General features: G+C 41.5%; 2 protein-coding genes and 1 pseudogene across 2 annotated transcripts; 2 read left to right on the top strand and 1 right to left on the bottom strand.

The window, feature by feature from the left end:
- Positions 1-29,305: 29,305 nt before the first annotated feature.
- Positions 29,306-30,609, top strand: LOC122020375 (zingipain-2-like). Its single transcript, XM_042578283.1, has 2 exons — positions 29,306-29,820; positions 29,905-30,609. The coding sequence occupies exons 1-2, from the start codon at positions 29,334-29,336 to the stop codon at positions 30,510-30,512; spliced, it is 1,095 nt and encodes a 364-aa protein (XP_042434217.1). The 5' UTR covers positions 29,306-29,333; the 3' UTR covers positions 30,513-30,609.
- A 4,874-nt stretch (positions 30,610-35,483) lies between these two features.
- On the bottom strand, positions 35,484-53,582 carry LOC122019095 (annotated as a pseudogene).
- LOC122020256 (probable prefoldin subunit 2) lies at positions 43,865-54,838 on the top strand. Its single transcript, XM_042578104.1, has 2 exons — positions 43,865-44,237; positions 54,143-54,838. Exon 2 carries the CDS (start codon positions 54,148-54,150, stop codon positions 54,586-54,588), a length of 441 nt encoding a protein of 146 aa, XP_042434038.1. The 5' UTR covers positions 43,865-44,237; positions 54,143-54,147; the 3' UTR covers positions 54,589-54,838.
- Positions 54,839-72,089: the final 17,251 nt, after the last annotated feature.

The raw sequence follows: 72,089 nt of genomic DNA, 5'->3' as shown, positions 1-72,089 counted from the left end.
CGGACAATTAAGCTAACACTTGAAAAAGAATAGATTAAGCAGAAAATAAAGCATAAAAACGAGGCACCGGTTTTGACTTGGTTACAACCGGGGAGGTTGTTAATCCAAGGAAGATTGTTGCACTAAAAACTCCTTCAGGCGGAGAAGCCTCGTTTACAGCAGTGTAGGCACAAAAAGAAAGAAGCTAATCAAAGAAATGGAAGCACACAAGTGTTGTTTACAATTTCTGAACTGATTTAAAGCACGGACCAAGGTCATGTTATAGCCTTGGTGGGCGCTGAAAGGTTCCGGCATACAGGAGGGATAAAATTTATCCCCAAGCTTCGGATCGAGATAATTCTCGATCTGGTCAACAATCTTGTTCAGGCGCCGGAAGGGTTCCGGCGCCGGATGGGTCCGGCGCCCGGTCGGTTCCGGCGCCCGGACCAAAGTCAACATAGTTGACTTTTTCATCCGGACCGCTCTGGTTCAGTCCCGCTTGGTCCGGTTCTTCCGCTCCGGATCCGCTCGTTTGGGTGATCTCTGCCTCCAAAAAGGGCTCACCCGAACCCAACTTCCGGTCTTCTCGGGCGTGTCCCTCCGGCTTCGTCCCTCGGAATTGCCGCGTGTTTCCTTCTCGTCCGCCAGCGTACTCATCCGCAGTCTTCGTCCCTCGGTCGTCGACCTTCTCGCTAGCTGCGTCTCTTGCTCCCCGAGCAATCTTCCGCTCCGGCTTTCGTCCCTCGGAACCACCGCGCGCTTCCTTCTCGTCCGCCGGTGTACTCTTCCGCAGCGCCTCGTCCCTCGGACGCACAGCGTGCCGTCCTTCTCGCTAGCTGCGTCTTCCACTCGAGTACCTGTGTTCCTAAGCTCCTGCACACTTAGACACAAGGTTAAATACACAGGACCTAACTTAACTTGTTGATCACACCAAAACAACCTTGGGGTTCCAACACCATCTCCCTCCTCACACCACAGTTGGTCGACATCGCCTCCAACGACTGCCATCGCATCCAGCGGCCAAGCGTAGCCTTTATCACACTTCCTTCATTTTGTTTAACTCACGCAAGAGACGACACAACTGCCACCATACAAGATCCTCTTCTTCCTCCTCGTCGTCATGCCGCTTGTCGCGCTAGTGCAAAAAGGGAGCTGGTTCGCCTTGTTCATGAATGAGGACACCACCACCTCCCTCCCTCACCAGCCAGGCTACCTCATCTCCCCTCTCCACGCCGACGCCAATAGTCACCTTCCCCTTTCCCCTTACATCGACAGCATCGCCGCCTCCGATGGCCACCTCTCTCCGGGTTGTCGATAGCCAAACGCTGCCTTCATCTCCATCTTTTTCAGTGTCCACAGCCGCTCACTGGCAGTCTCCTCTTCACTGTCCACAACCACCGCCTCCTTTTGGCCTCGTACGCCGCACTAGCCTCCTCAACTCCGATAGACGACGCTAGGTAGGTCTCCGATCTCCCCCTCTTCCTCGTTGCCCTCGCGCCATGGTTGGCTAACGCCGCCCTCCTGATCATCCTCATTGTAGTATGCTTCCGACGCCAATCCGACATTTGATCCATTGTTGTGTTCTGGCCTTCGAGTTATCGTTGTGTTTCAGTCTTCGAGTCATTTGGCCTGCTAGCTATTGTTATATTCTGGTCTGCATGTCGTGTTTCGACCTTCAAGCTGTTGTGGTATTCCGGCCTGCATGTCATTGTCATAGTACGGTCTGCATGTCGATATCATATTTCGGCCTACTTACTACCTTCCAGATCCATGCTGCATCTGGCTTTATGTCGTCAGATCCAGATCCTCATCCAGCTCATATTCATCTACTCTTCCGTGTCACGACGACTCCTCAATGTCATGACCAGCACACTAATCTATTGAGGGCGCTCTCCTGAGCCATAATACGTCACCAAACTCACTCTTTATCCTCTATGTATTTCATTATTTTACTATTTATTTGATTCCTTATATATTTTTGGAGCATTCCTTGAGCATCTGGTACCAGTGACTGGGGCAACCAGTCGCTGTCTACAGGTAGCATTGATCAAAGGTATTTTGATGACTTGATCAACACAGAAGACAACGCATTATACCCTCCCCCTCCGGGTCATGGCAGCTCCATCAACATTCCAACCATCTCATTCTGGTCGTTCTGTCTTCTCATCTTTTAGATGAGATCATATTTGGTGTCATCTGTGGAAAGTTCGCCTGATTTAGAACGTGAAGATGGATGATGTTGGAAAACTCTCTCATCACCATGATCTCAGTGGATTTCGACGAACACATTATATTCTTTCCTCACTCCACGGGTATTTGGGAGTCAAGGGATCAAGTTGGATCAGCAGTCAGCAGGTCAATTTTTCTATTATATTCTCCCAACTCCACGGGTATTCAGGAGTCGAGGGATTGAGTTAGTGTCTTAGCTGGGCGACAGGTCAGTTTTTCTATTATATTATATTTTCCCTCTAACTCCACAGGTATTTTGGAGTCAAGAGACCGAGGTGGATTCTCAATCGGTCGGCATGACTCCTCTATCAAGTATACTACAAGCTCTGCACCCTCCACCCATGGGGCTCAACACTCCTTTACAACTACAAGCTCTGCACCCTCCACCCATAGGGCTTTGCACCCTCTTATTACTATAGACTCTGCACCCTCCACCCATGAGGTTCTACAATCTCTTACAGCTACAGGCTCTACTACCTCCACCCATGGGGCTCTATACTCTTTTACCGCTACAGGCTCTGCACCCTCCACCCATGGAGCTCTACACCCTCTTACTGCTTCAGGCTCTGCACCCTCCATACATGAGGTTCTCACCCTCTTACAACTACAAGATCTACTACCTCCACCCATGGGGATCTACACTCTTTCATGGCTACAGACTTAGCACCCTCCACCCATGGGACTCTATACCCTCTTACTGCTACAAGCTCTGCACCCTCCACCTATGAGGCTTTGTACTCTTTTATGGCTACAAGTTTTTCACCTTCCACTCATGGGGCTCTGCACCCTCTTACTGCTACAGGCTCTGCACCCTCCACTCATGGGCTCTGCACTCTCTTACTGCTGCAGGCTCTACACCCTCTTACTGCTATAGTCTCTGTACCCTCCACCCATGGGGCTCTACACCCTCTTATGATTACAGGTTTTGTACCCTCCACCCATGGGGCTCTGCTTCCTCCTATTGCTATGGGATCTACTCCCTCGTATTACTATAAGCTTCGCTCTTTTTAACAGTTATGGCTTATATTCCAGACTCCCAAACTGTTTGGCCGGGTTATAAGTAAGCATGCTCTCATGCCATATTCCAGACTTCTGATCCATTCGGTCAGGTTATAAGCATGCTATCACACTATATTCTAGACTCCCGAGCAGCCAACTGGGCTATAAACGAGCCTACCCTCGCGTTTATATTCCAGACTTCTGAGTCGTTTAGCCAGGTTATAAGCGAGTTTGTTCTCACACCAGAGTATTGCTACTCGTATCAGACCAGAGTAACTCTATTAGTATATCTTCTTCAGGCCTCAATCTCCCCCGTTCAGGGTCAAGCTATCTCTATTATTCTCGGACCAGAGTATTCCACGGGCTCCATGCCCTTTGATCTCTAGAGTTTTGTTCCCGCTTAGTTTATGGGATCTGCTCCCGCTCAGCTTGTGGGTTTCACTCCCGTTTACTTTCAATTACATAGGTTCTATGCCCTTTGATTTCTTGGGATCTTCTCCCACTCAGTTCACAGATCGACTCCCACTCGGCATCGCTCAGCCGCCTACTCAACATTCTTTCGGTCACTTGTTCGACATTTACTTGGTGGCCCACTCGGTATTCTCTTGATTGCTCACTTGGCATTCGCTCGATCACTTGCTCGGCATTCACTCAGCACTATTTTTCGCTTCTTGCTCGACATCACTATCGTCGTTTGATGGACATGGCTATCGTCGTTCACTCGACACCATTTCTCGAAGTTATATGATAAGTCCATCGAACTAACTCTATTCTCAGGAGTGATTCAACCTTTTTGATTGACTATCTAGTCAGTCTAACTCGCCTTTCCTTCGACTAGACTTAAGGAAGAGGCTTGTGATGCGATAAAGAGGAAAGAAGAAAACACGTGGAAGAAGGGAGGACATTTTGGTCTTTTCATATGTTGAGGATTGGAATTTTTGGGATTCCTACACGCTGCCTCTCCTCTCTCCTCTCTGATGCTCTTTTACAAGTGGCCACACAAGTCCAGCGAAGCTAGCTCCATAGATATCCCTTCGTTCTCTCTTTCTCCTCATGTCGTTGACCCGCCTCGCATATGCTATCGCCACCGAGGAAGGCTCTTCGTGGTTTTCGTAGCCACTGCAGTCGGATACACGCTGCCACTGCGCGCCGTCTAACACACGTCGCTGCCCACGCCACTTTTAGCGTTATCTCCAACGACCTCCGCCTGAGCTCGCCAACACCCTGGTAGCCCATACGTCATCTCCCTCCTTGCGCCACAGTCGACCAACATCGCCTCAAGCAATCGCCACTGTATCCAGCGGCCAAGCGTCGCCCCTATCACACTTTCTTCATTCTGTCTACCTCGCGCAAGCGACCTCACCACCGCCTCCACGAGATCCTCTTCTTCCTCCTCGCCATCGTGCCACTTGTCGCATTAGCACAAAAAGGGAGTTGGCCCGCCTCACTCACGGGCGAGGACATTGCCGCCTCCCTCCCTCGCCAATTAGGCCGCTTCATCTCCCCTCTCCACGTCGACGCCGACAGTCACCTTCCCCTTCCCCTTGTACATCGGTAACATCACCGTCTCCAGTGGACATCGCTCTCTGGGTCATCGGTAGCTCAACGCCGCCTTGATCTCCATCTTTTTTGGTGTCCATAGCCGCCCACCGGCGATCTCCTCTTCACCATCCACAACTACCGCCTCCTTTTGGCCTTGTACACCGCACTAGCCTCCTCAACTCCGACCGACTACGCAGGGTAGATCTTTGATCTCCTCTTTTCCTCGTTGCCCTTGCACCATGGTCGGCCAACGCCGACCTCTAGGTGATTCGCACTGTAGTATGCTTGCGACATCGATCCGACATTCGATCCAATACTGTGTTCTAACCTTCAAGCAGCCGATGTGTTTCGGCTTCGAGTCGTTTGTCTTGCGAGCTATTGTTATATTTTAGTCTGTGTGTCGTGTTCCGACCTTTGAGCCGTTGTGGTATTTCGACCTACGTGTCGTTATCATATTATGATTTGCATGCTGCTATCATATTTTGTCCTACGTGCTACCTTCCAGATTCATGCTGCATCTGATTCTGTGCCATCAGATCCAGCTCCTCATTAGGCTCACATTCATCTACTCTTCCAAGTCACGATGACTCATTAGCATCATGACTAGCTTATCGATTTATTGAGGGCACTTTCCTGGGCTAGGCTAAATCACCATACTCACTCTCTATCCTCAACACATTTTATTATTTTACTATTTATTCAGCTCCTTATATATTTTTGGGACTTAACTCGAGCATCGGAGTACCAGTGATCAGGACAACTCAGTCGCTGTCTGCAGGTAGCATTGACTAAAGGTCTTTTGACGACTTGGTCAACATAAAAGATAACTCATTAGACCCTCCCCCTCTGGGTCATGTCAGCTTGGTCGACATTCCAGCCACCTCATTCTGGTCGTTTCGTCTTCTTAACTTTTAGATAGGATCACATATCATTTTGGAGCATTCTCACTCTCCATCCCTCCTAATACAACATCATCGGTTTCTAAAATCATAGGATGATATCCAGATTCTGGAGCAACTCTTCATGTTATATCGGAGTATGATATTTTTACAGAAACTTTGCCTTATCATGGTCTCGACATGGTACAAATAGACAATGACTCATATTTGCAAATTGCTCACATTGGAAACACATCCTTTCATTCATGTGGTCATACTTTTTGCATGCGCAACACTCTTCATGTTCCTTTTATCACTAAAAAATTATTTTCGTACGTCAATTTGCTCTTGATAATAATGTGTTTTTTGAATTTATCCTCATCATTATCTTGTGAAAGATCTCATGACAGGAGCTATTCTACTCCAAGGGAATACGAAAAATGATCTTTATCATCTTCAACCCACCTCTCTCAAAACCATTGTTGGGGAATGCACGGACAAATTCTCTTAGCATGCACGTCTTGGTCATCTGTCTCTACGTCTTGTTTAGGATATTATTAATCGTTTTAGTTTACCAACTTCTTTATCATCATCATCTTATTTATGTGAAGTTTGTATAAAAGCAAAATCTCATAAACTACCTTTTGCATCATCTACTCAGAACTCTAGTTTTCTTTAGAAATTATTCACTCTGGGTCATGCTCCTATTCTTTCTAATAAGGGTTTTCTTTACTATGTTATTTTTATTGATAACTTTAGCAAGTTCACTTAGATTTTTCTATGAAAATAAAATATAATCGTTTTGATATTTTTTTTTTCATTTTCAAAAGCAAGTTGAGCATTATTTTGATCATAAAATACTCTTCCTTCATTCTGATTGGGGTGGAGAGTATCAAATGCTTCATCGTTATCATACTTCCTCTAGCATCCTTCATCGAGTCTCTTGTCATTACACTCTTGAACAAAATGGATCTACCGAGAGAAAACATCATCATGTGGTTGAAACTGCCTTATCTCTTCTTAATCATGCCTCAGTTCCACGTAAATTTTGGGATGACATCGTCCAAATCGCAGTCTACCTTATCAATCGTTTACCCACTCCACTACATCAAAACAAGTGTCTCTTGGAAAAACTTTATAATTATCCTCTAGATTACTCTTTCTTCCGTATCTTTGATTGTGCATGTTATCCTTGGCTATGAGCTTACTCTAAACACAAGTTAAACCCTCACTCTCAATAATATGTTTTTCCTTGGTTATAGTAATTTGCATCGTTGGTATCGTTGCCTCCATATTTCGATCGGATGAATATATATTTCTCGATATATTATTTTTGATGAATCTCTTTTTTCGTTTGTAGTTGCTACCTCGGATCCGACCTCCTTCAGATAATTAAGGAACCTATCTAATATCACCGAGTAATATACTAGAATCTCCATAGATTGCTTCATCAGGACATATTGAAAGTAGAAGAGAGGATGATATTTTGGGTTTTGCTCCATCTCCATAAATTCTTATAGACTCAGCGGCTAGTGGTGATCCACTCTCTAGTTTTGATTCCAATCCCTTTGACCACTCATCTCTGAGTAGCTCTGATGATGATATTCCTTAGCGAATGCTTCCTCTAAGTGATATTATGCATGATGTCAACTAGTTTCCACTCATTATTTTCTTCAACATGTTTTTATTGCTTCTTCAAATTTTGTTGAACCTTCTAGCTTTACATAGATAGTCAAAGATCCAAATTGGTGTGCTATAATGACTACAGAGTTTGATGCTCTTCTTCGTAATGTAACCTGGAGCTTAGTTCCTCATACTCCATCTATGAATATTGTGGGCTATAAATGAGTTTACTGAATTAAGTATCGTACAAATGGATCTATTGAATATTACAAAGCTCGTCTCATTACTAAAGACGAGTATTGACTTCAATGATACTTTTAGTCTAGTCGTTAAAATTACAACTATCAGATTGCTACTATTTATAACTGTTAGCTCCAATTAGTATTTATAACTGTTAGCTCCAATTGGCCGATACGAAAATTAGATGTTTTCAATGTTTTCCTTCATAAACACCTTGAAGAAACTATTTTTATGGAGCAACAACTTGGATTCATCCACCCGCAACTTCTAACACATGTGTGTCAACTTCAAAAATCTATATATGGTTTTTGACAAGCACCTCGTGCATGATTTCATCGTTTATCTACCTACCTTCATACTCAGGGATTTTCTAGCTCAAAAACTAACTCTTCCCTATTCTACAAATGTAATAAGAAATTTTCAATATTTGTTTTGATTTATGTAGATGATATTTTAATAACTAGTAGTGATCAAAAAGTCATTACTACTTTACTCTATCTTCTTCATCAAGAGTTTTCTATTCGGGGTCTTGACAATGCTCATTTTTTTCCTTGGTATAGAGTTTCTCTTACATTTTAAAGACTGTCTTCTCTCTTAGAGTAAATATGTTACTGGACTTCTACAATAAGCTAAAATGGATGGTGCACGTCCTATCTCCACACTAATCATTGAAGGTGGTTTCACTATACCTTCATCCTCCTCTTCGTTGGCTAACCCCTAGATCTACCGAAGTATTGTTGGTGCCTTACAATATGTCATCATTACATGACCTTATATTACTTTTGTTGTGAATCGTATCTGTCAATTGATGCATGCTCCTACTGAACATCATTAGGAAGGTGTTAAGAGAATTCTTCGATATCTTAAAGGTATTATTTTACATGATCTTCTTTTATATCGTCAGTCCTCACGAGAGTTGATTGCCTACAGTAATGCAAATTGGGTTGAATCTCTCGAAGATAGACGTTTTACTAGTCGATATGCCATATTTCTTGGACAAAATCTTATTTCTAGCTTTCAAACAACACTACAAAAAGAGTTGCGACTAACGACTGAATATTCCGTCGGCATTCCGTTGGTAAATGAGCTTTCCGACGGAATACCGACGGAATTTCTGGCATCGGGAAGAATTGGGTCGGTGTTTAATTTACCGACGAAAATTGTATTCAGTCGGAAATTACCGACGGAATGTATGACTTCCGTCGGTATTTATTAACGACAGAAAACTTATCCCGTCGGCAAAGGGCAAACAGTATGTAACGGAGGTTGCCGACTGAATCAAATTCCGTCGATTTTTTACCGACTGAAATAAACTTTCCGTCGGTAATCACCGACGGAATTAACCTTTCCGTCGGTAAAATACCGACGGAATTCTACATTCCGTCGGAGAATACCGACGGAATTCAATATTCCATCGGTGCTTTACAGACGGAATTCAATATTCCGTCGGTATTCTCCGACGGAACGTAGAATTCCGTCGGTGAATACCGACGGAAAGGTTAATTCCGTCGAGATGGTATCGTAAAAACTTGTTGTTGTTCGATAAATTACCGACGGAATGTAGATTTCCGTCGGAAATTACCGACGGAAAATTGAATTCCGTCGGCAATATGCAGTAAAAAATTTGAAATCCCTGCCCTGCATTTCCCACTTATTATATATACAATTTTTATACAATGAAAACCATCACAAACGATGGTAAGACAAGCACGAATCATACATAATCACAATCCACACAATCAACAACCAACACAACATACAATATGCTCACAAACAAATAATAAAACTGTCTAAAAAACAATACAAAACATATAACAAGTGATCATATCTCTAAAATTTAATACAAAATAAAACATAACCAAATATCAAGTACTGACAATCATAAACATCCAAAAGTACTGATAAATCAACGTCAAATACAAAATATCCAAACTTACCATGATACATCGCCTACACATAAATCCAAATATAATCCTGTAAAAGTCAAATATAAGAGATTATAATCAGACTGAATCGATATAATTATAATATATAACTAATTTTACATGTAATAAAATACCTGAATTATATTATAGATATCCAATGATAGTATCAATATATATAACTAATTTTGTACAGTGGTGAATATATCAATATGGACTCCTGCAAAATGCAATACAATTTAAGATAAATATCTAAGAATATCCAAATAGAATAATTATATTTGACTTAATTAATGTATAATAAATTAAAACCACTTAAGAATCTGAAACCTAAAAACAACTACAATATACTTTAAGCATACAACTACTAAAATTGAGCCACCTCCACAACCACTTAAGAATCTGAAACCTTATAAAAACAACTACAATATTCATTTTATGATTGAAGTAGTTCAAGTTATTGTATCATAAGTCTAATGAGGACAACAGGCAAATCTGAACCTTTAGGTTATGCTTGGAACCTTGTCCCATTAGAGGACAGATTATGCATGAAATCTAGTGTCTATGAGTTTGCTTGTCAGCAGAGTTGTGTTGGAGTTGGTCTGGCCATGGAACAATACAACACTAGTACTCAAAGGAACAATAAGAATATCAAGTTAGTTTCTGAGTGTGCATAAGCTGCACTCCGAATTTACTTGATAGTTGAATTAAGGAAAGGTTGTCTATCTCGAAAATTAATCGGGTGAAGTTTGGACACTTGGATTATTAAAAAAAACAACAAATGAAAGTTTAATAAACTTAGAGTTTGTCACTAGGCAAAACAACTTAAAGTTTAACAAACTAGAGGTTGTGGAGGGCTTGGTTATTGGTGTTAAGGATGGTTAATCAATCAAATAAGACACTATTAGTATATCAATAATCTAGCTTCTTTATTTTTTCTACTTCTTCCAGTAGCATGGTTAAAGTGTGGTTATGAAAAATTTTATGATGGAGAAAGTAAACCAGATGTTCGGTTCACAATCAAACAACACTAATATTGAATTAATAACAACTAGGAACTGTAGATAACAACACTAATATTTAAGACATAAGCTATATGTTTAAAAAAGGAACATAAATTACTAATAATTAAAAAATACTTACGACTCTCCGACAACCCTAAGAACTGTAGATCCACGAAGTGGTGGTGCTGGATGATCTGCCATTAGATATAATATCTACAAAATAGCATTACAACACATCATAATAGTTTACAAACATGATAATCAGGCAATAAAACAGAATTGAAGCAAAACTTACTTGATGAACAATAATGCGAAAATGTAATCAATACTAGACTCTGGAAACAGTTCTACTCAACATCAACAGTTTGTAAGTCGTCGTCGCTAGACTGTGTTATTTTCTAATCAAAGTTATATCAGACCTACAATTGTTTTTTATAAAGTTTACATTTCTGCATAGTTAACATCTTCCGGAGAAATCCCCAAAGAATATTACCCAATGAAAGACAGACAATTACAAATACTCTAGATTCCTCTGCAGAGAGCCTATTATACAGCATAGAAATCAGCAGCGTAGATGAGATTTAAACCGACATAGGCTCTCTCTCGCACATTGGAGAGACAAACTCAGTCGCTAACAGATCCGATCTCATACGAGAAGCAAAAAAACTAGAATCGAAAAGCAGTAAGCAGTGTAGATGGGCACGGGCCTGCGGCAACTGCCTGCCGCAAGCAAGGGCCTGCGGCGCCCGGCCTGCCGCGAGTAGGGGCCTGCGGCGGCCGGCCCTACGACAGCCAGCCGCTGCGAGCAGGGGCATGCGGCGCTGGCCTGCAGCGAACAGGGCCCTGTGGTGTCGGCCTGCGGCGCCAGCCTGCATCAAGTAGGCGCCATCGGCGGCCGGTTGCCACGAGTAGGTGCCTGGGGAGCAGCCGGCGGCGTAGCGCCGACGTGCGCGTCAAACAAAAGAGATGAGGGAGAAGAGGAGCATACCAAAGTCGCCTGTTGCTGATCGCCGACAACGGGAGAGGACACGAGGCTGGACGTCGAGATCGCCGGTTGTCGGTTGTCGATCGCCGAGGAAGCAGAGAGGAGAGGAGATCAAGTTCGCGCGGAGAGGAAAGTCGCACCGTGCCCTAATTTCACTCTGTTTTACCGATGGAATCACAATTCCGTCGATAATTACCGACGGAATTGTGATTCCGTCGGGGTTTACCGACGGAATTGTGATTCCGTCGGGGTTTACCGACGGAATTCTGATTCCGTCGGGGATTACCGACGGAATTGTGATTCCGTCGGTAAACTCTAACCCTGATCGGATCGCTCGATTAGCGATATATACTGACGGAATGTTAACTCCGTCTGTAAACATCAATACTCGAACCCGTTAAATGAATTGCCGACTGAAATATATATACAGTCGAAATATTACCGACCGAAATATATATTCAATCAGTATTTACCGACTGAATTATGATTCCGTCGGGGATTACCGACGGAATTGTGATTCCGTCGGTAAACTCTAACCCTGATCGGATCACCCGATTAGCGATATATATTGACGGAATGTTAACTCCGTCGGTAAACATCAATACCCGAACCCATTAAATGAATTGCCGACTGAAATATATATTCAGTCGGAATATTACCGACCGAAATATATATTCAGTCAGTATTTACCGACTGAATTTAATTCAGTCGGTAAATACCGACTGAATTTAATTCAGTCGGTAACTACCGACTGAAATATATATTCAGTCGGTATTTACCGACTGAATTAAATTCAGTAGGGAATGCCGTCGTTATTTACAGGTTTTTTTGTAGTGCAAGCAACCTATAGTCTCTCGCTCAAGTATTGAAATTGAATATAAAACTATTGCTAACATGACATCAGAAATTATTTGGCTACAATCTCTTCTTTTTGAATTACACTTTTCCCCAACTGCTATACTTAAAATCTAGTGTAATAATATTAGAGCAACTTATCTTGCAGTAAATCTTATTTTTAAATACTCGTACCAAGCATGTGAAGATTGATTTTCATTTTGTTCGTGAGTGTGTGATGACTCGATAACTTTCAATTTGTACGTCTCTACTGAAGATTAAATTGTTGATATATTTACCAAGTTATTTCACCAAGTTAGCACTTAAATTTAATGTTTAGACACTCCTATTAAATTTATCGAGGGTAATGATAATAATAGAAAATAATCTCGAATTGATTTTAATTAATTAAGATTTATTATATCTGACATCACAATAAAAATCAAAATTGATATGAATCAAATAGCAAAAATAATACTTCTAAATATATTATATTCATTACTATGTTTATAATTGTATATTATATTTAATCTTTCCATTATTATTCGATAACTTTTATAAATAAGTCTATTGAATTTAGTAAATAACAAATCAAAGAATTAATTCTTTATTATATTTGTTGGGATCAAAAGTACCTAGAGGGGGGGGGGGGTGAATAGCTCGTCCCTCGCTCGTTGCTCGGCGTTGCTTGTTTCTTCTAAGATGCGCAGCGGAAGTACAAGAAACAAATCACACAACGCTAACACGGTTGGTTTACTTGGTATCCACCTCACAAGAGGTGACTAATCCAAGGATCCACACCAACACACACACCCTCCACTAATAAAACCCTCCTTTATGGTAACTACCAAAGGCGGAGAAGCCCTACAAGACTCAATACAAGAAGAGAGGAAAGGGATACAAGAAATACAAGCTTACAAGCTTACAATGAGTGCAAACCCTAACCCTAGTTTCTTCTTCTTGGCTTTGATCCGCCTCTTGACTTGGAGAACTTCCAAGATCCTTCAAGAACTGGCGATCTGAGCTTTGTGAGTGCTGTGGAGGAGCTGGCGAGAGATCTGAGATGAATCTGAGAAGAGATGCCGAAGGAATCGTGCGCCTGCAGCCTTTATCGACGCTAACGGTCGGATCCCGATCGATTGGATTGCTCCCAATCGATCGGGGAGGCTTTGGATCGATCCACGGATCGATCCAGAGCGCCTCTGTGCTCTGGGAAAAACGCCTGGATCGATCAGTGGATCGATCCAACGCTTATCGCGCGAAGCAGTCGCGTCCCAATCGATCCACTGATCGATTGGGACCTCTGGATCGATCCAGAGGCTCTCTGTTCGCTGGGAAAGACCTGGATCGATCCACTGATCGATCCAACTCTTGGTTTTTGCCCAAAACCAAGTCCTAAGCCTCTCAAACCAACATCCGGTTAACCTTGACCTGTTAGTACATCATGCCTAGCATCTGGTCATTCCTTTGACTTGCTAGGACTTCTCACCAAGTGTTCGGTCAATCCCTTTGACCCACTTGGACTTTTCTCTTCGTGCCAAGTATCCGGTCACTCCCTTGACCTACTTGGACTTCCACCAGATGTCTGGTCAACCTTGACCCAACTGGTTTTTCTCGTGCCAGGTATCCAGTCAATCCTTTGACCTACTTGGACTTGTCAACACCAGATGTCCGATCATCCTTGATCCATCTGGATTTTCCCTTGCCTGGTTTCACTCACCAGGACTTTCCATCTGCCTAGCTTCACTCACTAGGACTTTCCTTCTGCCTGGCTTCACTCACCAGGACTTTCCATCTGCCTAGCTTCACTCACTAGGACTTTCCTTCTGCCTGGCTTCACTCACCAGGACTTTCCATCTGCCTGGCTTCACTCACCAGGACTTTCTATCTGCCTAGCTTCACTCACTAGGACTTTCCTTCTGCCTGGCTTCACTCACCAGGACTTTCCAGTCAAGTATCCGGTCAACCTTGACCTACTTGACTCTTCTTCAATTAATATCTTATTGTCAAACATCTAAACCCAAACCAAGACTCAGCTTGGTTAACCAGGTCAACCTTGACCTGAGGGATGTTGCACCAACAATCTCCCCCTTTTTGATGTCTGACAATACCACAATAATGTTGGTGCAACATCCCTCAAGTCAAGGTTGACCTGGGTGACCAAGCTGAGTCTTGGTTTGAGTTTAGATGTTTGACAATAAGAAATTGATTGAAGAAGAGTCAAGTAGGTCAAGGTTGACCGGATACTTGACTGGGAAGTCCCTGGGATGTGAGGCAAAGTGAAAAACCTAGTGAGTGAAGCTAGGTGAAAGCCAGGCAGAAGGAAAACCCTAGTGAGTGAAAGTCCTGGTGAGTGAAGCCAGGCAGAAGGAAAACCCTAGTGAGTGAAGCTAGGTGAAAGTCCTAGTGAGTGAAGCTAGGTGAAAGTCCTGGTGAGTGAAACCAGGTGAAAACCCTAGTGAGTGAAGCTAGGTGAAAGTCCTGGTGAGTGAAGCCAGGCAGAAGGAAAACCCTAGTGAGTGAAGCTAGGTGAAAGTCCTGGTGAGTGAAGCCAGGCAAGGGAAAATCCAGATGGATCAAGGATGATCGGACATCTGGTGTTGGGAAGTCCAAGTAGGTCAAAGGATTGACTGGATACTTGGCACGAGGAAATACAGATAGGTCAAAGGGATTGACCAGACATCTGATGGAAGTCCAAGTAGGTCAAGGGAGTGACCAGATACTTGGCATGAATAGAAAAGTCTAAGTGGGTCAAAGGGATTGACCAGACACTTGGTGGGAAGTCCTAGCAGGTCAAAGGAGTGACCAGATGCTAGGCATGATGTACCAACATGTCAAGGTTGACCGGATGTTGGTTTGAGAGGCTTGGAACTTGGTTTTGGGCAAAAACCAAGTGTTGGATCGATTAGTGGATCGATCCAGGAGCTGGATCGATCAGTGGATCGATCCAGGCTTCTCCTAAGCGAACAGAGAGCCTCTGGATCGATCCGTGGATCGATCCAGATGTTCCAATCGATCAGTGGATCGATTGGGACGCGGCTGCTTCGCGCGATAAGCGCTGGATCGATCCGTGGATCGATCCAGGCGCTTTTCCAGAGCACAGAGGCGCTCTGGATCGATCCGTGGATCGATCCAAAGCCTCCCCGATCGATTGGGAATATTCGAATCGATCGGGATCCGACCGTTGGCGTCGATAAAGGCCGCAGGCGTTCATTTCCTTCGGCAGATCTTCTCCGATTCACTCCAGATTTCTCGCCAGCTCCTCCACAGCACTCACAAAGCTCAGATCGCCAGTTCTTGAAGGATCTTGGAAGTTTTCCAAGTCAAGAGGCGGATCAAAGCCAAGAAGAGAAGCTAGGGTTAGGGTTTATACTCATTGTAAGCTTGTATTTCTTGTATCCTTTCCCTCTCTTCTTGTATTGAGTCTTGTAGGGCTTCTCTGCCCTTGGTAGTTACCATAAAGGAGAGTTTTATTTAGTGGAGGGTGTGTGTGTGTGGATCCTGGATTAGTCACCTCTTAGGTGGATACCAAGTAAACCAACCGTGTTAGCGTTGTGTTGTATTTTTTGCTGCGCATCTTCGAAGAAACAAGCAACACCAACGAGCAACGCGACGAGCTATTCACCCCTCTAGCTACTTTTGGTCCTAACAAGTGGTATCAGAGCGAGGCCGCTCTTCACCGGAAGGGTCAAGTATAACAAGAAAAGCTAGAGGGTGAAGAAGTTGGAGCAAATTCTTCAAGTTCAAGACTTAAAAAGGCTCAACTTCAAGATGCAATTCCAAGATGGACTTGGATTTGACACAAGGGTGGCTCCTCCATACACTTCCACGAGCTTCGATTCTTGGAAATCAAGAATCGAAAATTTTCTTATGATGGAGATAGAGCAATGGTTTGCTCTTATGGAAGGCTTCAAGACTCCAACAAACTCAAAGGGCAAAGTTCTCAAGAGGAGCAAGTGGAGCCAAGAGCAAGTCCAAAGGTGCGAGGCCAATGACAAAGTGACCAAGCTTTTGGTCAACTTATTGCCAAGCACCATCCTTTGCAAAATTGGAGAATTTGAAGATGCAAAGGAACTATGGAGCAAATTGGCCAAGCTTCATGAAGAGATCCCCTCCACTGTACAAGATCATGAAGAATCCGGAGAGGGTGACTCTTTGGAGCAAGATCAAGAGGAGGACTCCAAGGTTGAGAGATGCTCAACCTCCGAAGAAGAAGAAATCCAAGAAGCTTCATCCTCAAGGGAATGCAACGAAGGGAACAAGGAGGGAGCATACTCCTTGTTTCATATTCAAGATGATGAAGCCTCCACCTCTAGGATTGAGGGGGAGCAATCCTTGGTGACGCCGGATCAAGAAGAAGGAGAAGCTTCTACATCCGGGTCGAGAGAAGAAGAGGAGGAAGAAGCCTCTACCTCCACAAGTCAAGAAAAATCAAATGGAGGAGAATCAAGGTCTGATCTAGAGGAAGCTTCTACCTCCGGATCCAAAGGAAAAGATGTCATCCCTACAAGCAAAGGTATAAATATTTCAATTAATAATAAAAATCATATTATATGCTTTGAATGTAGGGAACATGGACACTATAAGAGCAAGTGTCCCAACTTGGCCAAGAAGAAGGGCCAAGTGGCACAAAAGGGCAAGGAGAAGCCCAAGGAGACCATCCCCGGAATAAAAAGGAGCAAGGAGCACATTGTGTGCTTTTCTTGCAACCAAAAAGGGCATTACCGAAGTCAATGCCCCAAGGGGAAGAAGATGGTCAAGGCTCAAGGAGGCATTAGTCAAGGGGGAGCCTCCAAGGTAAAGAAGAAGGTAACATTTATTGAGCCTACCCCTTTACATTATGGTAAAAAGCATGATAGTTCTAACTTATATCATTTTAATGCTATTTACCATGAAAATAGAAAGCATGATAGCGTTAAAGAAAAACATATAGCTTTTCATGCTAAAACTACTACACCTAAGGCTAGGAATGTAGGTAAAAGTCTAGGCAAGAACTCTAAGGATTTTAGATACAAGCCCAAGAACAAATATGCTCATGAATCAAATGAAAAATCTAAAACTAAGGACTTAGTGATAGAAAATCAAGTCTTGAGGTCAAGGCTTGATAAAATGGAAAGGACCCTAAAAAGGATGGAAAATATCCTAAAAGGGCAAAATGAGCATAGCCTAGGTCTAGGAGCACAAAGGTCATCTAATGGCCATAGAGGTTTGGGATACAAACCAAAGGCTAAGAAGGATGTGCCCTCTTACCATAGAGTTCCATATAGTTATGGAACAAATCCTAGGTCTAGTGGTCAAGCCAAGAATACTAGGGAAGTCATCCCTAAGAGTATTTTTGCAATAAATGTGACTAAGACTTCTAAGAAGTCTAAGAAAGTCACAAAGAAGGTTACAAGGGAAGCTATCCCTAGAGTTGACCTAGAAAATGTGACCAAGGCTTCTAAGAAGCCCAACAAGGTCACTAGGAAGGTATGTAGGGAAGTTATCCCTAGTGAGTACCTAGAGCATCCAAGGAGCACCAATAGGTGTTGGGTTCCTAGGAGCATCTTCTCTACCCCATAGATGGGTTAGAGAGTGTCAACTCCGATTAGAAGGGTAGTTAACCCAACTTTGAAGAAATTGACACTCAAGGAGCATTTTCAAGGTTTTAGTTAACCTTTGAAAATGAAATGGAATTATTGATTACTCCTTGAAAGAGTAAAATGTGTCTAATGGTGAAAAATTGATTTTATCTTAAAATGACACAAATTGGGAAAACCTTGAGAAATACCAAGTTGGGATTTTGGTATTCTCTTGAAAATTTAAGGCAATTCGGGCCTTGATTTATGTAATCACTCTTGAGGAAAAATGGAATATGCCAACATTTGAGGACATGTTTATTTTCAATTGGCATACATTAAATCAAGGAAATTAGAAATGCCAATTTAGGCTTTGGCATTCTCTTGTAGCACTTTAGGGCAATCTAGGTTTAAGGTGTAAGTTTAGCTAAGACTTTAAGGATACTTAGATAGTTAATCTAGGTATATTTTATTTATGCTAAATCTTGCCATGATTGTTTGCCCATCATATGCCATGACATCATGTCTAGTTTTGCATTCATGTTTTATTATGAAAAATCAAAAAATACCATGTCATGACATTCATACATCATGTAGTAATAGGATATTTTCTTTTGATGTATACCATAACATTATCATGCATTAAGTTTAATTCCTTGTAATTAAGGACAAATGGCATTTAACAACACTTATTAACGAGTGACATCCTAGGTGGATGTCTAATATTTCTAAAATGCCTAGATAAATATGCATGATCCCTAGATTAGGGCAAAAATCAAAATCTACATCTCACAAAGACTATAAGGTGACTTGTATGTGTTTTGTCCACAATAGATACAAGTGAGATGTTAGGATGATGAACAAAACTCAACATGTTGATTTAGTGCATTCTTTTGAGTTTTTAGGTTCATCAAAACACATAGTTATGTGTTTTCCCATCATTGGGAAAGCTAATGTACAAGTAATGTGCATTATGCCCAAGGAACATGATGGGATATTGGTTTTGAAAATGTTTTTAAAATGTTTTTGGAAAACCTTGGTGAAGGCTATCTTTTGATAGTAATCACCATTGAATAGTTAGACACAAACTTGAAGAAAACACTAAAGTTTTTGCAAGTTTTCAAGTTTGTGTCAATCTTTGAAAATATGATGTATTTTCATAGAAAGCTATTTTTCCATGATTAAGTATGCCTAAATAATGCCTACACGAAATTTCATGATTTTTGAATTTTTGTAGAATTTTCTAGGGGTTTCTGAAGTTGACTGAAATGGAATTTCAGCAACTATCGAGCTCGATCGATCCATGGATTGATTGGAGTGCCGAATCGATCCGTGGATCGATTCAGAAGACACCCGTGAGCAGAAGCTCGCTGGATCGATCAGCCGATCGATCCAGGTAGTCTGAATCGATCAGTGGATCGATTCAGAAAGGTTCAATCGATTGGAACCCAACTCCAATCGATCCAAGTTGCTGATTTTGGCTGGGAAGGCTTGATTTCAGCATCTTTGAACCTCTTTAAGTCTAGGTAACCATTCCAAACCCCTAAAATACATTTGTATACATACAAAGGGTGTTTTCATGTGAAAACAAGGATGGATTGGTTAAGGAAGGCTTCATAGAAGTTTAGGTTGAGGTTGTTTCAAATTTTGAATATTTGAACCTCAAAACTTCTAAATTTGGGTTTCCTAAAGGTTTAGGAATTCCAAGTCATTGTTGGTGCAATGACAGAAGTTACCACCATGTCTTTAGGGGGAGGGACTCTTTAAAGACATGAAAAATTACTTTTCATGAACCTTGGAAGGTGGTTAACCTTCTTTAAAGAAAATGCTCATGTATGAGCTTTTGAACTTGAAATGGGGAGTGGATATCCTCATTATTTCAAGTGGGAACTCAAGTGGTTAGATAATGCTCAAGGTTGGGTATTTGTCAACATTGAGGGAGAAGTTAAGGATAAATGAAGGGTATGGGACCTTCATTATCGTCACAACGAGTGATGTTGTGAACAACGATGAGCAACTCTTCAGGGGGAGAGTTTTCAACAAATGGATTTGTTGATGTGTACCCAAAATTGGGGCATGGGTTGATGTGTGCCCAAAGATGGGTTGATGTGTGCCAATAGGGGGAGAATGAAAGGACCTATGAATGGGTATAAGTTAGGCTTTCATTACCTAGAGGGAGTGTGCCCTCGTAGGGGGAGAATGAAGAGCTTAATTTATATGTTCATTACCTAGTGACATGAAGATTGAGGCTATAGGATTAGCCTAACTTACATGTGGTATTGTAAGTGTTATTGTGGTATTGTCAAACATCAAAAAGGGGGAGATTGTTGGTGCAACATCTCTCAGGTCAAGGTTGACCTGGGTGATCAAGCTGAGTCTTGGTTTGAGTTTAGATGTTTGACAATAAGAAATTGATTGAAGAAGAGTCAAGTAGGTCAAGGTTGACCGGATACTTGACAGGGAAGTCCTGGTGAGTGAAACCAGGTGAAAACCCTAGTGAGTGAAGCTAGGTGAAAGTCCTGGTGAGTGAAGCCAGGCAGAAGGAAAACCCTAGTGAGTGAAGCTAGGTGAAAGTCCTGGTGAGTGAAACCAGGTGAAAACCCTAGTGAGTGAAGCTAGGTGAAAGTCCTGGTGAGTGAAGCCAGGTGAAAACCCTAGTGAGTGAAGCTAGGTGAAAGTCCTAGTGAGTGAAGCTAGGTGAAAGTCCCGGTGAGTGAAACCGGTGAAAATCCTAGTGAGTGAAGCTAGGTGAAAGTCCCGGTGAGTGAAGCCGGAAGGAAAACCCTAGTGAGTGAAGCTAGGTGAAAGTCCCGGTGAGTGAAGCCGGGCAGGAAAATCCAGATGGATCAAGGATGATCGGACATCGGTGTTAGGAAGTCCAAGTAGGTCAAAGGATTGTCCGGATGATACTAAAAGCATAGATAGATAGGTTGACCGGACACATCGATAAATCCAAGTAGGTCAAGGGTGACCGGATACTTGGCATGAATAGAAAAGTCTAAGTGGGTCAAAGGATTGACCGGACACTTGGTGGGAAGTCCTAGCGGTCAAGGGTGACCGATGCTAGGCATGATGTACCAACGGTCAAGGTTGACCGGATGTTGGTTTGAGAGGCTTGGAACTTGGTTTTGGGCAAAAACCAAGTGTTGGATCGATCAGTGGATCGATCCAGAGCTGGATCGATCGATCGGGAGCTTCTCGCGAGCACAGAGCCTCCGGATCGATCCGTGATCGATCGGATGTTCCAATCGATCGGTGGATCGATTGGGGCCTGGAGTTCTCGTGCAAGGAGTCGCAAGAGCAGCTGGATCGATCGATCGATCGATCCAGCCATTTCCCGAGAGCACATAAAGGTTCTGAATCGATCGGTCGATCGATTCAGGCAGTCCCAATCGATCGGTCGATCGATTTCTTTACGACATCTTCTCAGATTCTCGCCAGCTCCTCCACAGCACTCACAAAGCTCAGATTGCCAGTTCTTGAAGGATCTTGGAAGTTTTCCAAGTCAAAAGGCGGATCAAAGCCAAGAAGAGAAGCTAGGGTTAGGGTTTATACTCATTGTAAGCTTGTAAGCTTGTATTTCTTGTATCCTTTCCCTCTCTTCTTGTATTGAGTCTTGTAGGGCTTCTCCGGCCTTGGTAGTTACCATAAAGGAGAGTTTTATTTAGTGGAGGGTGTGTGTGTTGGTGTGGATCCTTGGATTAGTCACCTCTTGTGAGGTGGATACCAAGTAAACCAACCGTGTTAGCGTTGTGTGATTGTTTCTGTATTTTCCGCTGCACATCTTTGAAGAAACAAGCAACGCCGAGCAACGAGCGAACGCGACGAGCTATTCCCCCCCCCCCCCCCCTCTAGCTACTTTTGGTCCTAACAACACTTACAATGCCACATGTAAGTTAGGCTAATCCCATAGCCTCATTCTTCATGCCACTAGGTAATGAAAGCATAAGTTAAGCTCTTCATTCTCCCCCTAAGAGGGCAAACTCCCTCTTAGATAATGACAGCCTAACTTACTCTCTTTCACAAGTCCTTTCATTCTCCCCCTATTGGCACACATCAACCCATCTTTGAGCACACATCAACCCATGTTTGAGCACACATCAACCCATGCCTCAATTTTGGGCACACTTCAACAAATGCCCCATTGTTGAAAACTCTCCCCCTGAAGAGTTGCTCATCGTTGTTCACAACTTCACTTGTTATGATCAACACGATAATGAAGGTCCCATACCCTTCATTCTTCATGATCCTACATTCTCCCCCAATGTAGGCAAATGCCTATCCTTGAGCATTACCCACTTGAACCCACGTGAACAATGAGGATATCTACTCCCCATTAAAGTTCAAACGCTCAACCTTGAGCTTGTTCTTAACAGAAGGTTAACCATCTTCCAAGGTTCATGAAAATAATTTTCATGTCTTTAAAGAGTCCCTCCCCCTAAAGACATAGTGGTAACTTCTGTCATTGCACCAACAATAACTTGGAATCCCTAAAACTTTAGGAAACCCAAATTTTTGAAGTTTTGAGGTTCAAATGCTCAAAATTTGAAACAAACCTCAACCCAAACTTCAACTTAGTCTTCCTTAACCAATCCATCATTGTTTTCAACACGAAAACACCCTTTTTATGTATACAAATGTATTTTGAGGGGTTAGGAATGGATACATTGACTAAAATAGGTTTAGAGTGCTGAAATCAGGCCTTTCCAGCCAAAATCAGCATCCTGGATCGATTGGAGTTGGGTTCCAATCGATTCAACCTATTTGAATCGATCCACTGATCGATTCAGGATGTGTGGATCGATCGGCTGATCGATCCAGCGAGCTTCTGCTCGCGAGAATTGCCGTCTGAATCGATCCACTGATCGATTCAGACACTCCAATCGATCCATGGATCGATCGGAGCTCTGATAGTTGCTGAATTTCAAATTCAGCCAACTTCAGACACCCCTAGAAAATTCTACAAAAATCCAAAAATCTTAAATTTTGTGTAGACATTATTTAGGGCATACTTTATCATGGAAAAAATAATTTTCTATGAAAATACATCATATTTTCAAAGATTGACACAAACTTGAAAACTTGCTAAAACTTTAGTGTTTTCTTCAAGTTTGTGTCTAACTATTTGATGGTGATTACTATCAAAAGATAGCCTTCACCAAGGTTTTCCAAAAGCATTTTTTTTTTAAAACATTTTTCAAAACCAATATCCCACCATGTTCCTTGGGCATAATGCACATGACTTGTACATTAGCTTTCCCAATGATGGGAAAACACATAACTATGTGTTTTGATGAACCTAAAACTCAAAAGAATGCACTAAATCAACATCTTGAGTATTGTTCATCTTCCTAACATCTCACTTGTATCTAATGTGCACTAAAAACACATACAAGTCACCTTATAGTCCTTGTGAGATGTAAGATTTTGATTTTGCCCTAATCTAGGGATCATGCATATCTATCTAGGTATTCTAGAGTTATTAGACATCCACCTAGGATGTCACTTGTTAAAAAGCGTTGTTGAATGCCATTTGTCCTTAAGTACAAGGAATTAAACTTAATGCATGATTATGTTATGACATACATCAAAAGGAGATAATTTTCAAAAGAAAATATCCTATAATTACACGATGTATGAATGTCATGACATGGTATTTTTGGATTTTTCATAATAAAACAATGAATGAAAAAATAGACATGATGTCATGGCATATGATGGGCAAACAATTATGGCAATATTTAGTATAAATAAAATATACCTAGATTATCTATCTAAGTATCCTTAACCACTTAGCTAACTCAAAATACCACTAGTTTCAACTTAAACCTAGATTGCCCTAAAGTGCTTCAAGACAATGCCAAACCTTAAATTGGCATTTCTAATTCTCTTGATAAATTTATGCCAATTGAAATTAAGCATATTCCTCAAATGTTGGCATATTTCATTTTTCCACAAGAGCAGCACTTTTAAATTAAGGCCTGGGTTGCCTTACATTTTAAGAGAATACCAAAATCCCAACTTGGTATTTCTCTATGAATTTCCAATTTGTGCCATTTTAAGATAAAATCAATTATTCCACCAATAGACACATTTTACTCTTTCAAGGAGTAAATATTAGTTCCATTTCATTTTCAAAGGTTAACAAAAACCTTGAAAATGCTCCTTGAGTGTCAATTTCCTCAAAGTTGGGTTAACTACCCTTCTAATCGGAGTTGACACTCTCTAACCCATCTATGGGGTAGAGAAGATGCTCCTAGGAACCCAACACCTATTGGTGCTCCTTGGATACTCTAGGTACTCACTAGGGATAACTTCCCTAGATACCTTCCTAGTGACCTTGTTATGCTTCTTAGAAGCCTTAGCCACAATTTCTAGGTCAACTCTAGGGATATCTTCCCTCGTAGCATTATTAGTGACTTTCTTAAACTTCTTAGAAGTCTTAGTCACTTTGGTTGCAAAAATACTCTTAGGGATGACTTCCCTAGTATTCTTGGCTTGACCACTAGACCTAGAATTTGTTCCATAATTATATGGAACTCTATGGTAAGAGGGCACATCCTTCTTAGCCTTTGGTTTGTATCCCAAACCTCTATGGCCATTGGATGACTTTTGTACCCCTAAACCTAGGTTATGCTCATTTTGCCCTAATAGGATATTTTCCATCATTTTTAGGGTCTTTTCCATTTTATCAAGTCTTGACCTCAAGACTTGATTTTCCATCACTAAGTCCTTAGTTTTTGGTTTTCCATTAAGTCCATGAGCATTTTTGTTTCTAGGCTTGTAGCTACAATCCTTAGAGTTCTTGCATAGACTTTTACCTACATTCCTAGCCTTAGGTGTAGTAGTTTTAGCATGTAGGGCCACATGCTTTTCCTTAAAGCCCTCATGCTTTCTATTCTTATGGTAAATTGCATTAAAATGATAAAAATTTGAATTATCATGCTTTTTACCATAATGTAAAGGGGTAGGCTCAATAAATGTTACCTTCTTCTTGACCTTGGAGGCTCCCCCTTGACTGGTGCCTCCTTGAGCCTTGACCATCTTTTTCCCCTTGGGGCATTGACTTCGGTAATGCCCTTTCTGTTGACACGAGAAGCACACAATGTGCTCCTTGCCCTTCTTTGTCCCGGGGTTGGTCTCCTTGGGCTTCTCCTTGCCCTTTAATGCCACTTGGCCCTTTTTCTTGGCCAATTTAGGACACTTGCTCTTGTAGTGCCCATGTTCCCTACATTCAAAGCATATAATATGATTTTTATTATTAATTGAAATATTTATACCTTTACTTGTAGGGGTGACATCTTTTCCTTTGGATCTGGAGGTAGAAGCTTCCTTTTGATCGGACCTTGATTCTCCTCCATTTGATTTTTCTTGACTTGTGGAGGTAGAAGCTTCTTCCTCCTCTCCTTCTCTCGACCCGGATGTAGAAGCTTCTTCTTCTTCTTGATCCGGCGTCACCAAGGATTGTTCCCCCTTAATCCTAGAGGTGGAGGCTTCATCATCTTGAATATGAAACAAGGAGTATGCTCCCTCCTTGTTCCCTTCGTTGCATTCCCTTGAGGATGAAGCTTCTTGGATTTCCTCTTCTTCGGAGGTTGAGCATCTCTCAACCTCGGAGTCCTCCTCTTGGTCTTGCTCCAAAGAGTCACCCTCTCTGGATTCTTCATGATCTTGTACAGTGGAGGAGATCTCTTCATGAAGCTTGGCCAATTTGCTCCATAGTTCCTTTGCATCTTCAAATTCTCCAATTTTGCAAAGGATGGTGCTTGACAATAAATTGACTAAGAGCTTGGTCACTTTGTCATTGGCCTCGCACCTTTGGACTTGCTCTTGGCTCCACTTGCTCCTCTTGAGAACTTTGCCCTTTGAATTTCTTGGAGCCTCGAAGCCTTCCATCAGAGCAAACCATTGCTCTATCTCCATCATAAGAAAATTTTCGATTCTTGATTTCCAAGAATCGAAACTCGTGGAAGTGTATGGTGGAGCCACCCTTGTGTCAAATCCAAGTCCATCTTGGAATTGCATCTTGAAGTTTAGCTTGATAGAGTCTTGAACTTGAAGAATTTGCTCCAACTTCTTCACCCTCTAGCTTTTCTTGATATGCTTGACCCTTCCGGCGATGATTCCGGTGAAGAGCGGCCTCACTCTGATACCACTTGTTGGGACCAAAAGTAGCTAGAGGGGGGAGGGGGGTGAATAGCTCGTCCCTCGCTCGTTGCTCGGCGTTGCTTGTTTCTTCTAAGATGCGCAGCGGAAGTACAAGAAACAAATCACACAACGCTAACACGGTTGGTTTACTTGGTATCCACCTCACAAGAGGTGACTAATCCAAGGATCCACACCAACACACACACCCTCCACTAATAAAACCCTCCTTTATGGTAACTACCAAAGGCGGAGAAGCCCTACAAGACTCAATACAAGAAGAGAGGAAAGGGATACAAGAAATACAAGCTTACAAGCTTACAATGAGTGCAAACCCTAACCCTAGTTTCTTCTTCTTGGCTTTGATCCGCCTCTTGACTTGGAGAACTTCCAAGATCCTTCAAGAACTGGCGATCTGAGCTTTGTGAGTGCTGTGAAGGAGCTGGTGAGAGATCTGAGATGAATCTGAGAAGAGATGCCGAAGGAATCGTGCGCCTGCGGCCTTTATCGACGCTAACGGTCGGATCCCGATCGATTGGATTGCTCCCAATCGATCGGGGAGGCTTTGGATCGATCCACGGATCGATCCAGAGCGCCTCTGTGCTCTGGGAAAAACGCCTGGATCGATCAGTGGATCGATCCAACGCTTATCGCGCGAAGCAGTCGCGTCCCAATCGATCCACTGATCGATTGGGACCTCTGGATCGATCTGTGGATCGATCCAGAGGCTCTCTGTTCGCTGGGAAAGACCTGGATCGATCCGCTGATCGATCCAGCTCCTGGATCGATCCACTGATCGATCCAACTCTTGGTTTTTGCCCAAAACCAAGTCCTAAGCCTCTCAAACCAACATTCGGTCAACCTTGACCTGTTGGTACATCATGCCTAGCATCTGGTCATTCCTTTGACTTGCTAGGACTTCTCACCAAGTGTTCGGTCAATGCCTTTGACCCACTTGGACTTTTCTCTTCGTGCCAAGTATCCGGTCACTCCCTTGACCTACTTGGACTTCCACCAGATGTCTGGTCAACCTTGACCCAACTGGTTTTTCTCGTGTCAGGTATCCAGTCAATCCTTTGACCTACTTGGACTTGCCAACACCAGATGTCCGATCATCCTTGATCCATCTGGATTTCCCCTTGCCTGGTTTCACTCACCAGGACTTTCCATCTGCCTAGCTTCACTCACTAGGACTTTCCTTCTGCCTGGCTTCACTCACCAGGACTTTCCTTCTGCCTGGCTTCACTCACCAGGACTTTCCATCTGCCTAGCTTCACTCACTAGGACTTTCCTTCTGCCTGGCTTCACTCACCAGGACTTTCCATCTGCCTGGCTTCACTCACCAGGACTTTCTATCTGCCTAGCTTCACTCACTAGGACTTTCCTTCTGCCTGGCTTCACTCACCAGGACTTTCCAGTCAAGTATCCGGTCAACCTTGACCTACTTGACTCTTCTTCAATCAATATCTTATTGTCAAACATCTAAACCCAAACCAAGACTCAGCTTGGTTAACCAGGTCAACCTTGACCTGAGGGATGTTGCACCAACAATATTTCTTTACTTTATCTATTAGTTTCAAGAGCGGCATCAGGCGACATGGAGGACTAGTTGCCGTAGTCATGAAGGTCTGGGGTGAGTGCGCGGAACCTGTAAGCGATGAGGCAAATAATCAGGTACGTGTTGCCATGAGTACCAAAGCTTCAGGAAGCCGTGGAACAGCAGCACCGACTAACCCTCCCCCTTCTCCGCCAAGTGAATATGGATTCCGTTAGCCTCCACCTACCTGTGGAGTGTGGATAATGCCTTCGCCTTTCATATTGGCTCACCTTCTGTGAGTTTAGAGTTAGTTACAACGATGGTTGTAGAAGCGGAGCTTGTTAGGGTTAGAGAAGGGGGAAGAGGAGGATTGTGAATAAGAGTGGGGAAGGAGGGATACGAGTGCTGGTGCTTTGGGGAGAAGGGGCCGAGGAGGAAGGGTGATGCCGCGGTGGCGGTAGCAGAGGAAGAAGAGTGGAGGAGTTAGTCTATACATGAGCGGAGGAAGGGAGAGGAAGCGATGGGTGAATAATAGACACTAAACAAGAAAATATAACCATCCTAATAATCAAAGATTACATATAACTCTTTGACCAAATGTAATAATGTAACATTAATTACATTATATTATAAATTTTATTACATTATAAATTTAATTATATTACCTTTAACCAAACCGAGCTTTAGTATTTTGGTCTTTGGTTCTTAATATCTACTAATAAATTTAATTGATTCATTATATGACTATTTTGTTTTTTATTTTCATAATAATAAAACCAAATTTATATATTTAATTTTACTTTCTATAGATTTTCTCCATAATTTAAACTTTGAATTTATTTAATTTCATTTTTATGAGTGGGTATAATAACTTTCAGGAACAACTTGCAAAATAAAGGACCATTGACTCGAGAGCGAGGAGTGACTCAAAGCAGAGGCATATGCTCGATGTAAAAAATGTCTATTCAAAGAAGCCGATTAGAAAGAGAAGTGTTGAATCGTATCATCACAAATTGCTCCAATTTAATTACTTATTTATTTGGCCCTACCACAGTTTATTTTTTATTTTTTAAACAAATTAAAAATCATTCTAAATTATGTAAACTGTTAAAAATTATTCCCTTTTTTAAAAAAGAAAAGTTAAAGGGTGCTCCATCAAATATCACTTATTACAATGTATACCAACTACTCATTGTTACATATGAAAAATTGATTATTTTATTTTAATCAAAATTATTATACATAAAAGATTATTATATTAAATTATTTGTTATCAACTTGATAAAAATATTTAAATTTTATCAAAATTATTTTAAGCAGTTATAATTAAATTCTAAATTTTAAAATTTTTAATTCTAAATTTTAAATCTGAAATACTATTATAATAAAATATTATTTATTAATTTAGTCTAAATTAATTAAATTTTATTAAAATTATTTTAAATTGATCAAAATTAACAACTACTTTACATTACACATTGTACTCTAAAAGTATTTTTAGATAAAGTATACGATGAAGTACTTATTTGGTGATTTTTATAAAAGAAATATCTATTTCACGATTTTATTTTCCTTTTTTGTTCTGTCTTTCTTTCTATCAAAGTGGAGCAGTCAAAGTCATCCTGAAGTCGGTCAAATTCCTTGATTTGCCTCCTTGATAAATTGGACAATCGGAAGACTCCGGTCTCCATTCAACCATTTTCACTAGTGTTGTTTCCACTGACTCAGTACCAGACCATAAACCTCCATCGCTTAGGCGTCTCGCGCACGGTACGGTATTGGGAATGTAGAACGACAAATATCGCTATAAATATGCCCACGCACTGGCCATTGGCTCTCACTCAGCTCAGCCTAGAGCATGGCTATTCACTGCACTCTCCAGTTCCTGGGCGCAGCGCTCCTTGTTTCTCTCGTCGTTAAGTCCGCCGGGGGCAGCGAGGCGAGCAAGGTGGCAACGAGTGCAGTGGATTTCCACCGGGAGTTCAACCTCAGGCACGAGACGTGGATGGGGAGATACAACCGCAGCTACCGCAACGCAACAGTTCGAGAAGAGCGCCTCAAGATCTTCGCGGAGAACGTCAAATTCATCGACAACTTCAACAAAGAAAAGCACAACTTCTCACTGAAAGCCAACGAGTTCGCTGATCTGACCGACAAGGAATTCCTGAAGCTGTACATCAACCCGGGGCTCTCGCGCCACGTTATTCCTCATCTGAGGCACCGGTACAAGCCTGCCAACCGCACTAGACCACCTCAATTACCTAAGAACGCAACGATTCAGGTACCCATGCTGGACTGGAGGACCAAGGGCGCAGTCACCGGTGTCAAGGATCAAGGAAAGTGCGGTAGGCATTCAACCAATCATGTACCTTAATTCCATCTTCATGCGCGCGTCGGTTAATTGCTCAATATTGTTTGTGAATGAACAGGCGCTTGCTGGGCGTTCTCTGCCGTAGCAGCAATGGAGGGCATCATTCAGATTAAAACAGGCAAGTTAACATCCTTGTCGGAGCAGGAGCTCGTAGACTGTGTGCCATCGAAAAAGGAGAACTCGCCGTGCCTCAAAGGCGACGTTAAGAGAGCTTTTGACTTTGTGATCCACAACGGCAGTCTGACAACTGAAGACAACTACCCGTACAAGGGAGTTCTTGGAGCCTGCAATTTCAGTCTGAATTCTGCTACCTTTCAGACTCAAGCTGGTGGCGTTACGATAAGCAGATACGAGCAGGCTAAAGATGAGAATGAACTCTTGGAAGCTGTGACCAGGCAACCGGTCTCGGTCTCCGTCTCGATACTCGTTGACAATCCCAAATTCTTCCAATTGCATGGCACTGGTGTCTTCACCGGCATTGGCTGCGGACCTGATTATGCCATCAACCATAGCATGACGGCGGTGGGCTACGGCACTGAGAACGGCACCGACTACTGGCTCTTGAAGAACTCGTATGGGCCAGATTGGGGGGACAACGGGTATATAAAGATGGCTAGAGGAATTTGTGGGATCACCAAGCAAGCTGTCTACCCGGTTATCGACTGACTCTGCAAATAGATGGCTCCATGTATGGCTACTCAATTATATATAGAGGAGGAGATAACAAAATTATATATACTAATTTATTTCCTCTTCAATTATATTTCTACATCGTGAAAGAATAAAATGGTTTCCTGGCCGGCTACTACAAGAATATTGTCGTTTCCATATAAGAGGGTGTTTGACTGAGTTTATAAGCTCTCTAAAACAACTTATAAGTTGTTTTGGAGCTTATAAGCTCTTCAAATTTGTTTGATAATTTTTTTTTCAAACGGCTTATAAACTGTCAAAATAAGTTGTTTTGGAATTTTAAAGTTATTTTTAAAAAAGTATGGAAGACCCTACTTTTGAAAAAAAGATCTTATTTTAATAATTTGTTTCTCTAAAATATCCTTATATAATTTCATAAATTCTCATCTTATCTTCCATAAATTTGTATAAGTCTAATATCTTTTTATCTCCGTCGACTTTTCTTCCAACGTTATGTCATCTTCTCCGTCAGCGCCTCTTTCAAACTTTCTCTCCCCCGGTACAGAAATTCACCCAAAATCCTCTATTAATAAAAATATCAAACCCCTCTATTAATAGTATTATACTCTTTTTAGTAATTTTATTAATAAAAAGATCTTATAATACCAAACACATCAATATCTTTAAGTTGATTGTAATAAGTTCACCCAAATACTTTAACAACTTATTTTTAAAATAAGACCTAATAACTTATTGTAGGACAGTTGGGGCGGCTAGAAGGGGAGGTTGAATAGCCTGAAAAAAATAAACAAAAAAGACTCTTCTCGAACTTTCAACAGAACACTTGCATAAAGTAAATTAACAGTAAATAAAAAACAGAAAGAAGAGGCTCACAACTTGACTTGGTTACAACCAAGGAGGTTGTTAATCCAAGGAATGAACGTGCACTAAAATATCTCCTTTAGGCGGAGAAGCCTCTTACAGCAGTGAAAGAACAAAAGACAGAAGGTAAACTAGAACAGAAGCGCACAAGTATTTGGAATGTAAATTTCTGAGTTGATTGAAAGCTTCTGGACCAAGGCTATATTTATAGCTTTGGTCGGGGCGCCTGGAAGGGTTCCGGGTGCCCTGGGGGGGGGATAAATTTTATCCCCCAACATTCAGATCGAGTTTTGACTCGATCTGATGAAAATACTGGGTCCGGGCGCCCGGAAGGGTTCCGGGCGCCCCGGACTGTTCCGAGCGCCCCGGAGCCCAAAGTCAACAGTCGTTGACTTTTTCGTCCGGGACCTCTTCTCTGGTTCAGTCCCGCCTCGGTCCGGTTCTTCTCCTCCGGATCCGCTCACTTGGGTGATCTCTGCCATCCGGAAAAGGGCTCACCCGAACCAAACTTCCGGTCTTCTCGAGCGGGCTTCCCTCCGACTTCTCGTCCCTCGGAATCGCCGCGTGTTTCCTTCTTGTTCGCCGGCGTACTCATCCGCAGTCTTCGTCTCTCAGACGCACCGCGTGCCGTCCTTCTCGCTAGCTGCGTCTCTTGCTCCCCGAGCAATCTTCCGCTCCGGCTTTCGTCCCTCAGAACCACATCACGCTTCCTTCTCGTCCACTGGAGTACTCTTCCGCAGCACCTCGTCCCTCGGACTGTCGTCCTTCTCGCTAGCTGCGTCTTCCACTCAACTACCTGTGTTCCTAAGCTCCTACACACTTAGACACAATGTTAAATACACACAGGACCTAACTTGTTGATCACACCAAAACAACCTTGGGGTTCCAACAATCTTCCCCTTTTTGGTGTGATCAACCCAAGTTAAGCTAGGGTTAAAATAGAATTAAGTAAATTAACTTAATTTGTAATTTAAGTGCAAAAAGATAGAAAAGATAAAAAAAAATTAAATCTATCTACCTCCCCCTAGACTTATACTTTCCCTTCTCCCCCTTTGATCACAAAAAAAAGTGGGGTTCCAAGAAAAAACAATATAAGAGTTTAAAAACTTAGAAAGAATATTTTTTAAAAAATTTTTTAGGTTTTTAAGAAATTTAGAAAATTTTTCTAAGTAATTTAAGCTGAGATTTCTAGTTTCAGGAAAAAGTTTTTTTTTTTTTTTTAACTTAGGAAGAAATGATTTTTGAGAAATTTTCTAAGTAAGAAAAAAAAATCCTAACTTAAATTTTTGAGAATTTTTAAGCGCAAAAAAATGACTTAGGGAAAAAAAAATTCTAAGTAAAATTTTAAAATAAAATGTTTTGAATAACCTTTTTAAAGCACTAATTAATTCTTGTATTAATGCTTTATTAGTAAGTTAATTAAACATTTATTTCAATATTTTGGCTTCTAGGTCGTGACGAGGCACTAACCCTTCTTGGTTATTGGAGCAACAACCACTTCTCTGACAAAGCCTCGTAAGGAAATTCTTTGTTTAATTTTCTCACTTAAAGCGCTAATTTTATAATTTAGTTTAGCCATGTTTTAGGAACTCAATATAGGTTCCACCCTACTGGATTAATTAAAAAGCTTTTAGGGACATATTTTCTTGAAATATTCCTAATTTGTCCCGGGTGATATTTAAAGTACTAATTTAAATTATTAAATTTTTTAAAATTGATTTTAGATGAACATGCATAGTTTTTCAAATTATCTACTTGAATTTTCAAATCATCATTTTCAAGTTTCAATTTTTCATTTGCTATTTTTAATTTATCTAATTCTTCTAAGGGACAAGACTTAGCTAAAATTACTTTTAAATTTTTATTTTCACTTTCTAATTTGCAGCAATCTTTTGTTAAAAGTTTAACGAACTTAAACATTTTATCGGGAGGAATAGATCGAACCTGACTTACCTTGTCGATCTCGTTGTCTGTTTCTCCCCCTGAGCTGCTGCTTTCTTCCGACGTGTCTCCCCCTTCATCGATGCTCTCGATGCTCATTTCGGAAGAGCTTGAATCGCAGTCGTCGTCTTGATGACTTGCCATCAGTGCGAGTCCGGAGAATGCTTCGACTTTCGATTCGGACAAGGTATCGTCCCACGTCGCCTTCAGGGCCTTTCGTTTTTGGATAGGCTTCTTATCCTTTTCCTTGTCTTTGTTCTTCAGCTTGGGGCAGTTGTCCTTGACATGCCCTTCTTCGTCGCAATGGTAGCAGCGGATCGTTCTTTTCTTTCTACCCTGTGGATGGTTAGTTTTTCTAGAATTGTATAACTTCTTAAATCGTCTTACCATCATTACCATTTCTTCATCGTCGAGAGAAGATTCCGATGCAGGTTCGTCTCTCGAAGCTTTGAGGGCGACATTGTTCTTTGGCTCCCTCATTCCTGCACATCTTGACTCATGCACTTCAAATGTTGAAAAAAAAATTCTTCTAATGAAATTTTTTCTAAGTCCTTCGAAATGTAAAAATCATCTACTAGTGATGCCCATTTTGAATTTCTAGGGAAGGAGTTTAAAGCGTACCTGAGCGAATCTCGGTTACTTACCTCTTCTCCGAGATTCGAAAGTCCGATGATGAGCTCCTGTATCCTTGAGTGTAGATGTGCAATTGTTTCACCTTCTTCAAGACGGAGGTTGGTGAGCTGGTTGCGAAGTAAGTCCCGTCTCGCAAGCTTGGCTTCGGATGTTCCTTCGTGTAATTCAAGGAACTTCTCCCAAAGCTCCTTTGCCGAGTTGTAGGTGCCGACACGGTTGACTTCTTGTGGCGGAAGTACGGTTAGCAAATGGAATTCTGCTTTCTTGTTTGCCACGTACTCGGCCTGCTCTTTCTTTGTCCATTGATTTTTCGCTTTGCCCTCGGGAGCTTCAAAACCGAGTTCCATTATTAGTAATAAATCAAAATCGGTGCCGAAAAATACCTCCATGTGCTTCTTCCAGCTTGCAAAGTCCCCCTCGAATTTTGGTGGGTGGATGTTAGATCCGGCCATCTCGTTGCTTCTTCGGCGGTTAGTCCTCCTTAAGCGTCTCGGCTTTGATACCACTTATAGGACCGTTGGGCCGGCTAGAAGGGGGGGTTGAATAGCTTGAAAAAAATAAACAGAAAAGACCCTTCTCAAACTTTCAACAGAACACTTGCATAAAGTAAATTAGCAGTAAATAAAAAGCAGAAAGAAGAGACTCACAACTTGACTTGGTTACAACCAAGGAGGTTGTTAATCCAAGGAATGAACGTGCACTAAAATATCTCCTTTAGGGGGAGAAGCCTCTTACAATAGTGAAAGCACAAAAGACAGAAGCTAAACTAGAACAGAAGCGCACAAGTGTTTGGAATGTAAATTTCTGAGTTGATTGAAAGCTTCTAGACCAAGGCTATATTTATAGCCTTGGTCGGGGCGCCTGGAAGGGTTCCCGGCGCCCTGGGGGGGGATAAATTTTATCCCCCAACGTTCAGATCGAGTTTTTACTCGATCTGGTGAAAATACTAGGTCCGGGCGCTCGGAAGGGTTCCGGGCGCCTCGGGCTGCTCCGGGCGCCCCGGAGCCCAAAGTCAACAGCCGTTGACTTTTTCGTCCGGGACCTCTTCTCTGGTTCAGTCCCGCCTCGGTCCGGTTCTTCTCCTCCGGATCCGCTCACTTGGGTGATCTCTGCCATCCGGAAAAGGGCTCACCCGAACCCAACTTCCGGTCTTCTCGAGCGGGCTTCCCTCCGACTTCTCGTCCCTCGGAATCGCCGCGTGTTTCCTTCTCGTCCGCCGACATACTCATCCGCAGTCTTCGTCCCTCAGACACACCGCGTGCCGTCCTTCTCGCTAGCTGTGTCTCTTGCTCCCCGAGCAATCTTCCGCTCCGGCTTTCGTCCCTCGGAACCACCGCATGCTTCCTTCTCGTCTACTGGGGTACTCTTCCGCAGCACCTCGTCCCTCGGACTGCCGTTCTTCTCGCTAGCTGCGTCTTCCGCTTGACTATCTGTGTTCCTAAGCTCCCGCACACTTAGACACAAGGTTAAATACACACAGGACCTAACTTAACTTGTTGATCACACCAAAACAACCTTGGGGTTCCAACACTTATAAGCCCCTAAAATAACTTATAAACGGTACGAGTTTATAAGCTGTTTTTAATAAATTTAGCCAAACATCCTCTAACTAAAGAAGTCCAGTTTGAAAGAGTAGTACACTGTATCAAGAGACATGGATTTCAGAAGCATGCCTCTCTCTGGTTATAGCTTTGCTCAGTCAGTTTCCTCCGGACCATTTGCCAGCAATAGTATAGAGTCATAGCCCCGACCACGCAAAGAAGAGGTACACCAATAATGCAACCGCCGGGTGCAAGATTTATGAGTGTCTGCAGTATCAATAGCAAGGAAATGTTGATAATAATGTCTTGTTCAATCCACAAAATATGTAAGTAATGTTCTATGGATTGCCATAATAGCAGATTGACACCAAAGCTTCTCAATGGTTGTAGAACCCATCTCTTATCTATGCAATTAATGGCAAATCCATGTTCCAAGAATTTCCTCATTTTCAATGGTAAAATTTTTAGGATTATATTTCCACTGATTTTGGACTATAAATGGAAAATTGTTGAATATACAACTGTAAGACTAGACATGCTGTCATTGAAGAGACAATACGCTGCAAAAACTTTAAATTTGTCAACACTTTGAACGAAAAAACTGACGCCTAACACATGAGCAGTGATGAACTTCCATGGTTTTGCACTATGACCTTGTGATTAATTGAATGCATGTAGCTCTTGAGAATCTTGCCATGTTCTTACAGAAAAATACAAAACCACATTGATAGATGCTAGAGCTCATAGAGGTTTGAGATGACTAAAAGTCTCGAGGATATAATGTATCCTGTCTGCAAATAATAACCACCAATAACTATCACCTACTTCATTACTAGATAATAAATGCTTCAGATGAGGAAAATGGATGATTTGGGATATCAAATGCAAAAAGACTGCTTTTATCAGATTTAAAACTTGTTTTGGTTCCTTGAAATAAAACCAACACTGATGAAACCTTTAATTTTTTTACAATTATAATGTTCATTCTAGAACATGCTAATACGCTATATTTCATCATCGTCATCTAAGTCGTATGAATCTCAACTATAACTAACATGAAAAATCAGCAACAACATTTTTTTTGTTAAGTATACATATTGTGGAGGAAATAACAATTACTAAAATCAAACAGAAGAGGTAGGGAAATGTGCCATCTGATAACTTTTATGGAAAAAATACAAGCAATTAAATAACAACTAATTTCTTGTCAGGTTGAATTCTCACCATGACAGCAGCGAGGATATGGATGACAGGAACCATTACTTGATCAACTCTCCTCCCGTCAGCATATCCATTGAACGCAATAATCATGGAAAAAGTATGAAGAATCACGAATCCAAGGGAAATAATGGCTGCAAAATAATAGGAATAAACCAAATACAGAAGACATGTAAAGAAGAGCAAAGTAGAAGCCAAGTTGACTTAAAGGTAACAAGAAGAAAAAAAACAGTGTGGCAGTGGACATCATAAAAATCATTTAAATATTAATGTTGATCGAAATCGCTATCAAATCTCTAAAAGTTTGCTTCCAAAAAATATTCCAATTTCTGATGTTGAGGATTTCCAAGTTTCAATTAGCTATGTGTAGAATCAGAGTTATAACCACAGTTTTAAACACCTATGAAGTACCCGCCCAGAAAATGGTTTGACTGTAAGTTAACATTGAAGAAGCCAAAACATAGAAGGGATAGAACCTATAATCCCTTGGGCAAAGAAAAACATGGAAAAGGGAAAAATATTTTTAAAATAGTAAAAGAAGATAGTGCCCCATGAGCAGTTGTTCCACTGAAAAGGATGCAAGCGGGAGCGTCTTAGGATTTTCTCAAGCTCATAAAAATTATGTTGAAATTGCATTTATTTTTATTTATTTGAAAAGGTATAGAAGAAGCAAATGCACATAACAGGTGCTTCCAATCATGCACACTCAACACACATTCTATGCAAAATCCTGAAAGTGCTTCAGAAAATGATCCGAAGTCCATTCAGGACCCTGGTTTAATTTGTTTTTTTTTTTTAATATCTTCATGTTACAAATTTTCTTTACCATTTAATACACTAAATTTAACAAGAAAACAGTAAGTGAGGATTAGTTTTTGAAATAAAGTGCCGAGTGACATCTCTAAACATGGGGGAGACTTGTCTGATGTATTGAGCCCTATGCATAGAGCATATTATTTTCCTTCTCTTTCATCAGATCCTAGTTCTTGTAGATCCTCATATTAAACTATTTCAAATGGCTGGCTAAAATCTAAGTTTTTGGTCCTAATAGAGATGCTTGAGAAACCATTTCGCTAGATGTTTCAATTTGAGTTGCAATTCTAGTATAGGAGAGATGAGAAAATGATGGATCACAAAACAATTATCAATAGTCCCACTGTTCAGGGTTTCTTAATGGATGCTACAAGAATCAGTATCTGAGTCAGACAAGTTTTGAAATACTTACCAAGTCAATAAAAGGAAACGTATCACTAACACTGGCACAAATAATGTCTAATTGGATATATACATACTATCAAAGAAAAATGAATAAATGACCTGAAACAAGGAAAAACGGAATCCTTGAACACCTATTGGCATAATAAGTTGCTGGTCAAATGAAGGAGTCAAAATACTAACACAGAAGAAGACAGCATGAGCCACACCATGCCCTAAACCACCAGCTGCATGAGAGATGTAATAACCTTAGCAAATATCCTACCTACAGACTCCTATAGTCATTCACCTGAATTCGTTTGAAATTTCTCAGAAGCTTACCCAAAGCAATCTGCATCTTATCATTCCAAGAAAGACAAGTTCTGAATTTTTCTTCAGCAAAAGCATCCAAGATAACTTCCAACCTCCTGGCTAAGTTTGAATAAGTACACATTCAAGAGAAGTATGATCAAAAATTCAAAACTTGTCTTCAAACAGAAGCCTTGCAGATTCTTGAAGTGAAAGTACGATAGGATATTATACATGCAAGCATAGTTTCACATACTTGTAAAGCTTCCAAAACATAAGCCTTGCAGATTCTTGAAAGCTAACAGATGTAAAGATTAAAATGGCATATGGCCACCAAGTTGCAGAATTCAGAGGAAGAAAGACTCTCCATGCACCTGATAGAACTATCAAACTTACGAGCCAAAACAGCAAGCTTCAACAAAAAACGTACTTTCTGGAAATCAGCATATTTTATGGGATACTTGAAACATGGAGTTGAATACACATATTCTTTGTACATTTTCTATGTATTTCATAAAAAATCAAAAAAATTTCCTTGAAGATTCTACTGCACCATAACCCCAATTTCACAAGATAGAAAGCTAAGCATGAAGAGAACATATACATGTATGAAAATTGATCAAGTAACTCTATTCATAATCATGTCAGCTTCTACATTAAAAAACAATCATCCTGGGAAAATAAAAAGGTTTGTGACTGAATCACTTCAAGTGTCACGCCCCGGAGGAGTCCCTGTCCGAAGAAATTTCGACAGCATCTCCCCTTTACGGCGGACAATCTGAAACTCTACTACATCATCATATACCTCAGCCACATGTGGCTGGAATAAATAACAATAATAAACAAACCACAACACATAGACATCCACGGAGTTTAATAAGCAATGATAATAAGACTCAAAATCCACCCTACTCAACTACACCCATAAAGCTCAAAAACGATATCCTACTCCACTACACTCATAAAACACAAATCACAACGAACTTACCTCTTCTAACCTCTAAGCAGGCATGTAGTAAAAACAAATCCAAATAAAAGTCATCCACAAGTAAAACAAATCCATACAAGATCCAAAGTATCAAAAATGGAACAAGTCCAAACATAGTCTAGAAAAGAACACCAAAAGACAAATAACCATCCTCGTGGACTGCAGGGGACTAGCGACTGGAACTCTCTCCTGACAGTAACAACCTGAAATAGCAACGGAGGAGGGTATGAGTCCAACACTCAGCGGGTATCAACTGATATGCATAATAAAGAAGATAACAGGCAGGCAACACTAATCATGCGTACAGTCTCCTGATACAAGAAGGATAAATGCAACTGAAACAAAACAGCAGAAAACTGTACTAACCAGGACCAAGGTACAAGTACAACAGGGTCGTCAGACCGAGAGTGTCATAATCCTGTATGCATGTCAATCATATGCATCCATATAAATGCAGTAAGTAAATGCAGCAAACACAAGCAATAAAATGCATCATGCATATGATGCCAATGACATGGTCACCCCTGACGCCAGTCAGCCATCTCACACACAATGGTGAGACCGAGTGGGTAGGGCTGTGACAACCGTGCACTCTGACATAACTACTCCTAATGAGTGACCGAGTGGACGGGATGCTGTCGGAGTACGCCTATCCTCCTACCCCAAATCATAAATGGGGGAGCTCAATGCTCTCATCTCCCAGTACACGATGACGGGGAGGAATCTCTGCCGGCTACTACGCTGCGTCACACTACCCATGAGCGGACCAACGGAGCCAAACAGAGTCCAATTGCCTGCCGGCTACCAAGCTGCTACACTAAACCAACGGAGCCAAACAGAGTGGAACTGTCTGCCGGCTACCACGCTGAGTCACCAGACCAACGGAACCAAACAGCAGAACTGCCACATACCTGTCTGATATACCACTAACCCATGAGTGGTGGTGTGTACAGATACATGTAACTGGCGATGTGCTCGACAATAATGGAGCAGACAATCGCACAGCATGCAATCATGCAAGATGATGCATGACACTAAACATGGCAATATCATGAACAGTATAACAATAACCATATAAATAAATACAAAGTATGTACCACAGGACAATGTATCAAATGGAAGGTACACCGATCAGATAGAGTATCAAATAAACCCTAGGTCCTGAACATAATGTATAATATGGTTGTGTCACTACCTCTAAAGTCTGTATGATCGGGTAAATAATAACATGCAGTGCATAATAAGTAAACAAACAAACATGTAACAGATCATGTAGTGACCAACCGAAACAAATGGAAAACACAATCATTGCTATATGTTAAACACATTATTATGCATATCAAAAGACATAAGTCAAAGTACCCGCCTCCGATATAGATCGAGCTAAAAGACCTCTGTGTCAAAGTGCTCGTCCCGCGTCAAGTCCTGTGTCACTAATGTTTAGTTTAACTAATTCTATCACGCATTAATTAGCCAAACTAAATCCTAATCAAGCTAAGAAATTCCAAATTGGATCAACTCTACATAATCCTATTAACCATGAAATCCACAGTTATACTCACAACAGTGCATTTACCTCAATCCAAAACTCACCCAATTTAGCCCTAATTCAACTCATATATCAAATCCATACTCTTACCTCAAGTTCACAGCTGTGATCACTGATCCAACGCCAAGAGATGGTCGCTGTTGGTATTAAAACAAGCAACTTTACTGCTAGGGCACGGGTTGGAGGGCTTCAGCAGTAGGGAACTAGGGCACAGGTGAGCCAGCAACGATCTAGGGTTCGGCTGGCCGGCACTAGGGCAAACGACGGCGGCACTGTGTAGAGGAGCAGCGGCGGCTGTGCACCCAAACTAGGGCACAGGGGAAATCGGCGATGCTCTGCCAGAAGAGAGGAAAGGACTCGGCCGGCGGGGCTCGCGCATCGCCGGCGTTTGGGCAGGGAAGAAGAAGAAAGGCGGCGTCACTGCTCCCTGTGTCGGCTGCGGTAGAAGGAAGGCCGGCGGTGTCTCGTCGGACCAGAGGAAGGGAGGGGAAGTCGCCGGTCGGCCGGGGCTAAGACAGAGGAAGCCGCGGCACCCGAGTTCCTGGGGTCGGTGATCGGCGTCGGCGCTGCTCCGTGCGGCGGACTCCAGGGAGGTTAGGGCAAAGACGAGCAAAGGAAAGAAAGAAAATGAGATGGAGTGGTGTCGAGGGATTAAATCCACGAGGGGGGAGGAGGAACCGCCGGTCGGCGCCGGTTAGGGCACGGATCGTCCGCGGGTGGGGTGTCGGGCACGCGGGGTTCGGCGAGGAAGGGAAACCGAGAAATAGAAATAAAAAGAAACGAAAAAAAGGAAATTATAAATATAAATATTTCCTCGCTTAAATGGGTAGCCTAAATAGATTTTCTTGGATCCTGTTTTTATCCCCATAAATTTATCTCCGAAAAATTTTCGAAAAATTTTCAAAAATTCCGAAAAATTCTTTTATTATTTTCTCTATTTTCCGGTATTTTACATCAAGAATTGACAAGAATGAAAAATAGGAAAACAAGCATGAAAACTGATTCTTACAAGAATTTGTAATTGAAACGCAGCTTATATCATTTTGTTTGCATGCCAGATCTATCTCAAGAAAACCAATGTGATTCTATTTGTTGATTAGAGTATAGAAGTGAAATTATTTTATTGACACCCAGAGGACCTACAGGTTACAAAAAGGATTGAGTCGGCATTAAATGAATATGAGATATGTTCCATATAGCTAGGAATGAGTGAATATTACAATTTGATAATAAGTAATACAAGAGAGCTCCATTAAACACATCAAACATTGGTCTTCTTATTTACGATGACAAATATTACACATATGCACTAGTCATTGCAGCCCTAAATATTTGTTAAAAAACATCATCTACTTCCAGGGCATTATTTATGGTTAAAGCCATCAAACAAGTATTGCTTAATTAATTAATAATATGTAAATAATTAATATGTACTAGAGTGTAATCTACCTTGTAATGTAATCATGATTACATTACAAGACTGATTATTTTATTTGTTTTAACTTTAAACCTGTAATGTAATGTAATCTCGATTATAAAAGGTAGTGAAGTTTTGTAATCTGGATTACAAAGCAAATACTATGTAATCCGATTATATTACGAGATCACTGTTTAACCAAAACTTGAATGCCGAATATACCCCTAGTCAGTCGTTGCCCGCTGACTGCCTGTCGGCCGCTGCCTGCCCCCCGCAGCAGCCCGCCCCCCGTCGCCGCCCGCCCCCCGCCGCCGGTCGCCGCCTCCGCCGGTCGCCGGCCGCCGCCGCGCCGTTGGTCACCGGCCACCACCGACCGCCGCCACCGGTTGTCAGCCATCGCCGTCGCCGGCTGCCGCCGCCACGGCCGCTGACGACTGCAAGCTCTGATAAAGGTGCAGCGGTCATCGGTAGAAGTCGCAGGATATTTTTGTCATTTTATAATAATATGAATTACATTCCTTATAAAAAATAATGGATACCAAACAAAAGAATACAATCACTCTTGTAATCAAAATATTATAGCCAAACGTAGTAATGTAATCAAGATTACATTACATTACAAATTTAATTACATTACAAGCTCGATTACATTACACCCAACCAAACGTAACCTAAATATTATTATACAATAGTTGTTATAAAAAATAAATATATAAATAGATAATCGTAGGCATCAAACTTGTAGCCCAAAGTATTATTTAGGCTCTAGCAATCAATTATAATCAAGAGAAGTTATTACTTTTCTATAGACAATCATACTATAATTGTTCGTCCAGTGACCCTCAGAAATTCGATCAAAATTCATACATGAATGACAAGCAAAAAAAACCTACAAAACTTTACAAGAATTTGGATCTGTTCAGCATTTGCATTAAGAAGGACAAACACACCTTCGCATTAGCAATCTATAACAAATAAAACGACAACAAACAAACAACTCAATTTTCCGTTTCTCACAAAGGTTAATAAGTTAAGAGGAAAAGGAATCTTAGGTCCAAATGGTTGGACTTTGCGTCAAACCAATTAGATGCAATAACGAAAAAAAAGCGAGATGCTGGGATGTGTCTGCAGGAGCGAATCCCTAAAACAATGTCTTTCAGCAACCAATTGAGAAGCTAAAGTGACTAGACAAGGAGGACGCAGGGCGTAAAACCTGGCAAGAAGGGTGAGGACGAGGAAGGGCTTCTTCGCCATGACGGAGACAGAGGGAGAGCGCCGGGCCGAACGATATCAGCACATAACCCACGGGTCATCAGATCCGATCCCTGCCGCAGTTCCTTGCCGGGCAGCAATTCCCTTGCTAGCGCTTCAACAGGTGGCGAGGCTCAAAGAAACGGCAGATCGGAAAGAAAGCAGTGAATTTTGTGGAGTGAAATATTATTAAAACTTTTATTATGCTTAATTAGACTCTGAGGCTACGTTTGGTACGCAGTAATTTGTCTTGTAATATAATCGGAATTATATTACAAGATGAATTAATTTGTTTAGTATAATTCTAAACTCGTAATATAATATAATATAATATAATATAATATGGATTAAAAAAGTTATTATCTTTTGTAATCCAAATTACAAATCAAACAACACGTAATAACCAAACAACACGTAATTACATTACAATCCAAAATTTTTTAATACCAAACCTAGCCCTAATCTCATCTCATCATCGCACCAATTCCTCCCCAAAATCGCCGACACAACTCCTCTCCCTCGCCTCGCGACACAACCCTCCCTCCTCTCCCTCTCCCTCGCCTTGCGCCGACACAACCCTCCCTCCTCTCCCTCGCCTCGCAACGACGCCGTGCCCTTTTCGTAACCCACCACGCCCTTGCGCACGAGGAGGCCGCCGACTTCATAGTGACGCCAAGGTTTTGCAGTTGCTTCGTTCTTCTGATCGCCGGCCCCGGCTCGCTGCTCGCTTCCGCGGCGTCGGATCTGAGGGTTTTTCAGATCAGATAAGTAGATCGTCTGCAGCTGCCGTATTATATCAGGAGATCGACGAGCGACGACTCTGATCTATATCCTCCAAGTACGCTTCCCTCGACAACCTCTGTTTCCCTCTCGATTTTTCTACTTGTCAGATCTAGATTTCGTCCTTTTTCCCTTTTAATTTGGGGTAGAATATGTTGGATCAGCTGTTTCCTTCATAGCGTGGCGGTAAGGAATGGTATCCCGAAAAACTAGACATCGATAAGTCGAATTTTGTAAATTGCGAACTTGTCATATCAAAGCACATTCAACTACGTAGGTCTGACTTAATTAGTTTGTCAATTATGTTGCGCATGGAGATTTCCTTTTAATTCAATAATTGATCAAAGAAGGTTCCCTTGTTAAGTACGTCTTCTCTACACTAGGCGCTCAATGTTTAATCGGTTGCTTATTTACTCAACCATGGTTGGAAATCAAGTGATTATGCATCAGAACGTTCCTGTACTTCATGTGTTGTTCATAGTTTAAAATTTTGATTCATATATGTTAGCACGAAGTGTTCCACCTGTGTACCAGAACTGAAATTAGTTAGCACACTAAAAATTACTTGTTTTGATTCATGCCTGACTGTTCAGCTGTAACCCTATAATCTTTGTACTTGCTGATTTCAGTTCTGATGTGCTAGTTTAGATTTCAGTTCTGATATGCTAGTCTAAATTTCAGTTGTCTACCGAGATTTATTAATACCTTTGTAGATTAGTTAATTCAAATAGCAAATGTAATCAGCGCAGATATTAAATTTAGGCGATGGAAAATTATTGTATTGATCTCACTAGGATGAGCAAGAACTGTTCTTTCCTCTAATTGTGATGGTTTTACCAGAAATTCTGCTAATAAAACATTATTAGAGATACTCTTATTAGTAAAATATTAAAGCAATAGCGATATATCGAAATTTAACCATATGATGCACCAATAACAGGATCTAGCTATCATCTTTTAAGGCTAAAACTGAAAACCAAAACAATGGCTAACAATAGGCTAACCTGAATCCATTACAAGAGCCATTGATTTTGCTTGTCACCGTAGCTGATTCCTGCAATGCAGCGGAAGTCTTTTGTAGGATTGGGCTGTAACCTTAGCTTAGTCTTAATGGGGAAGAGTCTAAGGAAGAAAAAGCAACCAAAAACTCTCTTTTGACCAAGATGCCTAAATCAAAGGAAGCTTCTTCCTTATATACCAAGCTCATCATGCAAAGACTATTCACCTTAAAGTCCATTCATCATTAACAACTCATTAATGTTAATAAATCAAGTTAACGGATCTACACATTAGAATCCACATCCAATAATCTAAACCCCTTTCATGCATTAGACATTAGATCACTTTATCGGGGTTTAATTCCTTGATGACATAATTGTTGTGTGGTGTTGTTAATCAAGTGTTAGCCCACCAAATGGAGAATAAATTCTTCAATCTCTCACTTGGGCTATACTTGATATCGTATATACCAAATCACAGAACACCTTAGTTGAACTTAACATCCCAAAACTTTATGGGTTAAATATTCCCATAAATAATCTTGTCCATTAAATTAATTAGTACAAGAATAAAGAAGTCAGAGTTACTATAACTATAACAATAACGATATAGATCAAATGTCGATGTGTAGTACAAGAATGATACGAAATGTGATTTGTATCTGCCCATTCTCAAATAAGTGCTTATGACCCAAACTGGGTCCAAATCATATTTGTTAATACCTTATATCAATACCTTATGCTAAACCGCAGTGGTAAATCATGATTTAATCTTATCACTCAAAATTGAGTCTCACATCATATTTATAAAATCGTATGCAAACCATAATTGTAAATTATGATGTTCATATGTAAAGAGAGTCAAAACCTTATACACATGTAAAACTTTAGTATGTACAATAAGTCAAAAATACATGTGTTCATTAATATAAAGCATCACACAAATACATATTCTTACCAAATAGGTACTTCTTCAAAAGGAAGAACCCAATGTTCAACACATGCTGATGAAACATCTTGAGTGACAACCCTTGGTGAGCGGGTCCGCTAACATGAGATCTGTCTTTATATGCTCTATTATAATTTGGTCACTCTGAACTCTTTCTCTGACCGCCAGAAACTTTATGTCAATGTGTTTAAACTTAGACGAACCGTGGTTATTCTTGGAATACAATTTGTAGGTTTATTATCGCAGTTGATCTTTAATGGCCTGCCAATGCCCCTAATAATTTGCAATCCTGTGATAAGGTTTCACATCTATATGGTTGGAAGCTTCATAGTAGGCTATAAACTCTACCTCCATAGTGGAAGTTGCTATTAGCGTCTGCTTGACACTTTTCCATGATGTAGCTATACTCGTCAGCATGAAGACATAACCTGAGATAGACCTTCTGCTATCTAAGCATCCAACAAAATTAGAATATGAATATTCAATGATCTAGATAACCTGACCTCCGATATGTGGGCATGTAACCCTTTGTTCTTTGCAAATACTGCATAATCCTTTGTTCATTTTTCCAATGCTCTAGTTTCAGGTTACTCAAATATTTACCTAAATCCCTACAATATATGCAAGATCTGGACGCGTACATACTTAAGCATGTATTTAACTCCTTACTGCCGATGCATAAAGGGATTACTATATTTTCTTAATCTCAAGTTAATGGTGTGGACATTGCTGCAAGGTACACCTATCACACTTTGACACAAGTACACTTTGACACAGGTGTGTCACCAAGAGCACAATTTTACTTGTCATATCGAATGAGCATCTTTTCTATATAAGCCTTTGTGATAGTCTAAATGTGCAATTTGATCCATCACGGACAATTTGTATGCCTAAGACAAAGGATGCATCACCAAGATCCATCATTTTAATTTCACTTGATAGAAATGACTTGGTTTCTAGCAACAAACCCTTATCATTACTTTTTAGTAATATGTTATCCACATACAGAATAAGTATAATAAACTTGCTTTCACTAAAAGTGATCCTTCTTGAAATCGTATGAAGAAACCACTTGATCAAATTTTCGATATCATTGACAAGATGTCTGCTTTAAACCATAAATGGACTTCCTTAGTTTACATACTAGGTGCTTTGAATCTCTCGATTCAAAGTTCTACATCTGCACCATGTATATAGTTTTTCAATGTTTCCATTGAGAAATGCAATCTTAACGTCCATTTGGTGTAGCTGTAAGCCTTAATGTGCTATAAGTTCCATGATTACCCTAGAGGAGTCTTTTATCGAAATCGGCTAAAAAGTCTCATTGTAATCAATGTTCTCCTTTTGAGTGAATCCCTTGACAACTAGACGTGTCTTATACTTTTCAACATTGCCGTGTGAATTTCGTTTGATTTTAAATATACATTTATAGCCAATATATTTCATTTCTTCAGGTATTTCGGCAAGTTCTCAAACAACGTTGTTTGTCATAGACTTCATCTCTTTCCTCATGACTTGATTAATTTTTTTCGGATGAGGGCATTGTTTTACTTCTTGGAAGGCTGTGAGATTATCTTCTAACTCTATGTCAAACTCATGTTGTGGGAGATATATAATCACGAGATGTCCTAGATCTCCTTTTTCTGATAAATCTCCTTTGTAGCACTTGATCTTGAGGTGGTCGGGAGTTATGCTCAACCGTAGGAGGGAATACTTCTATTTGAGCTGATATACCTTTCAATTGTATTGGAGGGGACATGGAAATATCATGGTCAACTACCCCTTCCGGTTGTGCAACTTCAACGGTATGTGGAATGATGACTATTACACTATCAACTACATCAGTAGTTACCATATTAGGATCAACAATGTTTTTCTTAAATGATATTTTCATAACTTTATCGTCCCCATAATTCTCAATGAATTTGACATTATTGGTCTCGAAAAAGTATCTACTCAAGGAGCTGTAAAACTTGAAGCCTCTTGAGTTTTCAGAGTATCCTTCTAAATAACGGCTATCTGAGTCTAATTTTCTTTCGTTAGGCCTATAGGGTTTAGTCTCAACTTGACAACTTCTGATATGTAGATGCCTAATACTAAGCGTTCTACCTGTTCATAGCTTGTATGGAGTTTTCGTTACTACCTTATTAGGAACTTTGTTGAGTAAGTAAACTGCATTCTTACTGCCTGACCCTATAAAAACTCCGATAGAAAAGAAAAGTTAATCATATTTCTCACCATGTCTTTTAGGATCCAGTTTCGTTACTCTGTTTCACCATTCTATTGAGGGGGTCCTAGGCATAGTGTATTGCACTATGATTTTGCACTCTACAAGCTAATCCACAAATGACCAAGGTCGCTTACACGATTTGTCATAGTATTCACCATCACGATCTGATCTGACAGTCTTTATCTTCTTATCAAGTTGATTTTCAACTTCGGCTTTAAAGATTTTGAACAGGTCTAGGATTGTAACTTCTTGTGAATTAGGTACAAGTATTCATATTGGGAATAGTTGTCTATAAAGCTAATAAAATATAATTGACTGTTCCAAGAAACTTTAGGGAACAATCCACATATATCCGTATGTATTAGCTCTAAGATTCCATTAATCCGCCTAGAACTCTTATTACTTTTTTTTAGTTGTTTTTCCCTTGATACACTCAACGCAGATTCCAATATCTGACATCAAGAATTTTTAATGACATTAACCTTTCTAGGTGTTATTTAGGGATGTGCCTTAAATGCCTATGTCATAATATGGATGAATTCTCATTTGTCAAACCATGCTTCACACCTATACTATGCATCACAACATTATCCGTATAAGTTTCAGTGTCTAATCCGTATAGCTTGTCAATCAAAGAACTAGTACCACACAAAATAGAATTTTGTAAATACTAAAGTTTACATTTTCAAATGAACAAGTGTATTTGGATTTGTCCAAACATGAAATAGAAATTAAGTTCCATCTAAACGACAACATTATAAATGTATTTTTCAAATTCAAAAGTGCATTGCTCCTTAAACAAATTCAAAAGACATCTATTGACTTAACTTTTGCCGACTTGTTAATTCCTGTATAAATAATCTTTCAATATCAATTGACATTCAACTCCTGAGGTAAACCTGCATAGATACACTTATGTGAGTAATTGCACTCATATCTATCCACCAAGTGTTATTAGGTACAATAGTTAGGTTGAGTTCTGAACTGATAAAGTTAAGAAGTATACCTTTCTTGAGACACGAGTTGACGTATCTGGGGCAATCCCCTTTCTTTTTACAAAAGAAACAAGTTGGGTTCGGATCTTGTTGCTTTTGCACCTTATGCCTTAAGCCCTGTTATTGCAAGTTGTTTATCTCTACTCTTACTTTTATCCCTTCTTTTTTTTTTCTTGTTTGAATTTCAAGATGAGGATGTAAAGTGAGCACTATTAGATGTATCATGCCTTAATCTCTCTTCTTATACAGACTGAGCTATAAGGTCATTTAGTATCCACTTCTCCTTGTTAGTGTAGTGAACTGTAGGCAGAGAGATTAGGATTAGGTTCACAAGTACTCTTTCAGACATTTCCAACTTTAATGTCTTAAGCTTTGTAACTAAATTCGACATATCGTTGATGTACTCCCTAATGTTACCCTTCCCGTTATACCGCATGGACACTAGCTTTGTAAGAAGTGTAGTACTCTCAATCTTTTTGTTTGAGATAAATTGGTCACCTAATTTCATAATGAAGGTTTTAACATCGTGTCTCAAGAAAGGTATACTTCTTAACTTTTTGATCTGCAGTGGAATCACTAGTCAAAGGTGCAGGACAATTATGCCTAAATACAAAGTCTAAATTTATATAGCCTAATAAAACTATAATATACTCTTTCCATTGTCCATAGTTTGTACCAACATGCATGAGGATGTTCAAATTAGCAGACATTAAGAGGACTACATATATAAAAGCAAAGAACATAACTCAATGTACTAAACAAAACATGTATCTTTATAGTTGTGCAGTAACATTACATTAACAAAATGCAACAAACAAAATATGTAATTTGCTAGTGGTACCCTCTAAACAGCTTATAACTTCATCCGCTACACGTTACGCTTTTCTTTGGACCGATATCGTGCGCATGATTAACTTTATGTATACGTCTCCTTAGTTTATGTTTCCAACTACCACTTACAATATTCCTAATCGGCCACATAGTGCGTCTTACTTTGGGCCAACACACTATGCGCATGTCTTAGAAGCTAAACTAGATTTGTGAGCTTCCTTAAATATATATCCAACATAAAAAATGATTTTTCTTTGATCCAACCATCTTTAGCATGAATAAACATCTAATAGTATTGGCTTGACTAAGTAGAAGTGCGAAGAAAGATATTGGACAACTGCTGAAAACGTAGTTAATCAGTTATCAATCGATTGATACTCTTATCAATTGATTGCCTATTTGCCTTCAAACTGCAATCGATTGACACACCTCATGTGTCAATTCCAAGATATGGTAATAGCAATCGATTGTTCAACTGTCGAAAGGCTTCTGTTCGCGAGTTTATCTACACCAATCAATTGACGCCTCACAACAATCGATTGATGTTCACTAATCAATCCCGCCGATCGATTCGGAAATCTTCTATGGACAACCCAGCGAATAATAATCAATTGGTGTAAACCAATCGATCGACACAATCGATTCTGTGACCTTCTTTATCTGACCCAGGCTCAACAAACTATTGGTGTTAACCAATCGATCGACCCAATCAATTTGGAAACCTTTTGCGCTTGATCCTAGGTTTACCAATTGATTGGTGAATAATCGATCTACCCAATTGAATCCGGATTGTTCTATGTGCAATTTTGGGCATCACAATTGATTGGTGTTTATGGCAATCGATTGGTACACATCAATCTATCTGGTCAGTCGATTTAGGAGTGCCTAAATTTGTGCCTATTTCTCACCAATTGATTGGAAGTTGAAAACTTGGTTTTCTGAATGCAATTTTTCAACTAAAAAAAAATCCTAAAATCGCTGCGTCAATCGCGTTCTCACGGATAATGTGAAAAACTCAATCCATAGGTTAAATCCTAACCTATACAAACTACATTCAACAAATATGCATCAATCCAAGTTTCCACAATGGATTACAGAACAATGCACATTTTCCAACGATAAGCTAATTTTAAGCTCTGATACCAATAGAAAGTAATAGCGATACATCGAAATTTAACTATATAATGCATCAATAACATGATCTAGCTATTATTAACTTTTAAGGCTAAAATTGAAACTGAAACAATGGCTAACAATGGGCTAACCTTAATCTATCTCAAAAGTCATCGATCTTACTTATCACCGTAGTTGATTCCTGCAATGTAGTGGAAGTCTTTGGGCAGCAATCTTCGTTTGGTTTCAACGGATAAGAGTCCAACGAAGAAGCAACCAAAAATCCTTTTGATTCAAGATGCCCAACTCAAAGGAAACTTCTTCCTTATATACCAAGTCCATCTTGCAGAGATCATCCACCTTAAACTCCATTCATCATTAACAACCCATTAATGTTAATGAACTGAGTTAACAGATCAACACATTGGAATCCACATTCAATAAGCTAAACCCCCCTTCATGTATTACATATTAGATCACTTAATTGGGGTTTAATTCTTTAATAACATAATTGTTGTGTATTGTGTTGATCTTACTAGGATGAGCAAGAACCGTTCTTTCCTCTAACTGTGATGGTTTCACCAGAATTTATGCTAATAAAACATTATTAGAGATACTCTTACTAGTAAAATATGCTAGGAGAAGTTGGTTATACATTTTGAGTTATTTCTATGTAAGTTTTGATTCAATTTAGTATTTTGGTGTACTTGTTTTATCTCTCATCTACCAGTAGAGAGAAACTGTCAACTAGAGAACTTAAACATTGTCTTTCTTTTGACCACTCTTAGTTGCATGATGAGTATAGTTGCTACTCTCTATAGTTATAACATATATCTATTTCTACTGATGTTAACCTACCTTTATTGTTTCGAGTCAATTCCATTCCGTTTGAAATCCTTATCTACTTGTAAGTTTGTAACTTCTAGTTCCTGCACATTTGTCCATTACGTTCTCCTGCAAGACTATCAACAACAATGCTTCCACTTATTGCTTTATCCATATCATTACATTCTCCTGCAAGACTATCAGCAACAGAATCTCCACTATTATGGACCTGGAATAGAACAACCATACGACTCCATTCATGGTTCATCGGAACGGTCGTGGTAATCATCACGGATTCTGTCATTCCAGTTCTAATATCATTTCACGGAACGGTCGCGGTACGGTCTATATATATATATATATATATATTAATTTTTATTATATTTTAATAAAATAATCGGTCGGGTTTAAAAACTATAAAATATATTTATTAATTAAAATAAAAGTTTTTATTAAAAACTCGATGTTTCCCTAGTTCCACTTCCACCTACCATTGGGCGCTCGTCTTCTCGCGCCGCTTGTGTTTCCCATCACCGTTGTGCTCGTGCCTATGAGTTGCTTGATCCAGCCACGCCGAAGAGCGCCTCTGGCGCCGTCCTTCATCCTCCATTTCAAATAGTAGCAACGCTGTCAAGACTATAGACGTTGAGAAGTCGGAATGTTATTCATCGAAATTTTGGCACAGTTATAAGACGTTCCCGTACCGGAAGGTTCGTTCTAGCTATTCCATGTCCGTTCCGACGAACCATGCGTTTCACGGAACGGTCGTGGTCCGGATATATATATCACTTAATAATTTTTTTTAATTTATGGTTAATTTATTAGTAATTTATCGTATTAAATATTTAATGATATACTAATTATTTAAAGTTGTGTAAAATAATAATAATAATAAAAGTAAATAATAAATATTATATATATATATATAAAATGATAATAATTAAAATTAATTAAAATTTAATCTAATTAAATTTACTTAGAAAAATAATAATAATATAAATAATAGTAAATAAGAAAATGAGTTTATATGATTATATAGATTTTGTTTAGATTTTTTAAAAATTTAAAATGATTTTTTATTATATTATATATTAAAATGATTTTATTTTTAGAAAATAAATTTTATTTATTAAATTATCCGTCTCCTCTCTCTTGTCTCACTTCTCACGCGTAGCAACCCTAAATTGCTGCCGCCGCCGCCTTCTTCGACAGCGCTCAAGCTTCCCGATCAGGCCACGCCGGAGCGCCTCCGAGGTCGTTTTCCGATTCATCAGGAGGTAATCATTACCGATCCGTTCCGTTCCGGCGTTCCGATCCGTTCTTTTACTGTTATAACGTCCGAGAACGGCATTTCAGAGCAAGCCACGTTATTTACCGGAACTTTGGAACGGCGTGAGACGTTCCCGTGCCGGAACGCCGGTTCCGGCCGTTCCATGCCCGTTCCGACGAACCATGACTCCATTGCTTGACTAACACCACTCTCTATTACTGCTTAGACCTCTTATTTTAATTTTCCTCTTACTCTCCAAATGGTACTCGCAGTCATTCTACTTCTCATCTCATTTCCTATATTGTGTTACATTTTCACCTAGTTATCCTTCCTTTATTTATTCTCATTATATTCTTGAGTATTTTAAATTATTAGAAGAATATGGGAACTAATTTCAATATGCTTCTGGTAAAAATGCGAAACAAATCCCCGCATTGACTGCAATCTGTCTAAGTCCATTGGTCATAATTACTTATTTCAGGGCTTAAGGTTTGCTCGATGCAGCCATCGTTGTGCATGCATAAACGAGTTGATGAACCATAGCTTAGCATGTAAACAAAAAGAAATAGGTGAGAGTCCTGCAAGGCTTTCCCTTAGCTTACGACCAAAGCTGAGATGATTTCCCTCACTTTCCAACAAATCCTTCGTTTATTTCTGCCTGTGTACTCTTCACTCATCTTAGTTTCTTGTTAATATTCGCATGCCCAGCTTTATGTATTTGTCTCTCATATCGCCTGCAATGCATTACACAGGAGGAATGGCGAGCAGAGCTGGCAGTGACAGTCGGGAACTGCAGATGAATGAACAACTAATTTTAAACACATATGCCAACATGCGCACAGAAGTTAACCAAATTTACTCAAAGATCACTGAGCTAGAGATGGAAGTAAGTGAACACTCTCTTGTAATTGGGGCAATTCAGCCACTCGATCCATCAAGACGCTGCTACCGAATGGTTGGTGGCGTGCTGGTCGAGAGAACGATCAACGAAGTCCTCCCTGCGGTTCAGCGTAACAAGGAAGGTCTCGAAGAGGTCATCGCTCGCCTCAACGAGGCATTAGAGAAGAAGAAAAAGGAGATTGCAGAGTTCGAGTTGAAGTATAAGATTAAGATAAGAAAGGCAGATAGTGAGGCCAAGGAGGATACTAGCCAGAAAGAAGGCTCCGCACAGGGGGTTCTTGTAGGTCCTGCAAGCTGAGTAGAAGGAAGAGCTGGGAAGAAATAAGTTAACGATCAGGTTATGCAGGTGCTATAATGATAGTGGTGTTTAGTATTGGCATGCAGGTCTTCTCTGTTTTAGTTGTCTGATCAGTAAAGAACTAGAAACCAATGGGATTCTTGAGCTGTGGAAGTAGAATTCATCTTGTTGCCCCATCTTGTTTTATCTTGTACTCTTGTCATTTTGTCAATTATCAAAAATGCACCAACGTATTGTGTTTTCCCCCGAAGTTACTAGTTTCTTTCTTTTGGTCGAAACAATTCCAACATATTTTAGAATCACTTTCTTACTGATGTGGATATAGGATAAGGGCATAGAGGAAATAAGAGGAGAGGGGAGGGGTACTTTGGTCAATTGGATGGGAGAAGCCCTTTTAGGGCACTGTTCACAGAAACGAAAAAGGGGAGGCTGGGTTTGTGTGTTGGGAGGCTGCCGCCGCCAACAGGGGAAAAAGGTCTTCTTCCTCATGCTCTCGCGACACCCTCGCCGTCGGCGCTGTCGGCCTCCACCACTCCTCCCTCTCCCTCTCTTTCTCTCCGACGCCAACAGAACCGAGAGGAAGATCCTCTTCTTCGTCCTATGCTCCTTGCCAGCGATGCCAGCTGGCGACGGCTCTCCTCCTCTCGCCGTCGGTCGTCATTTCCTCTTCCTCTCCATCCTCTCAACGCCGCTCCTCTTCTTCTCATCTCCTCTCGCTAGGGCCGCATCATCTCGTCGGAGCCTCCCCAGAGCCATTCCCTTCTCCCTCTCGCGCCGCAGCATTCACCTCCTATACTCGCACACCGTCTTCCTCTCCCTTCCGACACTTGTAGCCACCTGCCACTAGCATTTTCTCCTCCGATTGCCGTTGGCCAGCGTGGTTGCAGCGTTGCCATAGCAGAATCGTTCACTTCGTAACCCTCTCAGCCTGTTAGCCTCCTTCCAGCAGGTCACACAGTCGTGTCTCTCCCTCCTCATGATGCTGCTGGTCGATACTGTCGCCACTGGCTGATGCTGCTCATGACCGGTCGACGCCGCTGGTCGACTGTTGGTTGCTACTCGGAAAGCCTAACGGTTCCACTGTACAAAAATTTTTGTACAAAGGTCTTAACCTTTTCCTAGCTACCATGTGTTCTTTTAAATTAAACTTGGATTGCCTGCGGAACTTTATACGTTTGATCCTATGTTTAACTTATTTGTTCTTTTAGGTTTATACTTGGATCTCCTGCGAAACTTAACACGTTTGATCCAAATCTACCTATGTTATTAATTCCATTAAATATTAATTTCTAAAATTGGCTTTCAGGACTGCATGGCGAGGCACATGGCCTTCTTGGATATGGGAGTAACCACCACCGCCTAGACAAAGCCTTTTAAGGAAAGTTAATATTTAATTTCCTTAAATAACTCTAGGTTAACCAAAAGGAACAATCGAATTACAAGGAAAAGGAAAATAAAAGAACACAACATCGAAAACTAATTCAAAAAACTATAATCTCATGCCTCTTGTATTTGGTATTTTTACAAAGAAATAAAACTAGTATGATGCGGAAATTAAATACTAGTATACCTTTTCTTTTGCAAGCAAAAACCTCTAGGTCTTCTACCGTATTCCTCTTCTAACCTCGGACGTTATGTGGGCAACGATCTTCCGAGATGAGAAACCACCAAAGCACCATCTTCTCCTCGTTGCAAGGTTCGGCCACAACAAGAGCACCTCCAAGGATGAAGAGATTCAACCACCACCAATGCTCCAAGGGATGCTAGAAAAGAGACTTCTTTTCTCTTCTTCTTAGATCCGGCCACCAAAGCTATCTCTACCAAGAGAAGGTTTCAACCACACAAAGGAGAGGAGAGGAAAAGGAGGGGCCGACCACACCCAAGGAGAAAAGAGAGAAAAAATAGAATAGAGATATTCACCATGAAGACACCTCTACCCCCTCTTTTATAATCCTTGATCTTGGCAAATAAGGAAATTTAATAAAAAACTTCCTTAATTCTTTTGCCATGAAAAAGAAAAATTATTTAATTAAAAAAATAATTTTCTTTTCTTAATAACAATGGCCGGCCACCTTAAGCCCCAAATCAAGGAAAGTTTTAATTAAAACAAGAATTAAAACAAGAATTAAAACTTCCTAATTTGTTTCCGGAAATTTATAAAAATTTCTCCAATAATTTTAATCCCTTTATGATTGGTAAATAAAAAGGAAATTTTATAAATTAAAATCTTTCTTTTAAACATGTGGATAAAAAGAAAGTTATCTCTAAAAATTAAAATCTCTTTTAATTTACAAATAAGAAAAGATATCAAATCTTTTCTTAATCTCTTGTAGAAACTTATAAAAGAGAATATTTAATTTTTAAACTCTCTTTTAAATCATGAACATGGTTAAAAAGGAAAGTTTTCTTAAAATTTAAAATCCGCCTTTTAATCAACAAATAAGGAAAGATTTCAAATTTTAAACTCTCTTTTAAACATGTAGATGATTTACAAATAAGGAAAGTTTTAACCAAAAATTAAAACCATCCTTTTAATCTACAAATAAGGAAAGAGATTAATCTCTTCTCTTAATCTTTTGTAAAAAGCTATAAAAGGAAAATTTTAATTTTTAAACTCTTTTTTAAAACCATGATATCCACATAAGAAATAATTTTAATAAAAATCCTTTTTAATATTTTAGTGGCCGGCCACCTAAGCTTGGGACCCAAGCTTTGGCCGACCACCAACTTGGCTCATCCACTTGGTCTTGGTCGGCCCTAGCTTGGGTTCTAAGCTAGCTTGGCCAGCCCCATTATATGGGTAAGAAGGTGGGTATATGGTGGGTATAAATCTCTATATACAAGAGGCTACGATAGGGACCGAGAGGAGGAATTGGTTTTGGTCTCCCGATGAAATTAAGCATCCCGTGTTCGCCCCGAACACACAACTTAATTTCATCAATAATAATTCATTCCACTAAAGAACTATTATTGAACTACCGCACCAATCCCAAATTACATTTTGGGCTCATTCTTATTATGAGTGTGTTAGTCTCCCTGTGTTTAAGATAACAAATGTCCATTAATTAAGTAAGTTACTGACAACTCACTTAATTAATATTTAGCTCCAAGAGTAGTACCACTCAACTTCATCGTCATGTCGGACTAAGTCTACCTGCAGGGTTTAACATGACAATTCTTATGAGCTCCTCTTGGGGACATTCTCAACCTAGATTACTAGGACACAGTTTCCTCTATAATCAACAACACACACTATAAGTGATATCATTTCCCAACTTATCGGGTTTATTGATTTATCGAACTAAATCTCACCCATTGATAAATTAAAGAAATAAATATCAAATATTTGTGTTTGTTATTATATTAGGATTAAAAGCACACACTTCCATAATAACTTAGGTCTTTGTTCCTTTATAAAGTCAGTATAAAAAGAAACGACCTCTAATGGTCCTACTCAATACACTCTAAGTGTACTATTGTAATTATATAGTTAAGATAAACTAATACTTAATTACACTACGACCTTCCAATGGTTTGTTCATTTCCATCTTGGTCGTGAGCTACTGTTTATAATTTATAAGGTACTGATAACATGATCTTCTGTGTGTGACATCACACACCATGTTATCTACAATATAAATTAATTGAACAACTACATTTATCATAAATGTAGACATTTGACCAATGTGATTCTTATTTCTAGATAAATGTTTATACCAAAAGCTAGACTTTTAGTATACATCCTAACATTGACGCCATCCACAGCCAGGCCACAACATTTCCGGCTGCTGACAGTGTCCTCGGGACCATTCTCATTGACTCATGCCCTCCGATTCATGCCGTCATTATGTTCCGGCTTTCGAGCCACGATCGTGTCTTGAATTATGTGCGTTGGGTCTAGCCTTGGGGTTGCAGTTATTTCCTGGCCTGCGCACCGATCTAGTTTCTCGGCCTGCGTGCCGATCTCGGGTCTCGACCTGCGTGCCGATGTCGTATCCCGGTTTGCGTACCGATATTAGTGACCGGTCTGCGTGTCGATATTAGTGCCCGGTCTGCATACCAATATTAGTGTCTAGTCTGCGTACCGATATTAGTGCCCGGTCTACGTGCCGATGTTAGTTCCTGGCTTGCGTGCCGATATTAGTGCCCGGTCTGCGTACCGATATTAGTTCCCGGCCTGCGTGCCACTATCATCTCCCGACCTGTAGCTTATCTTCCGGCCCCGTGTCATGTCCTGCTACGCATCGTCAGATCCAGCTCTTCATCCTGATCGGGAGTCGTCTATTCTTCCGGGTCGCGATAACTCGAGCCGCGTCCCATCCGAGGGTGCCCCCCTGGGCCATGGTACGTTCTCCGTTCATATTCTATACGCATTTCGTTATTTTATGGCTTAGTCTTGTACTCATATATTCTTCGGATCTACCTCGAGCCTCGGGGTACCAGGGACCGGGGGGACCCGGTCGCTGGATGTAGGTATCGTTGACCAGAGGACTTCTGAAGACTTGGTCAACACGGGAGCCATCTCAGCACACCCCCTCCGGGATGTCGCGATACAGTCAACATTCCATCCACCTCACCCGGCGGTCCGTCTGACTCAGCTTCCGGACGGGATCAATTTGGCGTCGTCTATGGGAACACAACTACCTGTTCTGGAACGTGAATATGGATGACGTCAGGAGGTTCTCTGCCATTATCATAGTCCGAGGGGATTTTGACAGATATATTATCTTCTACCCTCACTCCACCGGTATTCGGGAGTCGAGGGATTGATCAGAGCTTCAGCTGGCCCACAGGTTAGTTTTTCCATTATGTTTTTTCTCTAACTCCACGGGTATTTGGGAGTCAAGGGACCGAGACAAACCCTTAGCCGGTTGGCACGACTCTTCGACCAGGTACGATTACCATCTCTGTTCTCTCTTTTATAAGGTTATAGGAGCTGCTAAAGCTCCCTGATAACAGAGTAAGTATCTAGTTCCTTGATCAAAGACTAGAGCCTTTGATTTTTGATCGGACACTAGGGGCCCAGCTCCCCACACATACACTAGGGGCCCAGCTCCCCGCTCATATACTAGGGATACAACTCCCCGATCATTGACTCGCAGTACCACTTCCCGATTAGAATCTAGGGGCCTCGCTCTTTGATTACAGGCTAGGAGCCTTACTCTCCGATCAGGGACCAGGGCCTAGCTCCTCGATCATGTGTGTTATAGCCTCTGCACCCTTCACCATAAGGCTCTGCATCCTCTTACTACTACAGGCTCTGCACCCTTCATCATGGGGCTCAGTCCCCTCTCACTGCTATAGGCACTTTACTCTATCATTAGTATATGCTCTGCCTTCACCTGTTTTGCAGCATCTTCCGCCTACAGGTTCTGCTCCCTACATTCACGGTGCTCTTTTCCTATTGTTACGGATTCTGCTCCCTTGTGTGGCTATGGACTTGTAACGACCCGCCTCCTACTGATACTAGGCTGCGAGGCCAGACCGTCACATTATGCTGTACTAAATTATAAGGTGCGGAAAACTGTATTAATTAACACTTTCTGCTAATGACTGTTACAGTCTATAACTTAGTTTCAAGACCCTTCCACTATCGTACATAAGCTAGGGAAGGAGACCTAGATTCCCTACTTGATCAGAAACTGAAATTAAACACTTCTGGCTAAAATCAGGCATCCCAATCGATCGGTTGATCGATTGGAGCTATTGGATCGATCCACTGATCAATTCAGCGTGCTACTGTACACGGATGAATTTCTGGATCGATCGGTTGATCGATCCAGCTTGACTAATCGATCCAGTGATCGATTCAGAAGCTCTCTGTTCGCAGGAGCAAATCCCCCGATCGATCGGCTGATCGATCCAGGAGCTTATTGTTCACGGAACAAGCTGCCCAATCGATCAGCTGATCGATTGGGGAGCCTCCAATCGATCGGCTGATCGATTGGGGTTTCTGATTTCATATCAGAAGTATGATTTCATCACTGTTTCGTGCTCAAATCACATATATCAACTCTATAAACAAAACAAAGCTACTAGCCCTATCATTACTCATGATTAGCTATCTAATATCATGACAACGAACAATCTATGCATAACTTTCATAATCCAAGACACTTAAATAACTAAAGTGCAAGAAGGAATGACATAAAGGAAATGCTAAGTTCTTAAGTTGCTAGTTTCTCCAAAGATCTTTATTCCAAGTTCCTATCCACACACATCTTCATTGCATTGTCCTCCAGCCTCCGCTAATTCATCTTTCCTTTACCTTTATCTGCAGTATAAGGAAAAGAAGTATCTGTAAGCTTGGGAGCTTAGTAAGAAACCATCTACCTCACAAAACATGCATACGATGCAATCTATGTTTTTTTTTTAAAACATGCTATTTGAAATATATACTGAACATGTTAGAGCATGACATGTCATACTATCATACAAAACATAGAATCAAAAACTGATCATGGCAATATCTTCTAATATCAACAGGATAGAACTAAACTGATACAATAACTGACTAAACTAATGCTAAGCTGATATAAATTCTGAACTGTAATCACATAACTAAATTGTGAAGCTTTGAAAAACTATTTATCATAAATAGATAAAAATACTAATCATGCTGTTGTTGGGCCCGACAACTGTACTTGCTATGTGCGCATCCCTAACTAAACTCGGGGTTGCAAATCCCGATTCTAGTAGGGTTTACTAGGTTATCTAAACCTAGGGACGATTGTGGGAGCCCAACCCAAGGACATCTAGTCCAGTACAGTGCCATTGATTAAAGTAAAATACTGGATCATAAGCTAATTAATTTATCTTGCTTTTACTAGGTTATCTGAACCTAGAGGCGACTGTGGGAGCCCACCCATTGGACCGTAGTCCCATATAAGCTGGAGCAAGACTAAATATGCTATTTTAAATGCTTCTACTGCATTTACTGAGCTATTAAAATACCTACTGTGGCATTTTACTGAGCTAAACATGTTATCAAACACTTGGTGTGCACTAGAACACACCCTACGTACTGAAAATCTGTATACGACTAAACTAATGCATAAAAACATACGAATAGCTACTTATACTGCAGGTGAAGGGTTTCTTACATCCTGTGCTAGTTTTCCTTACGATCTGATCGCTAGGTTTTCCGGAAAGATGATCTTCTCGACGATCCTCCTACGTCTATGTGTTCTTCTTACAGAGGGGAGCGTCCTCGTACCGGAGTTGTCGCCGGAAAGTGCTCCTATAGCCCTTGGGACGGAACCCTAGCCCCTTTGGCTTAGTGCGCCGAGAGAAGAAGAAAAAGGAGAGGGGGCGGCGTATAAGGGTTTGAGGGAGAGGAAGTTGCGTTAAAACAATTCCCCACTTAATAATTTTTCTATTTATATTAAGTGGTTAATTCACCCAACTTAAATATAAATATAATTGATTCCCTTTTCTTTCAGCATGGCCTTGCTGGGTTCACTTGGTTACTAGAGTTATCTATAAGACTTAGAGTCCTATAGGTCTCGGGTTCAATTCCCGCTTAGGTTATTTTACGTTTCTATTTATTTTTGCTACCTCCACTACTCTAAAAATTCCATAAAAATATCCTAAAATTCCAGAAAAATAGTAGGATATTTATAAAAGTCTTTTGAGAATTTTCGGGCATTACAATCCCCCATACCTTATAAAAAGTTCGTCCTTGAACTTAGAATAACTCTGGGTACTTCTATCTCATGCTAGTTTCTGTCTCCCAAGTTACCTCTTCTGCTGTGTGACTTTGCCAAATGACTTTTACTAATGGTACTTCCTTGTTCCGCAATTTCTTAACTGCTCGGTCTATTATCTGAATAGGCCGACTGTCATAGCTGAGGTCTTCGCGGACTTGTACCGACTGGGGCTCAATCACCTGGTTAACATCTGGGATATGCTTCTTTAGCATAGAGACATGAAATACGTTATGGATAGCTGATATCTCCTGGGGTAGTTCTAACTCATAGGCTACCTTGCCAACTCTTCTGGTAATAAGGTATGGTCCCACATATCTGGGACTTAATTTGCCCTTCTTCCCAAAACGTATCACTCCCTTCATGGGAGCCGCTCTGAGAAACACTGTATCCCCAACTGAGAACTCTAAGGGTCTGCGCCGTGTATCAGCATAGCTTTTCTGACGGCTCTGAGCTGTCTCTATCCTCTGGCGGATCTGCTGTATAGCTGCTGTGGTATCTGCTACTAGATCTGTCTGAAGTTCTAGTTCTTTCTGTTCACCACTTTCATACTAGCAGATTGGAGATCTACACCTCCGCCCATAGAGAGCCTCGTAGGGTGTCATGCCGATGGTGGCCTGATAGCTATTGTTGTATGCAAATTCTGCTAAACTCAGTTATTTGCACCAACTTCCCTTGAAGTCTAGGCACATGCTCGGAGCATATCTTCGAGTACCTGATTTACCCGCTCCGTCTGACCATCTATTTGAGGATGGAAGGCTGTGCTAAATTTTAATTTGGTGCCCAATGCTGACTGTACACACTCCCAGAAGTGTGATGTGAATCTACTGTCTCTGTCTGAAATAATGACCCGTGAGACTCCATGCAGTCTGACAATCTCCTTGAGATACAACCGAGCTAGCTGCTCCATGGAGTAGGATATCCTGATAGCTAAGAAGTGGGCCGATTTAGTCAACCTGTTGACTATTACCCAGATCGCATCGAAACCATTCGTGGTTCTGGGTAGTCCCACTATGAAATCCATGGAAATATCCTCCCACTTCCATTCTGGGATCTGAATGGGCTGCAGAACTCCTCATAGTCTCTGATGTTCTGCCTTGATCCTCTGACAGGTCAGACAAATACTAACATACCTAGCGACGTCTCTTTTCATCCCAGGCCACCAAAAATGTTTCTTCAGGTCTTGGTACATTTTGGTGGAACCAGGATGCATCGCATAAGGAGTCCTGTGAGCCTCGTCTAGAATCTTCCTCCGTAGTTTCTCCTGATCCGGAACACATAGTCTGTCACCAAAATATAATACCTCACTATTTGAGACTCTGAACTCTCCACTTTCTGATTCTGTTAACCCTTGCTTGATTTTCTGAATTTCAGGGTCCTGATCCTGAGCTGTCTGGATATCACCAAGCAAGGTAGATGCTAAAGTCATAGTAGAGAGCTGCCCCACTATAAGTTCGAGACCAAAATCTGTAATCTCCTTCTGTAGAGACGGTGACATGGCTACCAGGGATAATAAGGTGGCACTGGATTTCCTGCTAAGTGCGTCTGCCACCTTATTGGCCTTTCCTGGGTGGTAGAGGATGTCTATATCATAGTCCTTGACCAACTTGAGCCATCTGCACTGTCACATATTCAGATCCTTCTGAGTGAAGAAGTACTTCAAATTCTGATGATCTATATACACTCTGCACTCAGCTCCATACAAGTAATGTCTCCAAATTTTGAGAGCGAAGACAACTGCTACAAGCTCGAGGTCATGAGTAGGGTAGTTCTCTCATAATCCTTGAGTTGTCTGGAGGCATAGGCGATCACCTTGCCATTTTGCATCAGTACTGCTCCTAGTCCCAACTTAGAGGCATCACTATAAATATCAAAGCTGTCTGTGTTTTCTGGTAGAGTCAGAATGGGAGCACTGGTCAATCTCCTCTTTAGCTCGCTGAAGCTGTTCTCACAGTCCTCTGTCCACTGAAATTTTCTGTTCTTTCTGGTAAGAGCTGTTAGTGGGGAGGCTATCCTGGAGAAATCCTTTACGAATTTTCTGTAATAACCTGCTAGTCCCAAAAAGCTTCTGATTTCACTGGCGTTCTTAGGTCTTTTCCAGTTGCTCATAGCCTCTATTTTACTGGGGTCTACCATAATACCATCCTTGGAGATGATGTGACCCAGGAAGGCTACCTAATTGAGCCAAAATTCACATTTCGTAAACTTGGCGTATAGCTGGTTTTGCTGAAAGATCTGTAGTACTATTTTCAGGTGATCTGTGTGTTCTTCCTGAGTTCCTGAATAGACAAGAATATCATCGATGAACACAATAACAAACTTGTCTAAGTATTCTCTGAATACTCTATTTATAAGGTCCATAAAGGTAGCTGGAGCATTTGTCACGCCAAAGGGCATGACTACGAACTCATAATGTCCGTATCTGGCCCTGAAAGCCGTCTTGGGTATATCACCTTCTTTAACTCTAACCTGGTGATATCCTGACCGGAGGTCTATTTTAGAGAACACTGCTGCTCCCTTTAGCTGATCAAACAGGTCATCTATTCTGGGAAGAGGATACCTGTTCTTAATCGTGACTTGGTTCAGTGCTCTGTAATCTATGCACAGGCGCATGCTCCCGTCCTTCTTCTTTACGAACAATACAGGTGCTCCCCATGGTGAGTGACTAGAGCGTATGAAGCCCTTGTCAAGCAGCTCCTGTAGTTGCTCCTGAAGTTCCTTCAGTTCTGCTAGAGCAATGCGGTAGGGTGCTTTGGAGATGAGATTTGTACTGGGAATGAGTTCTATCTCGAATTCAATCTCCCTATCTGGTGCTAGGCCTGGTAACTCTTCAGGGAAGACTGTTGGGTAATCACGTACGACTCGGACCTCCTCTAGCTTTTGGTCATTGTCCTGTCTGGTACTGACTACATGCGCTAAAAATCCCGTACATCCTGAATCTAGCAATTTCTGTGCTTTCAGAGCTGAGAGAAATTTCTTGGCTTTTCTCTTTGGTTCTCCGCTGTACTCAAATTGTACTCCTGCTTCGGGTTGGAATACAACTTTCTATTTACGGCACTCTATGGAGGCACCGTACTTGAATAGAAAGTCCATTCCCAAGATGACATCGTAGTCAGCCATATCTAGCACTATCAGATCACCAAAAAGCTCTCTGTCTGCTATAATGACTGGCACTGCTCTAAGCCAGTGCGTAGATGCCATGATTTCTCCTGAAGATAGTGTCATCAAAAACTGACCACTAAATACCTCTGGGGGTACGCTAACTTTTCGGCGAATGCCCTGGATATATAAGAATGGGTTGCCCCAGTATCGAATAAGATAGTTGCACTTTGCTATAAAATACTAATCTGACCTGTAACAACTGTCGAGACATTCGCTACGTCTTCTCTGGTGAGTGAGTAGATCCTCGCGTTCGTCGTGGCTGAGGGGGCTTCTAGTCTGCCTTGACTGATGTGTGGACCATCTATAGCAGCCTGCATTTGATGTAACTGGGCTGGTTTGTCTCCGTACTGAATCAGCTGTGGTGGAGGAAGACTGGTCTTGTTCGGGCATTGCTTAGCCATATGCCCTTCTTGGCCACATTCAAAGCATCCTCGCGTGCCCTTGCGACAAACTCCTGGGTGAAATTTTTCACAAGTGGAACACTTGGGATAGCTGGGCTGTTTACTAGCTGGTCCTCCTTTTGGGTAACTCCATGGTTTGCGTTTGTTGCTGGAGTTCCCTTTCCAGTTAGAGCCGTGGGAGCTGTGGCCCTGGAGTTTCTGAGCCTCCTTAGCCTTTGGACTCTGAGAAGGCCTGCTTCTGCTGCTTGATGCTGTTCTGATAATGCTCGGTGGTCAGAGCACTGCTTACTAGTTCTTCTGTAGTTTGCGGCCTATGAACGCCGCTGGCCACATTCATTGCTATTTCCGGCCTTAACATCTTGAGCATCAACCAGACTCATTCTCTTTCAGTGCTGACTAGTTCAGGGCATAGACGAGCCAGTCTGTTGAATTTCTTCACGGCTTCCTCAACTGAAAGGTTGCTCTGATGAAATTCAGTGAACTCATCGTAGTGGCGGTTTATGATCTGCATGTGAAAGAACTCTTCAAAGAATTCTCTCTCAAAGCCGGCCCATGTCATCTAGTTCACTGGGCGCTTCGCTTTAATTCTCTCCCACCACATATGTGCGTCTCCTGTCAGGCAGAATGAGGCACATTTCACCTTTTCAAACTCTGGCTAGTCCAGAAGCTCCATCGTACTCTCCAGTGTTTTGAACCAAGCTTGGGCATCCCATGATTCACTGGTGCCTGAGAAGTTCTCTGGCTTGATCTTCTTCCACTGGATTAGATAGGCTTCTCTTCTTGCCCCTGCTGCTGGGGCTGCCAATGCTGTGGGCTGGACTGGTGGAACCTCTATCACTACTGGGGTTGCTAAGTTAGGTTCTGGTGTGACAGTGGAAGTGTTCTGCTAATTAGTGCTTAAGGTGGCTATCTCCTGTTGCTGTTCAGTTAGCTGCTTTTGTAACTGAGCCACTATTGCTGTAAGGTCTGGAGGAGGCACTAAGCTGCCTGCCTCATGCTGGGGCTCAGTAGTTGGTGTCTTTCTAGCTGGGCGTCCTCATACCATTTTCTATAGAAATAGAGGACATACATAACTAATAGGATCATATTACATAACTATTGTTATCATGTTAGGTACTATCATACATATATAAGCATGCTTTAGTTATCTAGGAACATGAAAACAAACAAAACATAAATGAAGTGAGAGATGTTCTTACTTGGAAGCTGTAGGTTCAATGCTGATGTGTGTGTAGGAAGTATGGAACTTGCTCTGATACCACTCTGTAACGACCCGCCTCCTACTGATACTAGGCTGCGAGGCCAGACCGTCACATTATGCTGTACTAAACTATAAGGTGCGGAAAATTGTATTAATTAACACTTTCTGCTAATGACTGTTACAGTCTATAACTTAGTTTCAAGACCCTTCCACTGTCGTACATAAGCTAGGGAAGGAGACCTAGATTCCCTACTTGATCAGAAACTAAAATTAAACACTTCTGGCTAAAATCAGGCATCCCAATCGATCGGTTGATCGATTGGAACTATTAGATCGATCCACTGATCAATTCAGCGTGCTACTGTACACGGATGAATTTCTGGATCGATCGGCTGATCGATCCAGCTTGACTAATCGATCTAGTGATCGATTCAGAAGCTCTCTGTTCGCGGGAGCAAATCCCCCGATCGATCGGCTGATCGATCCAGGAGCTTACTGTTCGCGGAACAAGCTGCCCAATCGATCAGCTGATCAATTGGGGAGCCTCCAATCGATCGGCTGATCGATTGGGGTTTCTGATTTCATATCAGAAGTCTGATTTCAGCACTGTTTCATGCTCAAATCACATATATCAACTCTATAAACAAAACAAAGCTACTAGCCCTATCATTACTCATGATTAGCTATCTAATATCATGACAACTAACAATCTATGCATAACTTTCATAATCCAAGACACTTAAATAACTAAAGTGCAGGAAGGAATGACATAAAGGAAATGCTAAGTTCTTAAGTTGCTAGTTTCTCCAAAGATCTTTATTCCAAGTTCCTATCCACACACATCTTCATTGCATTGTCCTCTAGCCTCCGCTAATCCATCTTTCCTTTACCTTTATCTACAGTATAAGGAAAAGAAGTATCTGTAAGCTTGGGAGCTTAGTAAGAAACCATCTACCTCACAAAACATGCATACGATGCAATCTATGTTTTTTTTAAAACATGCTATTTGAAATATATACTGAACATGTTAGATCATGGCATGTCATACTATCATACAAAACATAGAATCAAAAACTGATCATGGCAATATCTTCTAGTATCAACAGGATAGAACTAAACTGATACAATAACTGACTAAACTAATGCTAAGCTGATATAAATTCTGAACTGTAATCACATAACTAAATTGTGAATCTTTGAAAAACTATTTATCATAAATAGATAAAAATACTAATCATGCTGCTGTTGGGCTCGACAACTGTACCTGCTATGCACGCATCCCTAACTAAACTCGGGGTTGCAAATCCCGATTCTAGTAGGGTTTACTAGGTTATCTAAACCTAGGGACGACTGTGGGAGCCCAACCCAAGGACATCTAGTCCAGTACAGTGCCATTGATAAAAGTAAAATACTGGATCATAAGCTAATTAATTTATCTTGCTTTTACTAGGTTATCTGAACCTAGAACTAGGTTATCTGAACCTAGAGGCGACTGTGGGAGCCCACCCATTGGACCGTAGTCCCATATAAGCTGGAACAAGACTAAATATGCTATTTTAAATGCTTCTACTGCATTTATTGAGCTATTAAAATGCCTACTGTGGCATTTTACTGAGCTAAACATGTTATCAAATACTTGGTGTGCACTAGAACACACCCTACGTACTGAAAATCTGTATACCACTAAACTAATGCATAAAAATATACGAATAGCTACTTTTACTGCAGGTGAGGGGTTTCTTACATCCTGCGCTAGTTTTCCTTACGATCTGATCGCTAGGTTTTCCGGAAAGACGATCTTCTCGACGATCCTCCTACGTCTATGTGTTCTTCTCACAGAGGGGAGCGTCCTCGTACCGGAGTTGTCGCCGGAAAGTGCTCCTATAGCCCTTGGGACGGAACCCTAGCCCCTTTGGCTTGGTGCGCCGAGAGAAGAAGAGAAAGGAGAGGGGGCGGCGTGTAAGGGTTTGAGGGAGAGGAAGTTGCGTTAAAACAATTCCCCACTTAATAATTTTCCTATTTATATTAAGTGGTTAATTCACCCAACTTAAATATAAATATAATTGATTCCCTTTTCTTTCAGCACGACCCTGCTGGATTCACTTGGTTACTAGAGTTATCTATAAGACTTAGAGTCCTATAGGTCTCGGGTTCAATTCCCGCTTAGGCTATTTTACGTTTCTATTTATTTTTGCTACCTCCACTACTTTAAAAATTCCATAAAAATATCCTAAAATTTCAGAAAAATAGTAGGATATTTATAAAAGTCTTTTGAGAATTTTCGGGCGTTACAGGACTTCACTCCCTCTGACGGTCGGGGCTCATATTTTCATCCTCTCCCCTCGCTCCATGGGTATTCGGGAGTTGAGGGACCGAGACAGATCCTCAGTCAGGTGACACCACTCCGTGATCAGGTATGATAAACGCTTTATTCCCTTATATTGCTACAGGCTTCGCTTCTATGGGCTTCAAGGCTTATCCTCTCCCGTTCGGGGTTGAGCGGTTTTCACTGGTCTTGGACCAGCTTATCGGATTTCATATCTCCCCCGTTTGAGGTTGAGTGGTTTTCACTGGTCTTGGACTAGCTTATCGAATTTCATATCTCCCCTGTTCGGGGTTGAGTGGTTTTCACTGGTCTTGGACTAGCTTATCGGATTTCATATCTCCCCCGTTAGGGGTCGAGCGATTGTCACTAGTCTCAGACCAGCTTATTGAATTTCTTATCTCCCCTATTCGGGGTCAAGTTTTCACCACCGGTCTCGGACCGGAGTATATCATCTTTTACCTCCCCCATTCAGGGTCGAGATATCACCACTGGTCTCGGACCGGAGTATCACTACTGGTCTCGGACCAGCGCCATCGCCACCGATCTCGGACCGGAGTATCACTATTGGTCTCGAACCAGCACCATCGCCACCGGTCTCGGACCGGAGTATCATTACTAGTCTCGGACCAGCGCCATCGCCACCGGTCTCGGATCGGAGTATCATTACTAGTCTCGGACCAGTGCCATCGCCACCGGTCTCGGACCGGAGTATCACTACTGGTCTCGAACCAGCGCCATCGCCACCGGTCTCGGACCGGAGTATCATTACTGGTCTCGGACCAGCGCCATCGCCACCGGTCTCGGACCGGAGTATCACTACTGGTCTCGGACCAGCGCCATTGCCACCGGTCTCGGACCGGAGTATCCCAGACTCTCGCCCCAGTGCGAGTTATAAGTGAGCAAAGCTCTCACGCCCAACGACCGAGCTGCTCGGTCGGCTGTCCCAGACTCTCGCCCTAGTGCGAGTTATAAGTGAGCTCTGCTCTCATGCCCAACGACCGAGTTGCTCGGTCGGCTGTCCCAGACTCTCGCCCCAGTGCGAGTTATAAGTGAGCTCTGCTCTCACGCCCAACGACCGAGCTGCTCGGTCAGCTGTCCTAGACTCTCGCCCCAGTGCGAGTTATAAGTGAGCAAGGCTCTCACGTCCAACGACCGAGCTGCTCGGTCGGCTGTCCCAGACTCTCGCCCTAGTGCGAGTTATAAGTGAGCTCTGCTCTCACGCCCAACGACCGAGCTGCTTGGTCGGCTGTCCTAGACTCTCACCCCAGTGCGAGTTATAAGTGAGCTCTGCTCTCACGCCCAACGACCTCTCGGTCGGCACTCATCACTCCACTCACTTGCTGTTATGCCTAACACTCATCACACTCGCCTCACTTGCTGATCGACCCGGCACCCATCACACTTGCTTCACTCGCCGCTCTGCTAGGCACTCATCCTTCACGTTTTCGCTCACTGTTGTTGCTCGGTCGGCACTGACTCACTCGCCGCTCTGCTCGGCACGCATCATACTTGATTCACTTGCCGTTCTGCCCGACACTCTCAGCTCACATGTTCGCTTTGCTCGGTCAGCACTCACTCCTCATTCGCCGCTTTGCCCGACACTCCTTACGCTTGAATCACTTGCCGTTCTGCTCGGCACTCAGTTTGCGTTTTCACTCACCGCTGTTACTTGGTTGCCACTCACCACTCACTTACAGCTCTACCTGGCACTCATCATACTTGATCCACTTGCCGCCCAGTCCATCCCGGTATTCTCGGTTGGCGTTTTCGCTCACCGCTGTTGTTCGATCGGCACTCATCGCTTCACTCGCCGCTCTGGTCAGCACTCATCATCCGCGTTTCACTCATCGTTGTTGCCCGATTGGCGCTCACCGCTTCACTCGCCGCTCTGCTCAACGCTCAACATCGGCATTTCGCTCATCACTGTTGCCCGGTCGGCGCTCACCACTCCACTTGTCGCGTTGCCCGACACTCACTATTCACGTTTCACCCATTGCGGTTGTTTGGTCGTTCACTCGATCGCTCGTTGGTACCACTCGGCTACTCTCTTTACGCCGACCGATCTATCGCTTACTGGTTTTCTCGGTTGTGTACTCGACATCATTCGCTCGTTCTTATTTTGCCCAATCGGCGTTCTCTCTATTTCCTGGTCGGCATTGTTCGATTGCTTGGTCGCGATTTATTGACGCTCGGTCGCGCTCAAGATTTGGCGCATCCCTCATTCTCTCTATTTTCCCGGTCGTGATTTATCGTCGCTAGGTCGGCACTTTCCTGGTCGCGCTCATGACTTTGCCAATTCATCCCTCTCTATTTGCCCAGTCGTGATTTATTGTCACTCGGTCGGTATTTTTTCGGGCACTCTCACGACTTGGCTCATCCATCACTCTCTCTATTGCCTGGTCGGTTTTGCTCGATTGCGCGCTCGACACCACTTGCCTATCGTCTTTCGACTCGCTCAGCATTCTCGATCACTCGGTCGACATTTTTCGGTCGTTCGATATTGTTTGTCGCTCGACCGTTTTACTCAGCATCTCTCGACCGTCTGCTCGATATCGCTCGACATTCGCCAGATCGCTCTTTTGACACTTGCTCGATATGTCTTTTGTCGCTCGGTCGGCGCTTATTCTTTTCGTCGCTCTGCCAGGTACTCTTTTCGTCGCTGACGACCCCTGGATGACCATAAGAGGGAACCTAGGGCAAAGGAA

Source organism: Zingiber officinale, chromosome 9A, assembly GCF_018446385.1.
Source record: "Zingiber officinale cultivar Zhangliang chromosome 9A, Zo_v1.1, whole genome shotgun sequence".
Classification (NCBI taxonomy): domain Eukaryota; kingdom Viridiplantae; phylum Streptophyta; class Magnoliopsida; order Zingiberales; family Zingiberaceae; genus Zingiber; species Zingiber officinale.
The sequence above is the reverse complement of the archived record's forward strand: the minus strand, read 5'-3'. Positions and strand labels throughout refer to the sequence as shown.

What these genes read in the sequence shown, in the direction of transcription:
- LOC122020256 (XM_042578104.1), top strand. Translation starts at nt 54,148, where the DNA reads ATGGCGAGCAGAGCTGGCAGTGACAGTCGGGAACTGCAGATGAATGAA.
- LOC122020375 (XM_042578283.1), top strand. Translation starts at nt 29,334, where the DNA reads ATGGCTATTCACTGCACTCTCCAGTTCCTGGGCGCAGCGCTCCTTGTT. An exon ending in CAAGGATCAAGGAAAGTGCG is followed by an intron (nt 29,821 to 29,904) that starts GTAGGCATTCAA and finishes GTGAATGAACAG; the next exon opens with GCGCTTGCTGGGCGTTCTCT.